The sequence below is a fragment of the Lactuca serriola genome, chromosome 4 (genome assembly GCF_051521515.1).
Source record: "Lactuca serriola cultivar US96UC23 chromosome 4, Lser_US96UC23_V15, whole genome shotgun sequence".
Classification (NCBI taxonomy): Eukaryota; Viridiplantae; Streptophyta; class Magnoliopsida; order Asterales; family Asteraceae; genus Lactuca; species Lactuca serriola.
The window spans coordinates 333,726,741-333,798,829 of NC_136411.1; the positions used below are offsets into that span (position 1 = coordinate 333,726,741).

A 72,089-nucleotide genomic window follows, 5' to 3' on the forward strand; every position below is an offset into this window, starting at 1 on the left:
ACAAAAATATAATTGCCTAGAAAAACAAAGTATAAACCATATGCTGACCTAACAACTAAAAAGCCTTGCTTTTTACCACAGGTGCATCCGCCTAGCCCTGGCAGCCGTTAGTGATCCGAAGAGTCTTAGGAGCAGGTGCTAACACTGGTTCTGCTGCAGTCAAACTCGAACAATGAGCCTTCTTGTCGCCCCTCTAATTTCAATGAAAGCAAATCAGATTAGATACCGAGGTGGTGGTGGTGGTAGCAGTGCAATCCCTGCTGATATGACCTGTCTGGCCACACTTGAAGCAGCCAGAACCACCCACCCTGCACTCCCCGTCGTGCATCCTGCCGCACTTGCCACAACGGCCCTGACCCTACTGGCCCTTCCCTCTCGTATTAATAACCTTGGGCCTCTTGCTCGGACCCTCTACACCGTGCACATAATCTAGCTTCCTCTTATTCTCCATCTCCAAATCAATCTCTCTTTCATAGCCCTCGCTATCACATCCTCCACTGTCCTACACCTAGATCGATTCACAAACTACTGAATATCACTCCTCAACATCTCATTGTACCTATATTTCTTCAACTCCTCATCCGCCACATACTGCATAACCAAAAGTGCCCACTCTCGAAACATCGTGGTGATCTCAGCCACTGTCTCAGTAGTCTAGTGGAGATCTTGAAACTCTTGCGCCAACTGCTGCACCTCAATCATCGGTGCAAACTCATCCCTAAAATTGGTCACAAAATCATCCCATGTCATCGTATCAACAACCTAGTCACCAACTGCGCGTCCCACATCCTCCCATCAATCTCGTGCCCTGCCCTTCAGAAGACAGGAAGCAAGTCTGACATTTACCCCCTCGGGGCAACTGCTGGTGCGGAAGGCGTTAACAACATCTACTAAACACCTCCTACTCGCTATCGGGTCCTTCGCCTCGTGATGATCCGGAGCTCCAAATGCCCGGAACTCCCTGAACGTCAACGAACGCGCTCACACCAAGGCCACCATCTTAGAATGAAATGAGCTCAACCGCTCATCTAAAATCTCCAGAATGCCCTCCATGACCGTACAAAAGATCACAGGAGTCCACTCAAGAATCCAATGCATAATCTCATATCAAATGAACTCCCTTGTCTGATCATCCAATTGCCCGGCTCCAGAATCTAAGCCCGAGCCCTCTCTAGCACTAGAACTATTAACAAGTCTACCTCGTAGAGTTACCATACTAAAAATAGACCATATAAACCATCAGAATAAGCATCTGAATATATCGAGCGATCATAAACTCTACAAGCTTCCTGGTTTCATCGCAACTCTCCTTGACTAGAGTACGGATCCTCTACTTCTAGTAGTATGGTCTCATACTACCTTCCACATCTATCCATACTTTCCACAAGGATTGCTTTGAATTCGCCAAGTCACCTTATATCTACACAATTAACCCTCATCTAGATAAGGCTCCTAATGCTAGATATCATCCTAGGTTTTCCTATGGAAAACTCCACACCACTCTCTTCCATTAGCTGCAGATGGAACTCCAGCTAACTCCCTCTAAATAGCTCATGTATACAATTACATATTACCAAAAACAGATAATTCTTCGAATGAGAGGTCTCACGCTACAACGGTTGGACGCAAACAAAAGCTACACAATAGAGTTAAAACCTAACCTTCTAAAATTATCTAGTTTCAAAAATATGTAACTTAACATATTCAACTACTAGTTAGCTGAAACTAGTTAGAACTCCTACAAAGCACATAGCAAGCAACATTCAGGCATCACGTAATCAGAACCAAGGATAATCTAATCATGCCATCATATTACCGACAGGTCAATAATAGCATGCAAGTCTACAAGCTTATACAATAGGCATACAAAGGCATCTCTCCTAGCATTCTATTATGCAAACATTGAGAAAATCCTTAGCCCTAACTAGCATGCGATTCATAGATTCATAATTTAAATCATATCAAATAACATGTATGGGTATTTTGGGAAAACTTACTTGAGCTCGGTCGATTGCATGCATGACAACCTTTGTTATATTAGAAAACCATTTTCTTAAAAATACATTTATTTTGGAAAAAATTTACCAAATCCTTAGTTTGAGTTTAGACACACCTGAGAGTATGTCCGAATCCCTCAAACTAAGCTCTGATCCCAACTTGTAATGTCCCAAAAATAAGACCCAAAAATTTCATTTTAATTTAATAAAACAATGTTTACGACATCAACAAAAGATCCCAAATGTAACAATTGTATCAAAAAAGCACAATATCAGAGTAATCATCAAATCCAGAACAAAACGTGTGTGCAATGCAAGCACCCCGAGCTTTTCCCTTTTGTACCGAAAGTACCTGAAACATAAACTGAAAATCGTAAGCACGAAACTTAGTGAGTTTCCCCAAATATCACATACCAAACATATCATACATATAACGGGCCCCACCCATTGAGTATAATGGAACCTGCCCAAAGTCATATAATGGGCCCCGCCCACAGAGTATAACGGGCCCCGCCCAGACTCATATAATGGACCCCGTTGACTGAGTATAACAGGCACCACCCAAACTCATATAACAAGCCCCTCCCAACATACAAATCATACAAGCATGACATGATAATACTATGCAGAATAATCATCAGGCCCCGCCCAGTAAGCATACAATCACATACACATGCAAGAGTCACACAAACATCTAGCCTCCTAACATAACATACCATGGGTCGGAATTGGTGCCTTCGACCCGCCAAACATAGTGAGTAAATTCACCTTAGATTCTTGAATGTCACAGATAAAACTCTGCCTGGTGGCCTGCTAAAATCCCAACGTTATAATCACAAATAACATCCAATTAATAATTGGATCCCGACTCACACAAGGAGTCCAATCTAAGGTATACGAACTTTTTACCCTTTCCCTAAATTGGCCAAAGGCCATAGCCCAATCCAAATGCCCAAAAAGCCCAAATACCAAAATAATCATCCAAGGCCCAAGTATGGCCCAATTTTCCAAATTGGGTCCAAACCCTTCATGGGCCTTCAACTAAAGGTCCAATAAAATATCCTTAGCCCAAAATAATATTCTAATGGCCCAATAAGGCCCTAATCATCTAGAGTCTAAACATGGCCCAACACCGTGAACCCAACATATCAAAGCCCAGGTTGTACGCCAGCATACTACCAGCTCAAATTTCTCCATTTAGTACTTATTGGGTTAAGACTTCGGCCCAAATCTTAGATCTGACTTCCTTAAGGTGGCGTATCAGCTAAAGTTGCCAGCTTTATGTTCATGCATGTCTTAATGGGGCTCTATAGCTCAAAAGATCTTAATAAATGACTTAACACATGCATGAGACCAAAACTACCATAATGCTTGCACCGTTATGCTTAAGAAACCCTTAATATGTCAAAATCTCCAAAAATAAGCTCCATAATGACCTTAGCTCACAAGTACCAACTAAAAGGGACCAAAGTAGACAAAAATAAGCCAAGGAGCAGAACTATGAAATGAGTTGACAAGCTCTAAGATTTATACCTCACAAGCCAAGAAACGGTGGTGCAAAAGCTGGATCTCTAAGCTCCTCTCCAAAGGATGAGTCTTGAAGCTTTTCCTTCCCCTTAAAGATACACAAAAATACACCTCAAAAGCTTCACAAGAGTTCAAAGGCGCCTCACAAGTCTTAAGGGACGAATTTAGGGTTTTAAGATGTGGAGGCTGGTCCAAAGATGAACAAATGAGGCCATCATATGCCTTATATAGGGTGCAAGCCCTAAAATTAGGGTTTCACCTAAAAACACGTACGCCATGCATACACAAGTGTACACCTCGCATACGTATTCCAGAAGCGCGATCCAAACCAGGCCAGTACGCTAAGCGTACCATCCTGTACGCCCCGCGTACTAGCTTAAGGACTAAAATGCAAACCTTTTAAATGAGAAGGTGAAATACGAAACTTAGAAAAATCCAAGCGTCACATTTTTAGACACTTGATATAATGGTGTATATGTATGTATAAATATTTTTGCTAAAATGTGTATTATATATGTATATAATAAAGTGTTTATCAAGATTTAGCATAAAATAAAGTTATACATGAAATAATGATTTGGGTATGTATTTATAAATATTGACCTTAATATATATATATATATATATATATATATATATATATATATATATATGTGTGTGTGTATGTGTGTGTGTGTGTGTCATTTAATGTAGCAATTTTTTTTTGAATTAAGTGTACTTGGGGTCAATGGATGATCAAATTGAATAAAGTTTGTTCTCATGATTTCATGGATAAAAATATCATCAAAAACAAAGTTCGTGTGTAGAAGTTATGGAATTTTGAAAATAATGAAAAAGTAATCAACCAAAAGTGTAATTTTACAAAACCTAAAATGCATTTTAAATATAGTAGCATCTATTATTTGAGAATTTTCTTTCATATTTGGACTAAACACACTCAGAACAATCTTTCAGAATAGTTGGAAAACTTTTATGAAACCAAAATTTTGGCACGTTTTTCTAGACGAGAAATGGCAAAAGGATAGGGGTAAATATGTAACATTTTTGTTATAGATATGAACCAAGATAAGCAAAATATTTGGCTCCATTCATGCTATCTCTACTTTCTCTCTCTACCCTCTCTCCCTTTTTTCTTTTTATTTTCTGGCGGCATGACCACCAATCGTCGTCATCCGTCGCCGCCGATCTCCGTCCATTTTTCGAGGAAGTCCGTTCATCTCAAAAATATATTTTCCGACTCCTGACGAGCAGCCATACTGTAACACCGTAAATTTTCAAAACAAAATTTTCATTTGAAGTCACATATTTCTCATAAAACATTTCACAAAAATCTCATTTATTTAATTTACAATTCGCAACTCCATAATTGTTTGATTAAAATCTAGGATCCTCAAAAACATAACTCTTTCACTGGTGTGTACAATCAAGTCGGTGCCTTCCTGCGATCCTGAGAAAAACCTGAAACACATAACACATAACACTGTAAGGATGAAGCTTAGTGAGTTCCCCAAAATACCACACACACAGCTCATTAGCCTCTCGAGGATATATCACTATACAACCCTCCGGTAAATGTGTCTCAGTGGGACCCTCTGGTCCCATACTCGAGTGGACCCTCCGGTCCTAACTCAGGAAGCTCATAATAATAATAATACTCAGCATAAATCACAAAGACATAATGCAGAATATCACAATACAAAGATAAGCACATAATACATCTCGTTCGCATAACGATACTACACATGGTAAGTATAGTGAAGAGACTCACCTTGCATGCAGCAAGCAATTATCCTCGATCTCGAATCTCGAATTAGCCACTGCCTATCACATAGGGTAAATATCTCTAATTAATACTTGATTCTTGACTCTAAGTCCAAGTGTTATTCTTTTCTCTCTCTAACTCTTGAATTGGGTAAAAGACCATTTTACCCCTCCATGGTCTCCATTACTCATGATGACCAACCCTAAAGTCAACAGAAGTCGAACTCGAGTCAACAGTCCATGTTTGACCCAACTCGTCGAGTGCACTCTTGCGACTCGTTGAGTCCCCTCGTTTCCTCACAAGTTTCAAAAGGTCCAGCTCAACTCGTCGAGTTGACCCCCAACTCGCTGAGTTATGCACGCTCAAGCTCATCGGGACAAACCCTCACCGACTCGTCGACTCAGCTCATGGACTCAGCGAGTCCTTTCGATTTGAGGTTTCTGCTGGATTAGTGTCTAAGTCCATAACTATTTTGGTATGTACTTGACCCGATGGTGCATGGTCCTTTTGGGTTGCCTTCACCAAAGCAACTTGATAGGATGAATTATGGAGAGAAAGGATTAAATATGATTTATTAATATATTATGAGAATAAGATATTAAAGGAGAAATCATATTGTTTAATTAATATTAGTCAAGAATTAATAAGAATTAAGTTTGTGGCTAAAAGACATTAATTAAACTTAAGGGACTAGAACTGTCAATTGTGTGATAGTTGAATATTGAGCTAATGGACTCCATATTAAAGGGGTGGACGAATTCTATGGGGAAACCCATTAGAAATCGCCCAAAGGCCTTTAAGAAAGGAGTTCATGGGTTGCTTAGGGCCTAAGCATCCAAATTAGGGTTTCCTTGTTAGATAACCCTAATAGCCTCACTATTTAAGGAACCCTTAAGCCCCAAAAACATGGTGAACTAATTAGTTAGGGTTTCCACACGTTTTGGGCAGCCTCCTTCTCTTCTCCTCTTCATCCTTTTGCTCTTGGTGTTTGTGAACCATTAGAGGAGTGACATTTGTGACTCTAAGTTTACTAAAGTCAATACAAGAAGGATTTGAGATTGTTATTGCTACATAACAATCAAGGTATGATCTAAACCCTAATTTATATGTTATATTGATTATCATATACTAGATCTAGGGTTTATAGTCTTGGATGAATTGCATGTACAATAGAGAAACCTAGATCCAAGCACTAGGGTTTGTATGAGCACATAGGATGTTCTTATGGCTAAAACCCATCAGTGGTATCAGAGCCTTGATTGGTTTCTATTGTATTGTTGCCTTGTTTGTTTGTTGAAGCTGTAAAATCGATTTTTGTTGGCCCCCTGTCTGATGAACTCGGCAAGTTCCAATGTGGACTCGGCGAGTAGCTCCAACTCGGCGAGTCCATAGAGGAACTCGGCGAGTTTGAGCGTCAGAAGGATGCGGTTTCGGGATTTTTACCTATTTTGACTTAGGATAATTGCCATAATTGTTTAAAATTAATAAAATTCGAATTTTGTTGATCCCTTATAATTATCCTTGTCAAAATAAAAGATTTTGGTCATCTAATTAGATAATTGTTACCTTATTTGATAAAAGTTAAATTATGGAAATTATTTGATCATTATCTTGCAAGAATTTGAACTAGATCTAATTAGATAACCACCAATTATAGTTAATTGCCTTATTTGAATTATGTGATCTAGAATATTCTTGACAAAGTTTGGAAAAGTTTCAAATTAATCCCTTTAGGTTTTATAGTTTAAATTAGAACTCAAAAGTTTTGTTTTGAAATTTAAATAGTTGAAACCTTAATCTTTTGAAAAAGGTTTCAAAACTTGCCCTCAAGTTTTGGAATTTAAATTTTGATTGAAAATTTTGATTTTGAAATATTTAAATTCTAAATCCTAATGTTTTGAAAGGTTTCAAAACTTGCCCTCAAGTTTTGGAATTTAAAAGTTGATTAAAAGTTTAATTTGGAAATGCTAAATTCTAAAACCCTAGTATAGTTTTGAAAAGTTCAAATCACACCCTTATGGTTTTATTAATTAATTAAAGTGTATAATTAAAAGAGATTTAATAAATCCATAAAGTTTTGGTTCACAATTTAATTAAATTAAAAGTATAATTATTAAATTTGACCACCTAGTATTTTAAAAGTGTAAAATACACCCTATATTATATATATGTATGAGTAAAAGTTAGTCTTACCGTTGTAGGCCTCATTCACAAAGCTGATCTATAAGGGGTGTTTTAGGAAATTGCCTATAAAATGGCGATTGAATGGGTATGCACTCTTACCCACTGCACTCTTGACTAGTGGAGGGTCGTTAGCCGAACGGGTAAGATAGGACAGAAACCTTCCATTAAAAGTATAATGAAATACAAATGTAACTAAATGCTTTTATAAAATTCCCAATCTTAGTTACTTTAGGCAAAAGTGAATTGATGCAATTCCATGAAATTACACTTTGTGCCCTTGCGAAGACGTTAGTGGAGCGCGTGTGGTTAACCGGCACACTAAATGGTTCTAAGCAAAGGTAGCAAAGGGTGACTCAATGTTTGTCATAGTTCGGTGGAGCGTGTGTAGTTTACCGGCACATCGAATAGGTGACTGTAACATGTGAGGGCACCATGTAAGTTTGCATGGTTATTCACACCTGCTTTGTGATCCTCGGCATCCCAGTCACAAACTATAGGGGCATATCGAGATTTAAACATGCCATTGAAAAGTTCAATGAATCTCAAAGGATCTAGGAGTTTTCAATACATTTAAGACTTAATCTGTTTTTCGTTTTTCATGGTGGAAAATTAGTGAATCGTCATTCACTTACCTTCAAATGTTCTGTAATTAGGGTTACAGCATCCCTCTCCCGAGTTGTGGAATATTGTGTTGGGTCCTAGCCTTAATATCTCATTTGGGTGATTTATTAACGACTCAATCGATCAACTAACTTGAATTTGTTTTCTCCCATTTTGTAGATGTCAAAGTTTGACAACTATGGCCTTCCCAAATCCCGTGGAACAAGCATTCCACATGAAGATGATATTCCACGATTCGATCGAGGAACAAGAGATCATGCTTCACTTCCTCCACCTCCTCCCGTTATTCTCCCTAACCCACAAGATCGAATAATTGAAAGGTTCAATGTCACTAAAGCCCTATTGGAAATGAAACATGAAGATGGTAAACCCGTGTGTGCCCACGTTCTAGGAATGAAATCACACATCGATAGGTTGATAATGTTGGGTGCGTCATTCCCGGATAAGTTGGCTGTGAACTGGGTTCTGCAGTCACTTCCCGAATCATATAATGAGTTCAAAAGAAAGTATTATATGATGGATCATGATGAAAACCTCATTGACCTAACTTACATGCTCATCGCCGCTGAATCAGAAATGATTTGGCAAAGCAATGGAGCATATTTGTTGGGAAAGTCAACCAACCATGCTTCCGAGGATGTTCTAGGAGAACCGACCTGCGTTTGCTGCCAAGAGAAAGGGCGTTGGATACAAGTCTGCCCTAAGAGCCTGAAGAGTCCAGAAGACGGGAGAGTCAAAGAATATGGCTATGCTTCAGGTAAAATCCACTATCTAACTCCATTAAGTTCCTATTCTTTGATTCTTAATACATAATGTGATGGGATTACATTTGAATGTTTTGCAGGATCAGTGAAAAGAGAGGAAGCTTGATGGAAAGGCAAAATGAGTCTAATCACGAAGAAATGGATCTCGATCGCAAGGATTTGAAGATTAGATTTTGAGCTTAGAAAGTTATGATAGAGTTTTTAAGAATATTTAATTACATAGTTTTTTAGTTGATTTTGCATTGTAAGGACAAATGTTTTCCGCTGCTTTATGAATAAAATAAATTTTGATTTGACTCAATTGTTTATTTATTTATTTCCTTGCAATAAAATCGTTATGAAAAATTGATGTTTGTATATTTCTACAACAAATGGATGTGATTCTTAATTATGTTACTTATGGAAATGTCATGAGTTTACCAAATAGGGAGAGTTTCTCGTCGCCCATGTTTCAATTGGACAGAAACTTGGAATCATGCAACTTGGTTGCACGATGAATGAGAAATTTCATATTTGTAAAATTAGACTAATTCATTGACAAAGTGTCAAGTGAAGGACTAAGAGATCGAGTACACAAGGTTGTGTGTTGATCAAGTCCACCACAAGAGTAACAAAGATATTCATCATGATTCACTAAAGGTTTAGTAAATATGATTATACTTATAAGATTAAGTATAATTCTGAATTGATTGAAAAGGTTTAAATCAATAGCAGAACGAATAAGAAGAATCAAGTAAGCAGAAAGATAAAAGTTTCTCTATTCTAAGAAAAAGGGAGAGTACCTTTTATGTTTTATGATAGGTCTTAATGATTAAGAACCATATCTCAATTAATCCTATGTGTAAGTCTTAGTACAATTGTTTGTCTGAGAAGAGGAATCAAGAATTGAAGAAATGGTTAAATCAAAAAGGCAATCATACTTCGTTCCAAAAACAAGTCTTAGAGTTAAGATTGTGATATTAAGTGACAACTCTTAAAAAGGTTTATAACATTCATCAAATGTAGAGTTTGGAAAAAGGCTTTCCTATTCTCGCACATTTGAAATTGGAAAGTTTTGATGTCTTGGATAAGACATAGACCATCTAGGACCAATTTTATGAAATGTTTTGTCTTGATAAAGGCTACACTAACTCTTGAATATTTGTTTATCAAGAAATGTTAATTGACAAGAGAATCTTATATGTCAAGGAGTCAGTGGGAGTCTTAATGGTGTTGAAAAGTTTCAAGAACTAATCAAGAATAAACCTTGTCGATCATCACTAGCACACAAATAGAGGTTTACAACCTATCGTGTTGACGTTATCTTTTTTCTGTGTCGTTCCAATCGAGTTAATTATGCATATGAGTTCGATGAGTTCTCATTTGAATGCATAAAAGGCAAGGACCTTGATCAATTGAAAGTACATTGATAAGAAAGGGTGAGCTGCTTAACTACTTGGAAGACATGGTGGGCAGCCGTGTTAACATAAGGCAAGAAATCAAGATTGAGAAAGTTCGGTCCATATGAGTTTGAATTTGTCATAAACTTTGGTTTTAACAAATTCACATGGATAGGAACACATACACCATTAAAATCTAAGTGTCATAAGATTCCCTCCTTCATGAAAATGACTGTGAGGAAATGCTTTCACTAAGGAAGATTTTAAGAAGATAGTGATTGTGAAAATTGTATTCTCAAATTTGATTATGGTTACGGTATCCCTTTCCATGATTCGAATTATGAGATTTGGCAATTAGTCTAAATTGTTTAAGACACACATATAAACTATCTAAGGCAAAGGTGTATAAGTTTAAGAAGCCTTGATAAAAGATTATCAAAGCATTGGGTATTAGAAATATGAACTCAAAGAAATTCAATAGGCATTGTTTTTCTGAATGTTAAGTTGTTTCTGAATACATGTCAAAGCCAGTAGGAGCATAAGTGTTATGTTTGTAATAATCATCGTGATAGTGGGAGCATAAACGTTATGATTGCATGATTATTAAGGCAAGTATTGCAAGCTAGCAATATTAATTATAGAAAACAAGAGTCATACTTTGCAAAATTGTAAGGGTTGAATAGTTGTTTTGGTATACTTAACGGAGAGAATATTATGCTTCATTTCAAATCTAAAGTATTAGGTTATGGAATGTTAATAAATATAGTCAATGAAACATAGTGCATTCTTAAAATTCGATTATGATTACGGCATTCCTCTTCATATTTTGAATTGAGAAAACATAGCACGTAAAATATTATGGCAGAAGATTGATAAAGTATCAAATCTTTATGTAAGACATTATGCATTGTGTCACATACGGTTCGGGTATAGGATCGATGGCAAATGCTATAATATTTGACCATTCTAAAATTTTCCAAATGTCTAGTGCATTTAGAGGGAAAAGGACAAGAATCGGTTTGACTAAGATAATTAGACAACTATCAAAGGACAATCCAAAGTTCGCCGAGGATTGGTCGCTTGTGAGTAGTTGGAAGTATGATATTGGATGGACCATATCGACTTTATTATGAATAGATAAGATTCTATTAAGAATGAGTTGTCATATGGAAAATATGGAAATATTTCCATATTGGGAGTTGAATATTGAGAATCAATGTCTAGATTAGCAACTTTTATGCAAAAAGATGTTCAAAGGAATATACTTTGAGTGAAAGACATCACATCTATGGAATTGTCTTGTAACAATCCCCGATAGAGGACTTTGTAATTTCATTGGCAATAGTCATTGTGACTTTTGTGATATGACATTATGAAAGGATCATTGCATAAAATGTTAGAATCTAGCATATTCTATAAGTGGCAAGAATTTGATATTCTTTCACTTGTGGAAAGGATTAGGAGTTGTGAAATGAGTATGATTGGAAATGTGTTCATTTGATCTATTTCACAAATCAAGAACCGTATGTAAATATTGTGTACATGCTAAGAGCATGGGACAAGTGTGGTAAGTAATTCAAGTAAGAAGTTGATTACCCAAAACAAAAAATAATGAGTAATCGATATGGTGATAAATAAAAGGTGTTTTATTTATACTCAAAGGTTTGAGGCCATATAGGATTAGTATTATTCTTGTGTTTCACTTTGCATGTTTTGACTTCCTGAATAATTTAATTGGTTAAGAACAGTCAAATTATTCGAACGGGCCACATTCGTTCATATGTTGGAAGTAGGTATGAATGAAGACTGTCGTGAATTGGTGTGTGGATTGTCTAACGAGCATTAGACATAAGCAAATGTTTGCTGCAAGGTTCATGAGTGCTTATGAATATGATTTGAGCATTGGATTAAACCCACGCTCACTTGGATCACTTCATGGATTTTATCACGAGTGATTGGTGAGACGATAATATCTTATATTCTTGAAACCGAGATGTCTGAGTTGTATCTTGCGAGTCGGTTGCACATTGATAATATGTAAACGCACCAATAACTTGGTGTTATAAAACATATTGTTGTGTGTGATTTGGTGAGTGAGTGCAAGCGAGCATTGAGTCAAAGTTTATCCGTTCCTTTTATCCAAAGTAGGATAAAAGCGATATATGTGGGCCCCTCGATGACTTAGTGATGGCACCTAAGCGCTTGGCCAAGCCGGGACTAAATTGATGTGTTCAATTGTAGTCTTTTGCCAGTCATCATAAATCTGAATTCGGGAAACAGCACATAGACAGAGAGAATGACTTAGATCCATGTCTCAGTCTATACGATATCTAGAATGAAGGAATATATGATCCCTTATCTAAGGACACGCGTATTTGATAAAATCAGAGTTGACAGCGGCTTTAGAAAGCTACGATTGCAGATCAGGATCTGAAGTCATACGTGGAATAGTTATTAGACTTATCCAAGTGGGAGACTGTTGGATTAGTGTCTAAGTCCATAACTATTTTGGTATGTACTTGACCCGATGGTGCATGGTCCTTTTGGGTTGCCTTCACCAAAGCAAGTTGATAGGATGAATTATGGAGAGAAAGGATTAAATATGATTTATTAATATATTATGAGAATAATATATTAAAGGAGAAATCATATTGTTTAATTAATATTAGTCAAGAATTAATAAGAATTAAGTTTGTGGCTAAAAGACATTAATTAAACTTAAGGGACTAGAACTGTCAATTGTGTGATAGTTGAATATTGAGCTAATTGACTCCATATTAAAGGGGTGGACGAATTCTATGGGGAATCCCATTAGAAATCGTCCAAAGGCCTTTAAGAAAGGAGTTCATGGGTTGCTTAGGGCCTAAGCATCCAAATTAGGGTTTCCTTGTTAGATAACCCTAATAGTCTCACTATTTAAGGAACCCTTAAGCCCCAAAAACGTGGTGAACTAATTAGTTAGGATTTCCACACGTTTTGGGCAGCCTCCGTCTCTTCTCCTCTTCATCCTCTTGCTCTTGGTGTTTGTGAACCATTAGAAGAGTGACATTTCTGACTCTAAGTTTTCTAAAGTCAATACAAGAAGGATTTGAGATTGTTATTGCTACATAACAATCAAGGTATGATCTAAACCCTAATTTATATGTTATATTGATTATCATATACTAGATCTAGGGTTTATAGTCTTGGATGAATTACATGTACAATAGAGAAACCTAGATCCAAGCATTAGGGTTTGTATGAGCACGTAGGATGTTTTTATGGCTAAAACCCATCAGTGGTATCAGAGCCTTGATTGGTTTCTATTGTATTGATGCCTTGTTTGTTTGTTCAAGCTGTAAAATCGATTTTTTTGGCCCCCTGTCTGATGAACTCGGCGAGTTCCAATGTAGACTCGGCAAGTAGCTCCAACTCGGCGAGTCCATAGAGGAACTTGGCGAGTTTGAGCGTCAGAAGGAGGCAGTCTCGGGATTTGTTTGTTCAAGCTGTAAAATCGATTTTTTTTGGCCCCCTGTCTACCCAGCACCTACTCGACGAGTTAGCTCTCTGACTCGTCGAGTCCACTCATTAATTTCCACGCGACATCTCGACCCTACTCGGCGAGTTGGACTCCCAACTCATCGATTCCCTCCATAAATTTCAAAAAATTCAACCACACAATAATATACCTGAAATTTCGGATGTTACACATACAAACATGTGAAGTCGTTACCTTGAACGGAGGTTCTATTTAAAAATTTAGAAAATGCGAACGAGTCGCGATTGGCTCGAGAACTACTTTTTCGTGCTTATATCGACCCGATGTACCACTCTGTGAAGTCAGTACATTCAAAAAAAATTCATCCAATAAGTTTGAAAACACAAAAAGACACTCGATTCTCAAAATGAACATTTTTCACACTTCAAGGATGAGTTTATATGGCCCCTTTTTTATGGTTTTCATGTTTGAGGGGAATACACATGTGTTTAATGAAGTTTTGATGGTTCTCAAGTTTTTATATAGTAAAATGCATCATACTTTGTGTCGGTTAATGTTTTGTGAAATAGCATTCTAAAATGCTACAAATCACCAAGAAATCTTACAAGTTAAAGTAGACTGCTAAACGATGATATACGTATACCTAGTGTGAAATATCAATATAATTATTAAGAATAATCACAATATTATAAGTAGACTTATAAAGATTCAAATATATTTGATTAATCAAAAAACTGTAATACTTTTTGTATATATGCATGAATATGTTAAGAAAGTGTGAAAATACATTATACTTATGACCAAAGTTTCTATTCAACATAATTATGTACAAAAAGAAAGTACATTGCCTAAATTGGTTGAAAAACGAAGTTTGAACAATTACATGATAATTAGTTGAAATTTACCAAAGATCAACTATTATTTATGAAGTTTTGTAAAAATGAATTTTAAAAACGATTTTTGTTATATTTTTATGATTATTATAAAAATATAAATCATCTTTACAAAATTATGAAAATTTCTCATATACGATACATAATTGATGTCCAGATTTTAAGAATCGTTTTCTAAGAAATTATGTATTATATAAATTATGTAACTTATCAGTTATAATGGGAATTGTTGGTTTCACACTGGTCGAAACCTAGAAAAATGTTATAAAAGCAACCGTTATGTTGCCCAAATTTCATCATGGCAGACAATAACATTTGGAAGTATATTAAGTCTTATGAATCTCAAATACTAAAAGAACTCCAATAAAAATCATTCCTCGACATCAAAGAATTATACATTTTAAAGAACTTATAATGGAAAGTTTAGGATTATGATGCCTAGACACATTGTTAGGATACAACAACCACAGGTTTCCTTTGAGCTATGTTCGCTTCTGAAAGCCATAGGAGATAGGATCATTTTATAAGCCATATGAGCTATGTTTGTAACTACACTATGACTGTAGGCCTTGGTAAAATTCCTCTGTGTTATAATCATTAATCTTTATGGAACGTGGAACGTCAGGTATAGATCGGCAGTACTGACTTATACTGGATTATGGATAGACATCCCGCCAATGGTTGCTAGCTAGAACCATCATCTAAAGAGTCAAAAACAGGTGTTGACGTTTCTACACTACTTACTCCCTAACGTTGATAAAGAGTTGATGTGGAACTTTTGTCATGCCCTTTTTTAGTGTTGGTGTAGAGGCTACGAGTCACGGTTCGGTTATGAGCTCATTATAGATCTCATATTTGTTTTTTTATCGTATAGAATTGAAATATGATTTATATGGGTTTTTTTCACTTATACTAGTTGAAAGAGACTGTATGTAGTGGGCTAGTTTGTGACTCAAAATGATAAGTGTAATTACCAATTTTAAGTCATATAACACTTAACTAACATCATGACACGACTCATTAAGGTTCAATAACTTACATTTAATAAGTTATTTACATAAACCCTACATTTTGCACAAAAACACAATTATGTGGGATGAGTTTGCCCCACTGATTTGGTGTCGTGTCCCAAATTAAGTAAGATAACTACTATGATACAAACTTACAAGTTTTGTAAACTCAAAATCTTTGAGTTCTACATATAAAGTATAAAATTGCTTGTATGAAATTTCATGAGGAAAAGTTGGATATTTTATGTTTTTGCAAAGGGTGATGTGTCTTATTTTTATGTAACTTGATATTCAAAATCCTTATATAAAAATGCATTTTGGTCATGGAAACCGTAAACTTTGACACAAGCATGACCTACTTATATATTTATTAAATTTTGTACCTTTGGGATTTGAACAAACAACATTTCTATGTGAGTCCGAAAGCACTTTTATAACGCGTCTATTTTTATACTTTTGATAGAAAGTACGGATTTATAAAAGATGGTGAAGTAGATAAATTTTATAAAACACTTTTGGTTATAAAAGTATTTGGTATCAAAACCTTTAGAACTCACCAATAATCTTTTGTTGAGGTATCTTAATGCATGTATTCTCACGTTTATTAGCATGTCAGAAAATTTTGCATAGAATACTTTCTGTTAGTATACTATACCTTGTAAACGTCAAATGGTTAGGCGTGTGTCGTGATATAGAAAAATCTATTGACAATGTAATTTCCATTTTGTTAATAATAGAAGATTATATTTGTATTTTCTGTTAGATGCATTTTATAAGCGTCTTTTAGGACAATTTCCTACGTATTTCATTATAAAAAGCTAACTAACTCCCGATTATTCTTATGTATTTCGTGTTTCATGATTATTTTGACGAATGCCCGTACTGCTCACATTTTTTATGATTTTTCAGGGCCATATGGAGCACATGGATGAGTGCGCGAGTTCGGGATGCGTTAGCGGATGCTTTGGAGCTTAACTGGAGTCTAGACCGAGGAAGGATGTCGGGAAATGATCAAGAACTACTTGGAAGGAGGAACAACGATCAAAAGAGTCGAAAATTGGAACACGCGATCGCAACTTGTCTCTGTGTGATCGCAGGTATGCCTTTGCGATAGTAGGTTTGGTCGCAGCTTCGCTTCGTGGTTTTTTCGTGCCAAAAAAATCATCAGACTAGAAAATGAGATACATATGATCGCAGGTTGTGCCTTTGCGATTGCAGGTTAGTCAAAATGCATCAAAATAGCAACTTACTTCATTAAAAAGGCCCATGACATGTTTTGGGTGATACATGCGATCGCAGGTACACCCCCATGCGATCACAGGTACGGCGATTTGACAGCTAGACATATAAATACAGTCCCATGCTCATTCAGTAACCCTAATTGGCGATTTGGCGATTCTAAGGTGATTTTCAGAGGGATTAAAGTGAAGAACGCAGATCTAAAGGAGACCATTCAATTTCTATTCGTAGTTTAGTAAGATTTATCTTTTCGACTTTATTTTCTACTGTTTGTAATCCATTTTTAGCCATGCCAGGCTAAAACTCATATTTCAATTTTGCAAGACGTAACATTTTCTTATGATTAATCATTAGGCACTATGTTTGACTATGATTACTATTTAGTTTGATCAATTATGTGTTAAATCGAGTGTTTGGTTTTGATTTCAATTTCTATTGGCCACTTAAATTGTTTGTGAATCATTCTAGTCATCTAATTGTTTAGATCCGTAATTGTCTAGATTAATTGGTAAAAAGTAACATATATTATATTAATTCGACATTTAGGGTTAACTCTAATATGAAATGATCAAATAAGTTTTAACGCCTCCGAGCTTATGAGAGGTATTGAACTTTACAAGGAATTACATTGTGTCTAATGCACCATTTCTTTGTTAATCAAGAGCTTGTTTGATTAATTTAGTAAAAAGTTAGATTTAATTCAAAGAACTTATTTTGATTAAATGATTTTTTAATATAGGTCATTAGAGCTTGTTAATGAACCTTAGTACCAGTTTAAACAAGTTCATAGTCAAATATTGTGTTAAAGGTTAATTATATGATTAGAGGAGTTATCGCGAAACTGGAATTGCTTTCTCTTATTTGAATTTTCACTACTTTAAATTTAGTTATTCTTTTGTCATTTTCGATTTCTATTAGTTAAATTTTTAGAAATACCCCCCCCCCCCCCTTATGTTTTATGCATTTATCAAGAATTAGTTCACGCCTTACGCAAAGAGGTATAAACTTAGGACGTGTCCCTGAGGATTCGACCCTGCTTACTTGTACTACCTGTTAGTTAATTTATATTTTTATTTATTTAAATTGTGTACGACAACGGTATTAAAAAATTGGCGACATTGCCGGGGACACCATAAAACACTAATAGTTTTATGCCAAGATCTTCATGTATATGTGATCTGATTTTTTATCCAGAGATTAAGAAAACTACAAGGAAGCTAAAGAAGGAGGCAAAACTTCGGAAGCAACAAGCAGGAACCTCAACCTCACCCACACCACAAGGCACTCCCTTGTGGAATGAACCTGAAGCCTCATTTCAACCTTTTCCAAAAGCACCACCTACCTCACTAGTTAACAACCCGTTCAAAACCTACTCCTCATCATCTTCAGACAAACCCGAACTCACAGACTCTTCTAAAACTGAAACTGAAACAGAATTTACCATGAACGAAAACGGAGACAAAGTTGAAAAAACTCTCCGTGAGTGGGTGTGACAATAGTCAATTTCGAGTCAAGTCAAAGTCAAACCGATCGACTCAATTAACCCTTGTATATTAGGGTTGACGTTATGCAATTACTGTACAACTCGCTATTTTAATGAGAAAACATCATTTGGAAAATTCGTGTGTTTAAATTTTCCTTAGCCTTGATAGTGCTAAACAATGAACCAAAGCGACATAACACTATTGCACACTCACCGGGCGTGGGTAGGGCACTAAACCATGGCTTAACGGGGTTTACGGACCTTGAGTTGCGAAGTCGGACACTCAAGAACGTCATAATCAGAACCTCTCTGAATCTTTTTCACTTTATCTCTCTTTATGTCAAATCTCTCCCAAATCTCTCCAAGAATGTGGAATCTCTCCCAAATCTCTCTCAAAAGTTTTTGGTACTTTTTGTAATCATTTGGGCCATCCCGACCCTTAACCGGGTCAAAAACGGCTCGAAATGGGGTTAGAACGGGTAAAATATCCTAAAAGACCCAAAACCGCCTTTATAGGGCCGAAGCCTCTTATGGCCGAATCCTCTTGGACCGAAAGCAGCATGAACCGAGGCCCTTGGGTAGCCGCAGCCACTGAGCCGAAGCCCAGAGCCGCAGCCGTCAAGCCGCAACCACCAAGCCCCCGCATTGAATCCCACCTTCGGACCCTCCCGGCGTGCCTTCAGTTTCCCTGCTGATGAAGCCGCCTGCGGTAGCTACTCGCACCACAGCCCTCTTCCCCCTCGGATCCGCATTAGCAGCCAAGCCACTCCGGTTCCAAGGCTGCTAATGACCGCACCCTCGCCCAGACTTCAGAATTCCTCATTTTTCACCCGGTTTTCGACCACGACTACGTTTTAAACCCGTTTTTCATCATTTTAAAGCGGGATTTTCACCCAAAACTTTATTTTAACATATTAAGACCCATATGTTTTAATTAATCATGATTTTAATGCAAATCTTATCCAATATTTAGTGGTTGGAGTAATTAAGGTGGAGTGTTGACATTGCTTTACTTTATGACACAAGCAACCCCCACTCACCCACTCAATGGCCAGTCACTCCTCCCACCATACCTTGTTCATGTCAAGGTACTTTCTCATAATTTTTCCAGCCATTCCCACGTCTTAGAGCTGGAACAAATCTCTCTCTCTCTCTCTCTCTCTCTCTCTCTCTCTCTCTCTTTCTCCTCATTCTCACTCACTTCTCTCATTTCCACCAAAGATCAAACCCACTTTTATCACAAATTCTCTCACCCAAATTCGAGATTTCCAAGGAATTTTCCAGATTTCCTCCTTCATTTGGTAAGTTTCATCACCCTTCTTATGGTTATTACACTCCTTTTTACTCAAATCATTGATTGCTTACACAAATTCCATCATAAATTGTGCTAGATTCTTGAATCTTCAAGCAATCCTCCAAGTGTTCTTGAGTTGAACACTTCTCTCCTTCAACACCCATCCACTTACATCACATAAGGTGATTTCATACCCCCATCTTTTCATGTTTTCTTAATTTTTTTTTTTGGGGGGGGGGGGGGGGGGGGGGAGAATACAAGTTAAAACCTTAGGAACACAACTAAATTCTCCTAACAGCTTTCATCAGAAAAGTTGGACTCCATTCACGGACTGTTTTGGGCAACTTAAACATTTTAGTTTTCAAAATTGTTCTAAGTGAAAATATTTCAAGTTGTTAGCTTTAAAATGACTACTTTCACATCTCCATATGATTTTTCTACAATTTATGGTGATTTTTACAAAACTGCCTACCATTTCAAACATCAATCCGTACCAGTCTGTGATTATGGACTTGTTACACAAGCTAGAGGTCACTAAAAATCATGATAAAAATTATAGAGAAACTAGACTCATTTTCCAAACTCTCATAATTTACTGATTCTGATTTGGACATTTGATGACTTTTCTACAAATTTTATAAGAACAGTGATAGAAAATGTACTCAACAGAAAAATGCTATCAATTTCGTTTCACCTTGTAACATGTTGAGCAAGGTGTATATCTTTATGTGATTATATGTTATTGCAATATATGACATTTGTGTCTTAGTATATAGACATACATCAGTTAACAAATGGATTTTTGCTAAATAAAGCATAGAAATAACAATATGTTATAATCAAAGTACATCCATTACATACAAACATTGGATAAACAATATTGAGTATAATTTACATACACTACTACTACTAACCTTGTTTTGATAAACTATAATAGGTATAATTATCACACATTACATAATACATACATTTCAAAAGGGTACATTTAAACAAATTGGATTTTCATTAGGGATGTCAACGGGGGCAAACAGGACGGGGATTGCATCCCCCGCCCCGCCCCCAAAATTTTCCCGTTCCCCCGCCCCCGCCCCCGAATTCCCCTTCTGACCCCCGCCCCCGCCCCCGTTCTCCCGCCCCCGATTGATTTTGGGCTAACTTATTTGGGCTAAAATAAGTTCTTGTTTGGGCTAAAAGAAACTATTTTTTGGATAACAAATAGATATTTATAACATAACTTTACATGTTACAAACAACTTAAAAACATGTTTTTGTTGAATTTTTGTACGCAAAAATCATTTCGTTGTTTATTATACTTATATAATTAACATATGTCAATTTATATAATTTATTAACGGGGCCCCCACGGGGGTTTCGGGATGGGACTACCAACCCCCGCCCCCGCCCCCGAAATTAAAACGGGGGTTAACCTTGCCCCCGCCCCCGCCCCCGTCCCCGATTTTTTTCAACAAATGCCCCCATACGGGACGGGGCCCCGGCGGGATCGGGGTCCCATGGGACTTTTTGACATCCCTAATTTTCATTTCACCACACGTAATCCCGTTAATGACTTTGTGAGACATTGGCTTCACTTTACAAATAAATCCTGCATTGTAACCAGAGTATCCTGGAGGGAGAGCGTGATAGTTCTGTATAGATATATATTAGGTTTGACAAACCCACACCTGAGCTGCATGCAACAGCTAGACCGGCAGGTCTGAGGTGACAAATGTCATAACAGTTCCGACGCCAGAAGAACGTTGTTTCAGGCCAACTAGGTCATAGTATGGTTATAATAACTCACATTAAGTAGTAACAAACATAGGAATTTACAAGAATTTCATTGAAATCAAACGTGTTCATGTCAATTGAAACCTACATTATTTTCTATAAGTAAGAAAGGTTACTTATACATTTTGGTTTTTGGATATAAGACTACATTACACATTTTAAGGAAAATATCGGATTTTCCTGGAACAAACATTACATTTACAAGAAAAATGCTTTTATCAATACAAAACAAAAGCTTATGAACTCACCAACCTTGTGTTGACACTTTTTCAAACAACTTGTATTCTAAGGAAATCACTAAACAGGCAATCAAGTGCTTTTAAGGATGGGACGTTTAAGGCGTCAAACATTTCATATTTTGTCAACATATTGTAATTGATTTGGAAACATGAAATTCATACAATGATGTAACTCTTTCAATTTTATATATGTTGGTTGTGTTTACTTTAATCACTATTGCAATTGTTGTTATGATACTATACAGGAGGTTACCCAGCAGCCCTTGTGTATCACCTTTTCATAGGCTCAAAACTTTGAGCTCAAATCCAGATTAATCCATTTGCTGCCCCCGTTCTGAGGCCTTGAGAATGAAGATCCTCATAAATTTCTCAAGGAATTCCATGTCGTCTGTTCTGGAATGAAGCCCCATACAGTTACCGAAGACCAGATCAATTTAAGGGCATTCCCCTTCTCAGTTCAAGATGCAGCAAAGGAGTGGCTATATGACCTCCCGTCTGGTTCAATAACAAGATGGAATGAACTCGCCAAACTCTTTTTAGAAAAATATTTTCCCGAGGCGAAAGTGTGGAATCTACGCAGAGAGATTCTAGGTATAAAGCAAAGCAAAAGAGAAGCTCTCCACACTTATTGGGAGCGATTCAAGAAGTTGTTAGTCCGATGTCCACAACATGACATTAGTGATTATCAGTTATATCAGTGTTTCTGCGAAGGATTGATACCTATGGAGAGGCGACTAATAAATGCATCTAATGGAGGGTCACTTTCAGACATGACACCAACAAAGATCAGGGCATTAATAGAGAAGCTGGCCAATGAATCAAAACATTCAGCAACTAAGGAAGAGTGGTACCCAGACCATCCAAGAGGAGTCAAGGAGATAAGTAATGCCCACCTGGAATCCCAGATTTCAGAATTGACTAAAGATGTCCTTTTGTTGACAAAAGAAAAAGGTATTGAGCCAATGGTCAAACCTTGTGGGGTCTACGGCAAAACCGGGCACCCAACTGATATGTGCCCACTACTTCAAGAAGCTAATGAATATGTGCAAGATATGGGAGGATTTCAGCAAAGGCCATTTGATCAACATCGCAACAACCAAGCTTGGGGTGGGCCTCAAAATAACAATTTCTAGCCAAGACCTCAACAGAACTTTCAGCAAAAAAACCAATACCAATCTCCACCTGGGTTCCAAGAACCTTTTCAGCAAAATCAGCACCAAAGCAACTTTCAGCAACCACCTATTCAGCCACAACATGTCTTTAGAAGACATAGTTAAAAGTCTTGCTACTAGTACCCCAAGCCTTCCAGAATGAAACAACGTCTAGCATCAAAAATCTGGAGCAGCAGGTATCACAACTCGCAAACTCCATGAGCAAACTAGAAGTATAAACCCAAGGAAAACTCCCATCTTAGACTGAGAAGAACCCGAAGCACAATGCTTGTGTTGTCACCCTCAGAAGTGGCAAAAACTACAAAGGACCAGATTAGCAAGAAGATGAGGAAGAAGAGATCGTGGTTGAGCAAGAATCTAAGGCGACTAAAGAGGTGCAAAAAAGATAGACCTGCTGAAACTGAGGTGAAAATTACTCCTCTTCCTTTTCCCTCAAGACTGAAAACACGAAAAAAGAAAAGGAAGACAAAGACATTATGGATTTCTTCAGAAAGGTTGAGGTAAATATTCCCCTTCTTGATGCAATTAAACAACTACCCCGATATGCTAAATTTTTAAAAGAGTTATGTACTTCAAAAATAAAATTAAAAGGAAACGAAACAGTTAAAGTAAGCGAGAATGTTTCAGCTGTTTTATAGAAAAGGATACCCCCAAAGTGTAAGGATCCAGGAGTATTTACTATTCCTTGCAAGTTTGGAAACCTTTCAGTGTCACGAGCTATGTTGGACTTAGGAGATTCTATAAATGTTTTTCCATATTCACTTTTTAAAACTATCGGGGTAGGGCCTTTAAAAAGAACAAGAGTCATCATTTAGTTAGCTGATCGTTCTCTGGTGTACCCAAAAGGTGTGCTGGAAGACGTTTTGGTTCAACTGAATGAACTCATATTCCCAATTGATTTCTATATTTTGGATATAGGAGATGACGCTCACTAAATTTAGGTTCCATTCTTTTGGGGAGACCATTTTTAAAAACTACCATAACCAAAATAGATGTTTATGATGGTACCCTTTCAATGGAATTTGATGGTGAAGTTATCAAATTCAATATTCATGATCCCATGTGTTATCCTGATGATGTTTCAGCCCTTAATTTCATTGATGTAATTGATCCATTATTTGCAGAATATTTTGAGATTGATAACCATGAGTCACTAGCATTAGTGATCCACATAAATTTGTCTATTAATGCATCTCAAGTTATATCAGAAAATTTTGTGGTTGATAGAGAAGTTCAAGAGATGGCAACTCATATGGACCAATAGAGAAAGTTGAGGTATGGTACCCAAACTCTTAAATTACCATTTTCTAGCTCCAAGCTTTTTCCTTCTATAGTGAAAGCCCCCATCTTGGAGTTGAAGACACTTCCAGAACACCTGAAATATGCATATCTTGGAGAAAAAAGAAACATTACCAGTTATCATATCCAACAAGTTGTTAGAAAAAGAAGAGTTAGAGCTGATCGAAATTTTGAAGGAGTATAAAAGTGCAACTGGGTGGACTATTGTAGACATTAAAGGACTCATCCTATCTCTCTGCATGCATAAAATTTTGATGGAAAAAGATTATAAGCCTTAGCGGGAAGCCCAACGCAGATTAAACCCACTAATGATGGAGGGGGTTAAAAAAGAAGTTATGAAATTATTGGATGCTGGGATGATATACCTAATTTCTGACAGCAAATGGGCCAGCCCAGTTAAAGTTGTACCCAAGATGGCTGGAGTGACAGTGGTAGACAACAAAGAATGAGAGCTGGTTCCAACTCGGGTTCAGAACGCATGGCGTGTTTGTATTGACCATAGAAAATTAAACGCAACCACCCATAAAGATCATTTTCCTCTCCTATTTATAGATCAGATGCTAGAGAGGCTTGCTGGAAAATCCCACTACTGTTGCTTGGATGGATTTTCAGGTTTCCATCAGATTCTAGTTGCTCCAGAAGACCAGGAGAATACAACTTTCACCTGCCCTTTCGGGACATTCGCGTATAGACGTAGCCCTTTGGACTCTACAACGCACCTGCTACCTTTCATAGGTGTATGAATGTTCGGGAAGTGCGTTCCTTTCTTGGTCATGCAGGGTTTTATAGGAGGTTTATAAAAGATTTTTTAAAGATATCATTTCCCATGTGCCAGTTACTGCAAAAAGATGTTGAATTTGACTTCAATGAAGACTGCAAGAAGGCTTTTGATGCGCTAAAAATCATCTTACTTCTGCCCCCATCATTTAGCCCCCAGATTGGAGTTAACCATTCGAGCTAATGTGTAAAACCAGTAGCACTGCTGTCGGAGCTATTTTTGGACAGAGAAAAGACAGGGTTCCCCATGTTATATATTATGCATCAAAACTTTGGACAACGCCCAAGCAAATTACTCCACTACAGAAAAAGAGTTGTTGTCAATTGTTTTTGCATTAGAAAAATTCAGACAATATTAGTTTAGCACTAAAGTTATAATCTTTTCGGATCACACAGGTATTCGATACCTTCTTTCCAAAAAAGACTCAAAGCCAAGGTTGACTAGATGGATTTTGCTACTACAGGAATTTAATATAGAGATCATGGACAAAAGCAGGAGAGAAAATTTGGTAGCTGATCATTTGAGTTGACTCACTCCACCGGGAGACCCGACACCGATCCGTGAAACATTTCCTGACGAGCATCTATTCGCTCTTCAGAACCCTCCTTGGTTTGCTGATATAGTAAACTACTTGGTCTCCAGAGAACTCCCTTCAGATCTTAACCGAGCCCAAAAAGATAAAATAAAGAAGGTGGTGAAAAGATATGTTTTGGACGATCTGTGTCTATGGAAACACTGTGCTGATCAAGTGATTAGAAGATGTGTGCCTCAAGATGAAGTCAAAGTCAATTTTGAATTTCTGCCATTCAGAAGCTTGTGGAGGGCATTATGGTCCACAACGAACCGCACGCAAGGTCTTGAACAGCGGTCTTTATTGGCCTCATATTTTTTGTGAATCTTTTTGATTTTGAAAAACTTGTGAATGGTGCCAAATGACTGGGGCTTTGACATATTGTAATCAGATGCCACTTACTCCAATCCTGACGTTTGGGGTAGAGATTTCATGGGTCCGTTTCCGCCATCTTTTGGGTTTGTGTATATATTACTTGTTGTGGATTACGTGTCCAAATAGGTCGAGGCAAAAGCTACACGAATAGACGATGCCAAGGTTTAGTTGATTTTGTCAAGACAAATATATTTGCTAGGTATGGGACACCAAAAGCCATTATTAGTGATCGGGGTACGCATTTCTGTAACCTCACCCTTGAAGTAGTCCTCAAGAAATATGGTGTCACACATCGGGTATCTACAGCATATCACCCGCAAACCAACGGGCAGGCTGAAGCTTCAAACAGACAGATCAAGGGCATTATAGAGAAAACCATCAATCCAGTCAAGAAGGATTGGAGTATTCGATTGGATGATGCGTTATGGGCTCACCGGACATCATACAAAACTTCTATCGGTATGTCACCATATAGAATTGTTTTTGGCAAACCTTGTTGATTACCGGTTGAATTGGAGCATCGAGCATATTGGGCTATCAAAAAGTTGAAAATGAGTGTGGATGAAGCTGGTAAGAAAAGAAGGTTAGATATCCAAGAGTTAGAAGAAATCTGGAACGATGCGTACAAGAACGAAGCAATCTATAAGGAGAAGACAAAAGCTTTTCACAACAAGATGATCTCGCGAAAGGTATTCACTACTGGTCAAAAGTTACTCTTATATCATTCTCATTTCAAACTTATTTTCGGTAAATTGAGGTCTCGTTGGGTGGGACTTTTTGTTGTTACTAACGTGTTTGATCATGGTGCCATAGAAATTAAGAGTGAACAAATAGGAAATATTTTTAAGGTAAATGGTCATCGTCTTAAACCATTTTACGAAGGGTTTCAAGTTATAAATGAAGAAGTGGAGGTAGTCGAGGTCCTGACTTACCGCAATTGAGGAACCCAAGTAACAATGTCAAGCCAACGACAGTAAAAACGGGCAGCTTACCGGGAGGCAAACCGGACATTTGTTTTGGTTTTTCGTTTTTACATCTTCTTTTTAAATTTTGTGTGTTTTTAGCTACTTAGGTCGTCTCTTTTTAACTGAATCGTGCTTTTAATATAAAAAGGAACAGAGAGAATTTCAAAAAAGTTGAAAAATACAGTTTTGGTGGAACCTGCGATCACAAGTCCTGTCTTTACAGTCGCAGGGTATGTTTTTTTTGGTCGCAGAGCATCGTCGAGGATTTTTTGAAATGATTTTTGACGAAAAAAGGGTCCATGCGATCGCAAGTTTAGCCCATGCAATCGCATGTATCAAATTTTTATCATGATTATACCCTCGACCCCTAAAACAACAAAATCAGGTCTTTTTCGACAACGTGCGATCACAGGTTCAATACATGCGATCACATGTATCAGTTTTTAGCATCCTGCCACACCTTTGAACGTTGAACGATCGATTCCAGCCATTTTAGTAAAACCTGCGATCGCATGTATAAGATTATTCATTTAAAATGTTACCTGTCTCGATAAAATCCAAACAGCCATTTTTTTTAAAAACCTGCGATCACAGGTCATCCATTTTCGGTCGCAAGTAAGAGTTTTCCTATATATATGGGTCGCAGGCTTCATTTTAACCACCACAACTCCAAAAATTCTCTCTGGATTCCATTAGTTTTGGAGTTCTCTCACCAAAAATCACTCAAATCGCACCTTTTTCATCCAAATCAAGCAAATAAGGTATCAATCTCTTCTGTTTTACTCCTACAACACCTTTACAATAACAAAGTCATGTTTTCATGGTCGTAATTCTCCAAAAAACTCATTTTGTTTATTTGAAATTTGAATTTTTGTGAATTTCTTTTTTAGATCTACGCTCCATTAGCAATCCGCAAGCCACGAAAAGTTGAAACATTTGCTCTCGGAAGAGGTTCATCCAGATGGAATTTCAAAAATCAAAAAAAAAAAATTTCAAACGCAAAAAATATACTACTACTCAACTTGTCGTCAGGTATATTTGTTCTGAAACTGAATTTTTGTTTTTGTTATATATTTATGCGGGCTTGCGTATCTGCTTTGGGTGTAGTTAGAAATCTATCTATTTTTCCTTGATTATTTTCTACCTAGAAATTGTGCCTACTCTGTCCCAGTTTTGACTTGAAAAATGCCCCCTAGACCCTCCCGCTCGCGCAAACATGTTGACGCTCCAGACCCATCGTACATTGTCCAGGTGGACAATATCACTGTAGATTTAGGTTCACAGGCCGCACTTGATTGTTACCAGCGACTTCTTGACCGCGAGATTTTGCCACAAGCCTGGCCCCCAGCCACACATTAATGCGGGAACTCCATATTTATGACGGTGTTTGTGCACTCTTCGCCAATATTGGCTAGGAGCGTCTTTTAGGTGCAGATTTTAACACTTGTCCTTTATTGACCCGAGAGTTCCTAGCTACACTGAGCGAGGTGAACCATGAGGGAAACTTTGCTTTTCACATTTTTAGCACCCCTCATTCTGTTCACATAGAGCAGTTATGTACTTTATTTCATACCCCCACCACTAACTTATCCCAGCCTGCTCCTCCTTTCGATGTGTGTGATTTTTAGCACTCCATTACCGGATTGGACTTTTAGTATTCGTCCCTATCCGTTCAGACCAGCATCGTCCACCCAGTCCTCAAAATTGCCTTGAAAATTATTTGCAATATTATTTACGCGCAGGTTGAGACAACCAAAGCCGGAAAAGCCGAGCTTTTTATCTTATGGTGCATGATCACCGAATCATATCGCCCACATTTCGGTGACTTAATCATCAAAAGATTCCACAGAGTTCTAACCCTTCGCACCAGCGGTGCTATTCATTGTGGTGGTTTGATCACCGTCATTGCTCGCGCCCTCGTAGAGCAGTCTCTCCCGACATACACCTTCTTTACGGGTGAATCCTTCCGTTTGACCCTGCAGAACCTTCGGGCCACGAGCATGTTACGTTCCGCCCCGGGTGGGTATGTTTGGAAGCAACACTGGTCTTGATGACATCGCCCTCGCTGACCCCATTAGCGAGACGATGTGGGTTCTTCCGTTAAACCTTCCACCACCTCTTCGCCCACGTAGGTCACAACAGGCCTCACATCCACATTCTGATCGACCATCTTCGTCCACTATGCACCCAGATTATGCAGACGCCATACCTATCTCCTTTAACCAGCCTGATCCCATGCAGACTGACTTTTAGGATTAGCCCCAACCCACCCAGCCGTCTCACCCTCACCCCAACTCCCCCTTCACTTACCAGCATTATCTTGACCTCCGTCAGGATATTGCTTCTCTTCAGCAGACTCTGACTGGTCTCCGTCTCGATTATCAACTTTATAGCTCTCAGGTTACCGACTACTATGACGAGCTCTTAGATTTGCGCGACGATTTTACCGATTTTCTCGATGATTTCTTCTGTTGCTTTATACACCCGTCCGAGTAGTCGTCTTCCACTCTTCCTTAATCATTTAGGACAATGCTTAATTTTAAGCTTGGGGAGGGGATTTACTATCCTTTTGTAAAGTTTTCATTTTGTCATTAAAAAAAACTAAAGAAAAACTAAATTAAAAAAAAAAAGTTTAAAAAATCCAAAAAGAATTTTCATTTATGTTTTTATTTATCATTTTATTTCTTCTTAGTTTTTCTAAAATATTTTCATTTTGTTGCATTTTGCATTTGCATTAAAAAAATATTGAAAAAAATATACAATATGATGACACTCTTTACATACGATAGCTCCATGAAGTGGGATATTGAGAATTAAAAATGAAAAAAAAAATCCGAAGCGACTTGATTGTTATTGGAAGTGTAGAATCAACCGTCATAACTAGGGGACCCAAGACACCGTGATTCGAGACCCCGACCTTACATAATAAAAAAAACGACATATTGAAACGTTTTTTGGGCGGTAATAACAGCTTTAGGATGATTTGCTTCTGAATGTTTGAAAAGAATCTTTATTGGCAACTATGAACCCACAGAACATGGCCCTATTTGTTGACACGCGTTACCCCTCACGGTAACAGAGAGCTCAAGTATCAAACCCACAAAGTCAAGAATGAAGAAAGGGTACACCGTCATATCCAGTACCCAAATCAAAGAATTTCAAGTGCTCAATGGAATAAAGTTCAAGAAATTCCATATGAAAAAAAAGAAGAAAAAAAAAAGATTGAAGAAATCAAGCTCAAAACTAAGTATAAATCAAAGTTCAATCAAGTTAGAAGTCGTTCCAAAGTTACATCCAGCGAATAAAGAACTGTGTGATATGATACTTGTGCCTCTCGAAAAAGTGAAAGCATAGAGCTCGGGCTCCTACGGGGGTTGGCCCTTGCTGCTTCGGCGAAAGCTGATTTGGTCGTACGGGTTCTTAAGGATGCATCGATTCTGATCCCATGGGATCCGGACTGTGTTATTTTCACTCATAAAGCTAATTAAGGTATAAAGTTTAAATAAAACTAGAGTTGGATTATTGGGTTACACTGTTTTGTGGTCTTCCTCACTTTGGGAGTCTGTGATACATGAAAGATGGCAGGATGGTTGCTTTGATGTTAGTGATTGGAGCCCATTAGCGATGTAAAGTCTGATCGTCTATATATATATATATATATATATATATATATATATATATATATATATATATATATATATATATATATATATATATATATATATATATAATATAAAAAGTATAAAAAAGAAAAAGCATGTTTTCATTCTAGTTGTTCGTTTCTCATTTTCATATTATTTTTGTTCATTCTTCATTTTCTTTATTTCTACATTCATATTTTATGTTTAGCTTTGGTAATTCTTATTATTTAGGTTTTCATTTTTAATTTTTCAATGTGCCTAGGCTATTCCTTTATTGCCCTTAGTCTCTGTTCCATTACCAAAGTTATCGTTTCCTTACTCGAGGGCAAGTAAGGTCTAAGCTTGGGAGGTTTGTTAGATGCATTCTATATGCATCTTTAAGCACAATTTCCTACGTATTTCGTTATAAAAAGCTAACTAACTCCCAATTATTCTTATGTATTTCATGTTTCATGATTATTTTGTAGAATGCCCGTACTGCTCACATTTGTTATGACTTTTCAAGTCCATATGGAGCACATGGATGATTGCGCGAGTTCGGGATGCGTTAGCGGATGCTTTGGAGCTTAACTGGAGTTTAGACCGAGGAAGGATGCTGGGAAATGATTAAGAACTGCTTGGAAGGAGGAACGGCGATAAAAAGAGCTGAAATTGGAACATGTGATCACACCTTGTCTCCCTGCGATCGCAGGTTTGGTCGTGAGTTCGAGATTCGTTAGCGGATGATTTGGAGCTTAACTAGAGTCTAGACCGACGAAGGATGTCGGGAAATGATCAAGAACTGCTTGGAAGGAGGAACAACGATCAAAAGATCTGAAATTTGGAACATGCGATCGCAGGTATGCCTTTGCGATCGCAGGTATGCCTTTGCGATCGCAGGTTTGGTCGCAGCTTCGTTTCGTGGTTTTTTCGTGCCAAAAAATTCATCAGACTAGAAAAAGAGATACATGCGATCGCAGGTTGTGCCTTTGCCATCGTAGGTTAGTCAAAATACATCAAATTGGCAATGTACTTCATTAAAAAGGCCTGTGACATGTTTTGGGTGATACATGTGATCGCAGGTACGACGATTTGGCAGCTAGACGTATAAATACAGCCCCGTACTCATTCAGTAACCCTATTGGCGATTCTTGGCGATTCTAAGGCGATTTTCAGAGGGTTTCAAGTGAAGAACGCAAATCAAAAGTAGACGATTCAATTTCGATTCGTAGTTTAGTAAGATTTATCGTTTAGACTTTATTTTCTACTGTTTGTAATCCGTTTTTGGCCATGTCAGGCTAAAAACTCATATTTTAGTTTCGCAAGACGTATCCTTTTCATATGATTAATTATTAGGCACTATGTTTGACTATGATTACTGTTTAGTTTGATCAATTTTGTGTTAAATTGAGTGTTTGATTTTGATTTCAGTTTCTGTTGGCCACTTAAATTGTTTATGAATCATTCTAGTCATCTAATTGTTTAGAGCCGTAATTGTCTAGATTAATTGGTAAAAAGTGACATATATTAGATTAATTATGTATTTAGGGTTAACTCTAATATGAAATTATCAAACAAGTTTTAACGCCTCCGAGCTTATGAGAGGTATTGAACTTTACTGAGAATTACACTGTGTCTAATGCAACTTTTCTTTGTTAATCAAGAGCTTGTTTGGTTAATTTAGTAAAAAGTCAGATTTAATTTAAAGAACTTATTTTGATTAAATGATTTTTGTAATAGATGTCATTAATGCTTGTTAATAAACTTTAGTACCAGTTTAAACAAGTACATACTCAAATATTGTGTTGAAGATTAATTATATGATTAGGGGAGTCACCGCGAAACTAGAATTGCTTTCTCTTATTTGAATTTTCACCACTTTAAATTTAGTTATTCTTTTGTCATTTTCGATTTCTATTAGTTCAATTTTCATATATAACCCCCCCCCCCCCCTTTTTTTATGTTTTATGCATTTATCAAGAATTAGTTCATGCCTTACGCAAAGAGGTATAAACTTTAGGACGTGTCCCTGAGGATTCGACCCTGCTTACCTATACTACCTGTTAGTGCAATAGAGCAGTTAATTTATATTTTTATTTGTTTAAATCGTATACGACAACGGTATTAACATGTTCAATGTATGTTCCTTAACTGTGATCACTGATTTACGTCATGTACCTTGGTGTTTCCGCCGACGGCCAGGGTGCGACATGTTTAGGTTTAAAAGCATCTACTATTGCTCGAGTAGTCATAGGGTGAATACTAGTAGATCTGTAAAGATGTAGCAAACTAGACATAGTGACTGAAGAAGTATGATATTCCTATATACAAGGTTGATTTAGAATTTGGGGATGATATTCTAAGCCGATGAGATGAAGGTTCTGACCCGCTAAGGACTAGTTGTTGCACAAGGCTTTAAATGAGATCGGTAGGTGCCGAAAATTTCAAGACTCTAGGAGAAGATTGCAACTCAATATGGGGAACTTCAGGGTGTACCATAGAGCAATTAGAACTTTCATAAGTATGGCATGGTTTGTATAACTCCTGTAAATTTGGGCTAGACATTTAAGAGATAATAACTAATAATTATTATAATCAAGATCCTCGAATAGGATAATCTTTCGTCATACACGTTACAATTCATAAAATAACATTTTAAATAGAAGATTTTTTAGGATGAATAATCCTAACTAGAGATGTATTAATGTTCATGATGATCTCGTGGATATAAGGGGCGATTAAATATGTCTTCATAAAAAGTGATTCGTAGATAGGTTGCTTATTAGCCTAAGTAATCTAAACAAAATTCATAGTAATCATAAAAGCGATCATATACATATAAAGAACGCCTAAATTTGTCTTCGTATGAGGAAGTTATGACTTTTTGAAGTTTCAGTACAGTAGTGTGCGACACAGAAATCAAAATTTAAAAATCAATTATGTGTTAGACAAAAAAATTTAAACGAGAGTTGAAGATCTCGTAAATAGAAACTTGTCAATGTAAAGACAGTTTAGAATGGAATTCATATGAAAGAATTATGATTTTTATATGGAATTTAACAGTCTAAGCCCTATAGAAATATAAATTTCAAAAATAAATTAAAAATTATCCAACTGAGTCTAAATGAAAGTTTTAGTACTCGTAGATAGCTATTTGTGGATACAAAGAACGTAAAAAATGAAGATCGTATGAGAAAGATACGATTTTTTGAGGTTTTGAAATTCATACTCATCGACACACGTGCTCAGGTAGGTTAAGGTAGGCACGACGCTCCTAGGTTCTAGAAGATCAACACGGCCCACCCAAATTTTGACATGTGGTGGCAAAAGTGTGGATCGGTTGGCTCGAAGACATGGCACGCACAGGTAAAATGTGCAATGCGCCTATTCGTTTTTCCCATATATAGTAGCGAATCAACCCCCATTTTCCATACAATTCAATATCATTCTCTCTGAGACCCTTTCCTTCTTAAGTCTGAACCTTTCCGAACTTCTGAGCATTTTAGAAAAGCTTTGAGATATCTAGGAACCCGACAAAGAGGAGCTTTTGGGTCCGAGTTCTAACCGCGGCTTTCCTAGTTTTCGCTAAAATACATGTAAGTTAAGATGCACTTATTATGCTTAAAGTGAAAATTATATTTATATTCATAGTTAGTATTATAAATCTATAAATAAGATTTATTAGTGATTCCAGTCAAAATACTGATTAATCTACTAACGGGAATGATGTCTTGGCTGATAAGTTTTATATGTTATAATTAGTACATGTGGCGAAAAAAACTTAACCCTTAAGTTCATATGCAACCTATTTGGATCTAAGTTTTCTCCATTGAAAGAAATAAAAAAAAGTTGAACATCAAGAACCCTAAAGTGTCCTATTATTATTGAAAATAACAAGTATTAGGGTTTAATTACCTTTTGATTGTTATAGTAAATAATCAAAGTAATTCCTTTCTTCAAATCTCTTGGAAAGCTAGCACCATAAATCCAATGCCTCTAATGGTTTGTACCCAAACCCTAGCAATAGAAGACTTGGGAGGAGAGTGGAGAGGGGATGAGATTTTCGGCTATCCTTTTGAGGATTAGAGTGGCCGAAAACCATAGGTCTAAAGATCTTATTTATAGTTGAACTAGGGAACCTTGGAAACCCTAATTTGAATATAATATTAGTATTTCAAATTAGGTAATCATCCTAATCTCTAATTATCCTGAAGGAATATTCCAGAAACCCTAATATTCCCCCTCAAAACCATCCAAGGGGTTGGAAGGTTTTCGAATACCTTCTTGTTCAACTATTGAACAATTACAACTTAGGTCCTTGCACTTTTAATTAATCCAATTAATCCCAAAATTAATTGTAATGAATTTCTGATTAATAAGTAATTAAATAATACTATTTCTAATTAATATATTAATCTCATAATATGTTAACAAATTATTTATTACTATTTATTAATCATATAATAAACGAATAAATCAACCTTTCTCTCCAAAAGTCATTCTGTCAATTACTAGTTTTGAGGGCAACCCCAAAAAGGACTTTGCTTTTAATTAAAGTATATACCAATTTAGTTATTGTATTAGACACCTAATCCAATAGTCTCCCACTTGGATAAGTCTGTAACTATAATTGCAAGTACGACTTCTAAATTAAACAACAAAGTTTATTTTCCAAAGCAACTGTCAAACTATGATCTGATCAAACATCGACCCTAAGATTAGTGAACAAATATTCCTCCGTTCTTGAAGATATCATATAGACATGATACATGGATTACCATCAATCTCTTGTCTAAAGTTTTGTTTCCCGATTTCCTGATTTGTGATGACCTCATAAGACTACTAATTGAACGCATCAATTCAGTCCTGGTTGGGCCCATCACTATAATGTCAACACATCAATTCATGCTATCAACAAACTACTAAAACTAATATCATCTCTCAAGCCTATGCTCCTAGCATGTTGGTTGTGCTTAACCATACTTAGAGCCTTTTTGAAAGGATCTACAATATTTTCTTCTGAAGATACTCTCTTTACAAGAAGATGACCTTCTTCAGCCCTATGTATGATGTAATGGTACTTTATGTTAATATGCTTGGATTTACCATGATCCTTGGGTTCTTTGGTCAAAGCAACCATGCCTTCATTATCACAAAAAAGCTCCACTGACACTTGAATGGTCGGGACTACTCCTAGATTACCGATAAAGTTTTGCAACAATGTCGCTTCCTTTGATGCCTCACTCACTATGATGTACTCTCATTCAAAAGTAGAATCAACAACCATTTCCTATATGGAACTCTTCCAAGTAATCTCTTTACTATTTAACAAAAACACCCTACCCGACTAAGAACAGAAGTTATCTCGATCTGTCTAAAAGTTGGCATTACTCTATCCAGTCACTCTTAATGTATCACTTCCACCAAGGACTGGAAACATTTCCTTTGACCTTAACAAATACTTAAGAATATTCTTTACAGCAGTAGAATGAGCTCTGTCAAGATTTCCCTAAAAGCGACTGATTATGATCAAAGAATAAGACACATCAGGCGAGTACACATCATAACATACATGATAAAACCTACAGCCAAAGTCTATGGGACTCTCATCTGTAGTGGGATTTGAGTCTTACTTGATTAAACAATACTATGAATGGGTACTTTCCCTTTCTTGGAATTTTCCATACCAAACCATTTTAGTACTTTTTCGAAGTATGTTCTTTAACTAAGACCAATAAGTCTCTTCTTTGTATCCCTTAGAATCCTTATCCCAAGAATAAAGGTCGCTTCCCCTAGATCCTTCATGGCGAAACACTTCCCAAGCCAAGATTTCACTTCTTACAAGGTCAAAATGTCATTTCCCATAAGGAGTATGTCATCAATATACAATACTAGGAAAATTACTATACTCCCACTACCTTTGACATACACATAGGACTCATCCTCACTCCTAGTGAAACCAAATTCTTTCACTTTCTCATAGAAGCAAATATTTCAGCTGTGGGATTCTTGTTTTAATCTATAAATGGATTTCTCAAGCTTACACACTCTATTAGGAAACTGTGCATGTACAAAACCCTCTAGTTGGCTCATGTAAACATCCTTACCCAAATTCCCATTGAGGAAAGTAGTTTTGACATCCATATGCCATATTTCATAAACATGAAAGGCAGCTATGGAAAGCATTATCCTAATAGACTTTATCTTAGCCACTAGTGAGAAGGTCTCATCATAGTTAGTCCCTAGGGTATTAGTAAAGCCCTTCACAACCAGTCGTGCCTTGAAAGTGTGTACCTTTCCATCCATATTGGTCTTCTTCTTGAAGATCCATTTTTCACCCAACTATCTTTCGACCCAATACATGATCAACCAAATTCTAAACTTGGTTATCATAAATGGACTTGATCTTGATGTCCATTGCCTCTTTCCACTTGGCAGCCTCAAGGCCTGCCATTGCTTCCTTGTAGTTAGTTGTCTCATCCAAATTTACCAATATGCCATCACTGATAAACATGTCACCATCTGACATTATATGGAAACCATAGAACATAGGTGGCATGCTAACCCTACTAGATCAATGAAGAGGTAATGAATTCTCAATGGGATCAACAGGAGTCTTATCCTCTAGTTGAGAGCTAGTGTCTTCTAAGGTTCCTTTACTGGTTAACTCCTGAATCTCTTCAAGATCAACTTCACTCCCACTATCCTCTTTAAATACGAGTTCTCTCTCGCAAAAGACTCCCTTTCGAGCTATAAAGACTACGTTTTCACTAGGTCTATAGAACAGGAATCCAAAAGACTTCTATAGGTAACTAATGAAAATACACCTCTCACTTCTAGGTTCTAGCTTGTCATGAGTCTCTCATCTAATGAAAGCTTCATAACCCAAGAACTTGATGCGGGCAAGCGAGGGAACTCTCCATGTCCACATTTTATGAGGTGTTTTGGCAACCTTCTTGGTATGGACAAGATTAAGGATATGGGAAGCTATATCTAAGGCATACCCCCAGAAATAAATAGGATATGATACTCGACTCATCATGGAATGAAAAATTTCTAACGAGGTTCGATTACGCCTCTCCAACACACCATTAAGTTATGGCGTCATAGGAGGAGTCAGTTGTGAAACTATTCAACATTCCTTAATATGGTCATGGAACTCGATACTAAGATACTCTCCATCTTTATCTGATCGGCGCCTCTTTATCTTCCTACCTAATTTATTCTTGACCTCGTGTTTAAACTCTTTAAACTTTACAAAGATTTCTGATTTATGTTTGATTAAGTAGATATACCCATATCTGCTATAACCATCCATAAACATCACATAGAATTGATTGGCATTCCTTGTGGTAGATCTGAAGGGTCCATACTCATATGTGTGTATGACATCCAACAAACCATCACCTCTTTCACAAGACCAGATGAAAGGTGATTTTATCATCTTACCCAAAAGACAAGACTTACACTCATCATCTGACCTTAAGTCAAATGATTCTAATACTCCATCCTTTTAGAGTTGGGTGATGTGTTTCTTCCTAATATGTCAAAGACAACAATGCCACAAACATACTTTTTCTACAAGATTAGACGAATCAATTTGAAATACGCTATTTCCCAAGTTATCAACACAAGTCACTGTTTCATACACACCATCACGAGGTAAAGTTTTGAACATAAAAACACCATTTATATAAGCTAAAATTGATCCATTCAAATCATTGAAATAATATTGAAAACATTCTCTGAAAAATACATGAAAAGAAATAATGTTTCGTGTCATCACTAATGAATAACATCAATTTAACAAATCAATTATAACATCAACACTAAGAAATAGACTATAAGTTCCAATCTTAGTAACAGGTGGGGATCACCTATTCCTCATGATTAGATTTATGCTTCCATTCCCCACTTACTCACTTTCTTTTAGTCTCTGCAAATCAGAACAAATGTGAAAACTACATCTTGTATTAAGGACCCAAGAACGAGTAAGTTCTGAGTTATTGACTTGAATAGTGTATATACCTGCCGATGATGCTTGAATTGTACACTATTTATGTCCTGTAAGTACTTGGCACAACTTCGTTTCCAATGGCCTTCCTCGTTGCAATAATTGCAAATAGCCTCTTTAGGATCACTCAAACCTAGAATATCAGGATTGGGATTGGGCTTAGACCCACTGCTAGATGATCCATCATGGCTCTTTCCCTTCCAATTTGATTGAGGATTTGCCTTCCTTTTCTTTCCCCTGCTTTGCCTAATGGCTAGGACTGGAACACTTATTGTAGAAGGGACTTGATTCTTTTTCATCCCTAATTCAGGTATCTACAATAAGTTCTGGAGTTGGGTCAACATGCTCTCTATGTTTTTCAAATGATAAGTTAAGATAAACTAATCATAATATGGAGGCAAGGAGTCAAGGACCATGTCTATAACCAACTCTTTGTCAAACGACACGTTAAGCTTTTCTAGTCTTTCCATATATCTCTGTATTCTCTGCATGTGATTGCAGACAATATCTCTCTTAACGTGCTTTCTTGTGAAACTTTTCTACAAGATCCAAGCACATCTCATCTGGCCAATAGTCCTCATAGGAGTTTTACAAGTGAAGAACCATGGTTGCAACCATTATGTAAGCAACCTTTGTTGCGTCATCATACTGTTTCTAGTAGGTGGCAAGCTCTTTTGGAGTAGCAATTGAATCATCGTGTAACCTCCTGTTTCGAGAAGTTCTTATTTCAAGATCATGGAGAACAAAGGGATTCTTGATGTTAGATGTGGTTATGATTGGGAGGTTTCCAAGGTCTCCATCTAAGATTTAGAATATCTTTGAGTTTGATTGGTCTTCATCTGGAAGATCATCTTGTGTTGTGTTATATATTCCAAGATTCATGTATTGTATATATCTGGTTTAGTTGGTTTGAGTATTGGTTTGTTGTAATGTCAATTGGTGGTAGTTCTAACCCTAAGTGCAGGAGAAGTGGGTATTTTGCTTGGAGGATCATTGTAATCGGTTAGAGTACATGGTTTTAGAAGGTTAGGTCATAGGGATTTACGTTTTGGGTATGTGATACTTTGGCTCAGGATTTGGTCAAGTCGGGGATGCAAAGAAAGTTTCCATCATATGTATGTGCCCAGGAATGCATGAGTTGTCTTCGCAGCAGGAAGTTGTTGAACAAGGAGCTTATTTTAGCTAGTGTTATTTTGGGATTCCATTGAATAGATCATAAGGTTTTTGGGATGCTCAGGTTGAGTATTAGTTATTGAGGGATTTGTTAGCTCGTTACATATATTGCTATCTGAAGTCTAGGATGAGCAGTTGTTGATTGGTAAATCGGCTTCAGAGTTTGGTATGTGTTGTTTCACATGGGTTTTGTTAAGTAGTGTATTGGGTCATTGGATTAGTTGTCAGTGCATTGTCGATCGTTAGTCATTTCGTTCATCATCAATAGTTGGGGTTCTTCAAAAGTTTTGAGCTTTATCAGTTGAAGTTTAATGGACGTGTCAACCTATCGTCAAAATTTGTACATCGTACATTTTGGTTTTCAGGTATGGGTACCCTCAATTGTTGGTTGTGGAAGTGTTTCTCATAGTGGGCTCGAGTTTGGCAGTTGTCTTTGGTTATTAGAAGCTCGGACGTCAGAGCGACATTTTTTAGTGTTTCAGGTGTGGTTTAGGACCTGCGTAGAATCTAATTTTGACACGTCGTGTCAACAGGGTTGGAATTTAGATTGATACGACCAGGGTTTTAGCAACAAATTTGGATAATTTTGGAAGTTTTATTGAGCTAGTTACATTTTAGTGGGGTCTGTTCGGTTTTAATCTAGGTGTGGGATCTTGTATCAGTCGTTCATGAGGATGTTTCTGTTAACAGTTGAGGTTCGTCATTTTTTCGTTAGATCTGTTGGTACTTCACCCTTTGGGCAAGGTTATGGTCATGAGGGATACATGTGGACTGAGTAAGGTAACATGAGAACACTTGGTTAGTATTATTGGCATGGTTATTATTTGGATTATAGCCTTGCAATTAGAACAAAATTATAACCACCTATCTCATTCTCTGTTGTGTACGACCATGTTTTCGTCTGGTTTTGCATTGGTATCAGCCTGTGTTGTGAAGGGAATTGTACGTGATAAAAGGGTATGGTCGATGCTATGTTCGTTTAGTATTAAGAGGGATGTTGATTAGGTTCCTATAAGTTGGTGGATTGATGGTTGAGTATATTTAGGCCCTGAAGTACTGATCATGCGTCTTCAGGACAATGATGGGATAGTGGAAAGATCAGTGTAGTACCGTAAACTTATCATTCTAGTGGCTAAAGGGTGCCTCGATGTATTGTGGACCAGTGGATGTATGATTCATATGGGTGGAACCCAGTAGTAATTCCATTGAGACTCTTAGGTCTTAGATTGTTAGTCTTGTTGGCATGTTTGGGTGTTAGTTCGTTGTTAGCAGTCCGGAGACTCAATGACTAGTTGGTTTCGACCGTGTGGTCAGTAAAAGGTTATTGGGAGTATTAGTTGTGCATCAGAAGTCTCATGTTGAATGTTTGCATTATGAACCCCATTTTCTTTCGGGTTGTTTATTAGGAGTTTGGTTACTGATGTTGGGTATCAGTTCTGAAATCTCGAGTCATGAAGTTCTTTATAATTGTATCGAGTGATTTTTTCAGGTGATGTACACCTAAGCTAATGAGGGACTTGAATGAAACACGATATTCTTGGATTGACCAGTATTATGCTCATGGGAGTAGTGCATTGGTGATGACTTATCAGGAAGACAAGTGTATATGTAAGGTTTTTTTACCACAACTTTCTGATTTGGATTGGTTGAAATTCACAACCACCATGTTTTGAGTATTTCTTTTTGCATGATTTGGTGGTGTCACAACTTTCTGATTTGGATTGGTTGAAATTCACAACCGGCATGGTTTGAGTATTTATTTTTGCATGATTTGGTGGTGTTCCTAGATATGTAACTAGGGCTTGGTACGACGAATGGATGATCATCAGACTTAGGGTATGGTTTCTGAAGTCCAGACTAATGGGTTCAAGGTTCCAGGAAGTATATTGATGGAATTGGTCTGTGTTTGTGGTTTTTAGAGTTTCCAATTTGAGTGGTTCTCACTGGAATTTGGGTCTTCAGTTAGAGAGAGAAAGATAGTTTTTGCGGTTGAGTATTTTCAAGTTTTGGGTTGTTTGTTGGTGGTTATGGGTTTCCGAGTGGTCTTTCGTGTTTTATTTATATGATGCATTGATTCCGAAGTGATTAGAGGAAGCATATGGAACGTGTTGGCATTGTCTTTATAAATCCCAACCAAGACGGATTTCGAGGACAAAATCTAGTTTAAGTTGGGGAGAATTGTAACATCCTGTTTCGAGAAGTTTTTATTTCGGGATTGTGGACAATAAATGGATCAAATGGAGGCCTTTCGCTTCAATGTAATGGATTTTAGACTCTATTGGAGGTATATGATGTTGGACAAGTGATTTAAATATTGGATTGTTCAATGGAAGCTGAGGGGTAAACTAGTAAAAGTTATGGTTCGGGCTTCACGCAAAAATTAAGGTATTAGTTCGAGATGTTTTTAGTCATAAGTATGAAGATTGAATTATAGAGCTCGTCAATACCTTTCCATGGATATAAAATCATCGAAAATGGAGTTGAAACGAAAAAGTTATGGCTATTTGAAGTTACGCTGGAAAAAAGGAGTCTGACAGTAAATTGAGCTTACACTAGCTAGTACTTGGGCGTACTAAGCTGAACGAACGTGTTTTTAGGGCACTATGTTGGAAGTAACTTTAGGTACACTGGGCGTGCTAACGCAGAGTAAAAACCCTATTTTCATGGTTTTGAGCCCTATTTAAGGTCTCTAACCCCTTAGGGGTCCTTCCTATCATGAGCCTCCACCCGCTTGAGCATCTCACTTGAAACCCTATCCTCCTCTCACTTATTTTGAGTATCGGCATCATTTATGAGCTTATTTCTCCATTAAAAGGTGGGATCTTTAAGAACAAGGTAGAGGAAAAGTGTATAGAAAAAAGATTCAAGTATAGATCCAGCAATATTACATCATTTCTGGACCTTTATGAATAAAAAGCTTCAAACTTGCTCATTAGTTTCATAGTTCCTATTAATTTTCATATTTGTCACTTTTTGGTCACTTTAGTGCATAAATTTTAGACCTTGAAAGTTTGTGACTTTGTTATGGATAAAATTGGAACCTTTATCCATCTAAACATCGTATTGATTCAGATATGAAGGTTAGAGACTTGGACTTAATGGATTAAGCTGAGAAAGATTCATTTTTGGTCCCTTTAAAACTTAAAGACTAGATCTTGGTTCTTTGGACAATCCTAATGGATAAACTTGGAAACTTTATCCATTATGGAGCTATTAGTAACCATAAAAATGTGATCTTGGTCCTTTTCTTCCCTCCATGCAAGAGTTATGATGCCTTGATTTGTGTATTAAGTTAGGTTTTGGTGTGTGGACTCCTTCTTGCCATGGAAAGTCGTAAATTTGGAAGCTTTATGACTTAGAATATTATTTGCGACTTGATTTGAGCTTTAGACGTGAAATCTTAATGAAATAAGCACTTAATGAAGGTAAATGGAATCGGTCGAGTATGTTGGTCCTACATGGTAGCACATTGAGCGTACCAAGATAGAGCCTTTTAGTCAGAAAGGGATCTAGTAAGCTGAGTGTAGTGGCGAAGTACATTGGGCGTACTCAGTCAATGTTTACCTCCTTTCACTTTTTGACTTTTTAAATTTAACCAATTTTGAACTAAGGGCATTTTGGGTAATTTGAATAGTAGTTGAGATTTGGGTCCCTATTAATTATATAGGTAACCAATAGAGATAGCTTTTGGAGCAATGATTGGTGCAGTTATTCTATCAGACTGTGAGGTGAGTCTCCTGACTGTACTTGTGGGTCGAAGGCACTAATGTTGGCCCATTGGATTATGTTGTAGGATAGTAGTGGTCTTTGTGAAACTTACTGATATTCCTTTATGTGCTTTTTGTATACATGATTCTTGCTAGTATGATTATATGCTTAGCTATATGGGTGAAATATACTTGTATCGGTTGAATGATATTGAAGGAGTCAGAAGGGACTCAGAGAATTGGAAGGGACTCAGCGAGTCGGAAGGGACTTAGCGAGTCAAAAGGGACTCAGGGGTGAAATAGACCCGTTACATGTTTTAGTATGATACGTATGGCATGTATGGTATGTGGTAGTTTGAGGAACTCACTAAGCTTTGTGCTTATTGTTTATTTTTATGGTTTCAGGTATTTCCGTTTCCAAAAGGAAGGGATCGTCTTGATTGCACTATATCCCATGGAGTTTTATTCTACAGTGAGTGTTTACAAATTACTCTGATGTTTTCAGAATACTTTGACTCTGATCATTTTTGGAACAATTAATGAATGGATTTACTTATTTAAAATGAAAATTTTACTCGGTATTGTTGGGACGTTACACATCGATTTCGAGTAAAGGTTTATCGAGGATATATTCTTTACCCTCGTATCGAAGAGTCATTTTGAGATTTTGCATCCATTTCATGTAGTTTGGACCAGCTAATTTCTCTTTAAAGAGGGTCGATAATAGAGTGAAGTTATTGTTGTTTGTGGAGGTTTAAGCAACAGTAGCATCACCATAGAAGTAGACATCTATAGGAGAATAAAAGTTTTATTTAGTTGATATGAATTCCTTAATATTTTAACCCATAATAAATACTCAAGGCTAGGATCCAATATAACAATTCACAACTTAGAAGATGGATGTTGAAATCTTATTGTGAACTTATGAAGGTAGGTAAAACAATTCACCAATTTCAATCTATGAAATTCCTAGATCTTTTGAGATTCATTGAATCATATCAATGGCATGTTTAATCTCAGATTATGCTCTTCTATTTCTGACTAGGATGCTGTTGATCACATTAAGATGAGAATAACCATGCAAACACGCTTGGCAACCTCGCTGTCATTTATAATCTCTAATTAATGTGTCGGTTAACCACACACACTCCAATAACAATGATAATTTCTTAGATGCCTATCATTTCTCTTTAAAGTCCCTATTAGTGTGTCAGTTAACCACATATGTTCCACTAACGACATATAAAGCATGATGTAAATTTACATGGATTGGCATACTTCTCATATTTTACCTAAAGTAATTAGAGTGAGATTTTTAAAGAAGGTTCCAGTACTTTTGCATCATTATACTTTTAATGAGGTTATGTTTTAGCAAACTTGCTCTACTAACGACTCTACACCATACAAGGGAGCGTTGGGTGAGAGTGGACACCCATTCAACGACCATTTTATAGGCCACTTCCTTATACCCCCTTATAGCATAGCTTCGGGAATGATGCATATTAGCGATTCGACTGACTTATTCTTATACATATAGCAATTAACTTTATATATATATATATATATATATATATATATATATATATATATATATATATATATGTAAGGTGTATTTTAAAACATTTTAAAATACAAGGTTTAAACTTTTAATTATCTAAATTAAACTTTTTAATTCAAATTAAATTTAAACCAACTATAATTTAATATTTATCTTTTAATTAACTATTAATTAAATTAACGTAAATCATTTATAGATTAAGTAATTATTAACTATTAAAAAATTAATTAAATAATTCAAATCTAATCCTAATTCATTACCCTGCCTAATTTTTGAAAATTAAGGAATGGATTATCCAATTTTATTTTTCTATTTTAATGATATTAGAATAATAATTTAGGAAACTAGATAAACCCTAAAAACCCTATCCATTTTCAAAATTGAAGGGGTGAAGGCTAGGGTTTCAAGAACCCTAATCATTTTCGAAATCTCATCCCTTAGTGTTTAATTTCTATAAACACTAATTTTGATAGATTCAACATTATGCATAATCAATTGAACACTATGGCTCTGATACCACTGATAGGTTTTATAAGTTATAATTAATACATGTGGCAAAAACAACTGAACCCTTAAGTTTTCTCTATTGAAAGCAATAAATAATTTAACATCAAGAACCCTAAAGTGTCCTACCTGTTGGGTTTTGAGCAAACTAACACTCCTAAGGAATTCATGCAACCCTAGAAACCATGGATCTATGTTTGACTATGATACATGCAAAATAATTTTTCCAAGGTTCATAACCGATCTAGCATGACATGGGGTACTTTTAAACATAAAAGAATTAGAAGAATTACATACATTTGATTGTGAGTTGATTCCTTTGGAGTTTGAGAGCCAAGCACCAATAATGTGAATGCCTCAAATGGAAATCACAAAACACCACAAACAGGGAAAAACTTTATGAGAGAGTATGTTTAGCTTCTAGAAATCAGCCACTCTTATGCACACACTTAGTGTCATTCCGAGCATCACAAGCCTATTTATATAGTGTAGATGATTAGGGTAAACCCAAATAACCCATGTCTTTTCCTCTTGCAAGGATGACCATCCATGGACTCCCATTTAAGCTTAGCCCATTTCCTAATGAGTGTTAGCCCACACTATATAAATATAATAGCCCATGTTTAATTAGTCACCTTTTGATCACTAAATTAATTCATAATTAATTTAAAATCAATACTAATTAAATAATATGATTTCATATTAATATATTATAACTTATAATATATTAATAAATCATAAACATACTATTCTCATAAATATTATCCATATAAATAGTTCGGGTGAAGTGCAACCCAAATGGCCCATGCCGGGTCGGGTCAAGTATATACCAAATAAGTTATGGACTTAGACACCTTATCCAACAGACTCCCACTTGGATAAGTCTGATAATTGTATTTGCTTATATTACTTCAGGAACCAACCGGTAATCGTAGCTCTCGAAAACTCTGTTGAACTATGAAGCGCCGTTTTAGATAAGTGATCATATAATCCTCTGTTCTCATGATATCAGCCGGACAAATACATGGAACAATGTTTTACTTATTATCCAGCAGTTTGTTTCCCGATTTCCGATTTGTTTGACAAAGAACTTAATCGAACACATCAATTTAGTTCTGACCGGTCCCGATACATGGGTCAAACAAAATCATCGAGGGGCCCAGATATCGCTTCTAATACAAGAAGGAACAGATAAACTTCGACTCATATGCTTGTTCTACTACTTGTTGAATCATACACAAAGGTGTTGGAATAGTGTCTAAGGCTGCAACTATATTAGGCAAGTATTTGACCCGATTGTGCATGGTCCTTTTGGGTTGCCTTCACCATAGCAACTTGATAGGATGATTTATTATGAGAGAATAGATATTTTTAATATATTATGAGAATAATATAAGCAATAATAATATTGTTATTTAATTAATATAAGTCATAGATTAATTAGTATTAATTTGGTGACTTAAAGAGATTAATTAAATAAGAGGGTATAAACTGTCAATTGTTTGATAGTTACACTTTGGGCTGTAAATCCTTATTGGATAGAGGATGGACGAATTCTAGCAAATGGGATAGACTCAAATTCGTCCAAGGCTATCTTAGGTAAGGATTAGGATTGCTTTAAGGAAAGATTATCCAACTAGGGTTTAAGGGTGAAACCCTAGGAGCCTTACAAGTATAAATAGACCCCTAGGGCAAGGGAAATCGGCATCTCTTCAAAAGAAAAGAAACCCTGGCCGAATCTTCCCTCTCCTCTCTCTCTCTCAAATCATCCTCCTTGCTAGTTGGTGTTTGTAAGCCATTAGAGGGGTGACAATTGTGACTCTAGATCTCCAAGACAACAAGATCAAACAATAGATTCAAAGGTAAACTTCTATATCTGATTTTGTATTGTTCTTATACCTAATTAATCATTAGAAGTCTTGGATTCAAAGCATGTTTAATTAGAGAAACCTAGATCCAAGCATTAGGGTTTGCATATGCACATAGGAATGTTCATATGGCCAAAACCCATCAAAAGGCACGTTTTATAACATCAAGTTACTGATGCGTTTTTGTGCAATCAATGCATAACCAACTCATAGGCAACAACTCATATCTCTAGGTTTGAAGACTTATACGATATTACCGTCTCACAATCACTCGAGATAAATTCCATGAACTGATGCAAGTGAGCGTGGGTTTATTCCAATACTCATAACTTATGAGCACTCATGGAAATCAAGATGCTTCGATCCGATCGAGGAGGAGAGTACCTAAGTCTTGAATTCCACAATTATCTCAGGGAGTGTGGAATAGTTTCACAATTGACGCCTCCTAGGACACCGTAGTTGAATGGTGTGGCAGAAAGGCGTAATCGAACCTTATAGGATATGGTTCGCTCTATGATGAGTCGTGCTTCACTACCTATCTCTTTTTGGGGGTATGCCTTAGAGACTTCCGCCCATATCCTTAACCGAGTCCCTACTAAGAACGTTGCCAAAACACCTCACGAGATGTGGACAGGGAAAGCTCCCTCATTGGCACATATCAAGGTTTGGGGTTGCGAGGCTTTCGTAAGACGAGATACTCACGACAAGCTCGAACCTCATAGTGAGCTATGTATTTTCATCGGCTACCCGCATAAATCCTTTGGATATCTCTTCTATAGACCGAAGGACAATGTTGTCTTTGTTGCGAGGAGAGGAGTTTTCTGAGAGCGAGAACTCATAGGCCAAGGAGACAGTGGGAAGCAAATCGAGCTTGAAGAGATTCAAGAGTCGATAGATGAAGGAACCTCTACCGCTGGCACTCAACCCGAGGAGGAAACTCCGGTTGAACCGATTGACGAGTCCTTACCTCTTAGACGTTCCAAAAGAGTTAGAGTTCAACCCCGGTTTTATGGTTTTCATATTACTACCGAAGGGGACACGTATATTAGTGATGGTATACTAATAAACCTTGATGAACCTAATAGCTATAAGGAAGCCATGGCAGGCCCGGAGTCTGCGAAATGGAAAGAGGCAATGGATAGCGAGATCCAATCCATGTATGATAACCAAGTTTGGAATTTGGTTGATAATGTGCCCGGACGTAAGACCGTTAGGTGCAAATGGATCTTCAAGAAGAAGACCGACGTGGATGGAAACGTACACACATATAAAGCGCGATTGGTCGCGAAGGGCTTTACTCAAACTCCCGGAGTTGACTATGACAAGACCTTCTCACCAGTTGCGAAGATAAAATCTATTAGAGTGATGCTAGCTGTTGCCGCATTTCATGATTATGAGATTTGGCAAATGGATGTCAAGACCGCTTTCCTTAACGGGAAGTTGGCTGAGGATGTTTACATGGCTCAGCCAGAGGATTTTGTGGATCTGAAGCATCCGAATAGAGTGTGTAAGCTTGAGAAGTCTATTTATGGACTTAAGCAAGCATCTCGCAGATGAAATCTTTGCTTCGATGAGAAAGTCAAAGAGTTTGGATTTGTACGAAGCGAAGATGAATCATGTGTATATGTCAAAGCCAGTGGGTGCATAGTTAGCTTTCTCGTTTTGTATGTCGATAACATACTACTCATAGGAAACGACATCCCGACTCTGCAGGAGGTTAAGTCCTGGCTCGGGAAGTGCTTCGCTATGAAGGACCTCGGAGAGGCTTCCTATATTTTGGGAATAAGGATAGTGAGAGAAAGAAGTAAGAGACTAATAGGACTTAGTCAGAACACTTACTTAGAGAAGGTACTAAAACGTTTTAGTATGGAAAACTCAAACAAGGGAGAATTACCGATTCAAAGTAATGCCAAGTTGAGTAAGACTCAAAGTCCGAGTACCGAAGCAGAAATAGCAGAAATGAGCCGAGTACCATACGCTTCCACCGTTGGCTCAATCATGTACGCTATGACTTGTACTCGCCCTGATGTAGCCTTTGCTTTGAGCATGGTTAGTAGATATCAAGGGAACCCTGGCAGAGCCCATTGGATTACGGTTAAGAATATCCTTAAGTACCTTCGGAGGACGAAGGAATGGTTCTTAGTCCTCGGAGGGAGTGATGACTTGAAGGTGCGAGGGTATAGTGACGCCAGCTTTCAGACCAACAGGGACAACTACCGTTCGTAGTCGGGCTGGGTCTTTACCCTGAATGGAGGAGCAGTGACTTGGAAAAGTTCCAAGCAGGAAACCATAGCTGATTCAACGTGCGAATCATAGTACATTGCAACGAGCGAAGCGTCGAAGGAGGCGATATGGTTGAGGAACTTCATTGGTGATCTTGGAGTTGTACCCGCCATAAAGGAGCCCATGGAAATTTTCTGCGATAATAAAGGAGCGGTTTCCTTGACCAAGGAACCAAGGGATCATGGTAGATCTCGACATATTGACAGAAAATATCACTTTATTAGACATCGTGTAGAAGAAGGACAACTCATAGTGAAGAGGATATCATCAGAAGATAACCCAGCAGATCCGCTTACGAAGGGACTGAGTAGGGTTAAGCACTTGCAGCATGCTAGGAGTGTTGGGCTGAAGGATGATATTAGCATAGATTAGATAGTAGTAGAAACGTGGAATAGATAAATGTAATTAACATTTTATTATTAAATAAAGGAGTTTTATTTATGAGTAATGTTACTGTCTTATGTTAATTGTTTAACTATTGTTTCATTTTGCATGTTTTGACTTCCAGAATAATTGAGTTTATTAAGAATAATCGAATTATTCAAATTATCCACAATCGTTCATATGTTGGAAGTAGATATGAATGAAGATTGTCGTGAATTGGTGCATAGATTGTCTAAATGGTATTAGACATAGCAAAAGATTGTTGCGACGTTCATGAGTGCTTATGAACTGGTTTTGAGCATTGGAACAAACCCGCGCTTGCTGGAATCACCTTATGGAATATGATATAAAAGGGTGATCACAAGACGATAATATCTTATAGTTTTAAAACCTAGACATATGGTTTCTTATTTGTTAATTGGTTGTACATTGATAATGCGAAAACGCATCAGTAACTCGATGTTATAAAAGCGCATTGTTGTGTATAGTTGATTAATGAATAAGTAAATGCATATAAGTCGAAGTTTATCTGTAACTTTTATCCTAAGAAGGTAAAAGCGATATCTCGGCCGCTCGATGATTTGATTTGACTTATGTGTTGGTCCCGGTCAGAACTGAATTGATGTGTTCGATTAAGTTCTATGTCGAATAAATCGGAGATCGAGAAACCTAATTGCTTGACTAATCATTCCATAGAATGATCAGCATGATATCTAACAGAGGACTGTACGATCCCTTATCTAAAGGACAAGATTGATTAGATCAGAGTTTGACAACGTCTTTGAGAGCTACGATTGTGAATCGGATTGTACTTGTGCATATAGTTACTAGACTTATCCAAGTGGGAGACTGTTGGAATAGTGTCTAAGGCTGCAACTATATTAGGCAAGTATTTGACCCGATTGTGCATGGTCCTTTTGGGTTGCCTTCACCATAGCAACTTGACAGGATGATTTATTATGAGAGAATAGATATTATTAATATATTATGAGAATAATATAAGCAATAATAATATTGTTATTTGATTAATATAAGTCATAGATTAATTAGTATTAATTTGGTGACTTAAAGAGATTAATTAAATAAGAGGGTATAAATTGTCAATTGTTTGATAGTTACACTTTGGGTTGTAAATCCTTATTGGATAGAGGATGGACGAATTCTAGGGCTTGGGGTAGCCTCAAATTCGTCCAATGCTATCTTAGGTAAGGATTAGGATTGCTTTAAGGAAAGATTATCCAACTAGGGTTTAAGGGTGAAACCCTAGGAGCCTTACAAGTATAAATAGACCCCTAGGGCAAGGAAAATCGGCATCTCTTCAAAAGAAAAGAAACCCTAGCCGAATCTTCCCTCTCCTCTCTCTCTCTCAAATCATCCTCCTTGCTAGTTGGTGTTTATAAGCCATTAGAGGAGTGACAATTGTGACTCTAGAGCTCCAAGACAACAAGATCAAACAAGAGATTCAAAGGTAAACTTCTAGATCTGATTTTGTATTGTTCTTATACCTAATTAGTCATTAGAAGTCTTGGATTCAAAGCATGTTTAATTAGAGAAACCTAGATCCAAGCATTAGGGTTTTCATGTGCACATAGGAATGTTCATATGGCCAAAACCCATCAAAAGGAACGTTTTATAACATCAAGTTACTGATGCGTTTTTGTGCAATCAATGCATAACCAACTCATAGGTAACAACTCATATCTCTAGGTTTGAAGACTTATACGATATTACCGTCTCACAATCACTCGAGATAAATTCCATGAACTGATGCAAGTGAGCATGGGTTTATTCCAATACTCATAACTTATGAGCACTCATGAATTTTGTAGCAACCATTGCCATGTCAAAACACATTTATCCATCTACAATCCCAATTCATGACAATCTTGATTCATACCTACTTCCGACGTATGAACGACTGTGGAAAGTTTGAATAATTTGATTATTCTGAAAGTCAAAACATGCAAAACTGAAATAATAGTAAACAATTGACAATGATAGCAACACCTTACTCATAAATAAATCACAACTTTTATTTATCATCAAACGTCGATTACATTTTACAAGTTTAAGAAATAACTTTCTAATCTGTAAAACTAATATCGTCCCTCAGCCCGATGCGCCTCGCATGCTACAAATGCTTAACCCTTGTCAGAACTTTCGTAAGGGGATCCGCAGGATTCTCTTCTGACGATACCCTCTTTGCCACGAGGAATCCTTCTTCTATCTTGTGTCTTAAGAAGTGATATTTTCTGTCAATGTGTCGGGATCTTTCATGATCTCTTGGTTTCTTGGCTAAGGCAACCGCACTATTGCTGTCACAAAAAATCTCCATAGGCTACTTAATAGTTGGTATAACTCCAAGATCTCCAATGAAGCTCTTCAGCCATATCGCCTCCTTTGCCGCTTCACTTGCTGCTATGTACTCAGATTCATATGTCGAATCAGCTATCGTCTCCTGTTTGGAACTCTTCCAAGTGATTTCCCCTCCATTTAGGGTAAAGACCCAGCCCGACTGAGAGCGGAAGTTATCCTTGTCGGTTTGAAAGCTAGCATCACTATACCCCATTACCCTCAAGTATTCACTCCCACCAAGGGTAAGGATCCAATCTTTAGTCCTTCGTAGGTACTTGAGAATATTCTTTACCGCAGCCCAATGAGCCTTGCCAGGATTCCCCTGATATGTGTTGACCATGCTCAAAACAAAAGCCACATCAGGTTGAGTACAAGTCATAGCATACATGATCGAGCCAACAGAGGAAGCATACGGTATTTGACTCATCTCAGCCATCTCTTCCTCTGTACTTGATCTTTGAGTCTTACTCAGTTTGGCATTGCTTTGGATCGGCAAATCTCCTTTCTTGGAATTCTACATGTTGAACCTTTTCAACACTTTATCCAAGTAAATACTCTGACTAAGTCCAATTAGTCTTTTACTCCTTTCTCTTGATATCCTTATCCCTAGGATATAGGCAGCCTCCCCAAGGTCCTTCATAGAAAAGCACTTCCCAAGCTAGGACTTCACTTCCTGCAAAGTTGGGACGTCATTTCCTATGAGTAGTATGTCATCCACATATAGTACCAAAAAGCTGACTATACTCCCACTAGCTCTGACATACACACAGGACTCATCTTCGCTTCTCGAGAAGCCAAACTCTTTGACCTTTTCATCAAAACAAAGATTCCAGCTGCGAGACGCTTGTTTCAATCCATAAATAGATCTCTCAAGCTTGCACACCCTATTAGGATATTCTGGACTGACAAAACCCTCTGGATGAACCATGTAAACATCCTCAGCCAGCTTCCCATTAAGGAAAGTGGTTTTGACATCCATTTGACACATTTCATAATCATAAAATGCGGCAATGGCCAGCATAATCCTAATAGACTTAATCTTTGCTACTGGTGAGGAGGTTTCATCATAATCAATACCCTAAGTTTGAGTAAAACCTTTTGCAACCAGTCGCGCTTTGTAAGTGTGCACCTTTCCATCCATGTCGGTCTTCTTCTTGAATATCCATTTGCACCCGACTGTCTTATAGCCTGGTATATTGTCAACCAAGTTCCAAACTTGATTGTCATACATGGACTGTATCTCACTGTCCATAGCCTCGTTCCATATAGCAGACTTTGGGCCTGCCATGGCTTCCTTAAAACTGTTAGGTTCATCCAAGTTTACTAGTATACTATCACTGATAAACGTATCACCTTCCGTAGTAATATGGAATCCATAATAGAAATCAAGCATGTTCCTAACCCTTGTGGAACGCCTTGAAGGTACAGACTCGTCAGCTGGTTCAATAGGAGTTTCCTCCTCAGGTTGATTGCTAGTGTCTGAGGTGCCTTCACCACTTGACTCTTGAATTTCTTCAAGATCAATTTGCCTCCCACTGTTTCCTTGGCTTATAAATTCTCTCTATCGAAAGATTCCTCTTCTTGCCACAAAGACCACATTCTCATTGGGTCTGTAGAAGAGGTAACCAAAAGAATTTTGTGGGTAGCCGATGAAAATACACCTCTCACTTCGAGGTTCGAGCTTATCCCGATTCTCGCGTCTCACGAAAGCCTCGCAACCCCAAATCTTGACGTGATCTAGATTAGGAACTTTCCTAGTCCACATCTAGTGAGGTGTTTTGGTAACCTTCTTTGTAGGGACTAGATTAAGGATATGGGCGGCAGTCTCTAAGGCATACCCTCAAAAAGAGATTGGTAACAAAACTCGACTCATCATGGAACGAACCATGTCCAACAAGGTCCGATTATGCTTCTCAGCTACACCATTCAGCTGTGGTGTCCTAGGAGGTGTCAATTGTGAGACAATCCCACATTCCTTAAGATAGTCAAGGAACTCAGTACTAAGATACTCACCACCTCAATCGGATCGTAGCATCTTAATGCTCCTTCCCAATTGATTCTCTACCTCCTGTTTAAACTCTTTAAACTTTTCAAAGGTCTCTGACTTATGCTTGATTAAGTAGACATAACCATATCTACTGTAATCATCATTAAAAGTCACATAATAGCGGTTGACATCCCTTGTGGTGGTTTTAAATGGTCCACATACATCAGTATGTATAAGGTCCAACAAACCCTCACCCCTTGCACAAGTACCAGTGAAGGGTGATTTTCTCATTTTTCCAAGCAAACAAGACTCACAACTATCATCCGACTTCAGGTCAAATGACTCCAAGACTCCATCCTTTTGGATTTGGCCTATGCGTTTCTTGTTTACATGTCCAAGACGACAATGCCACAATGATGCCTTATCCAAGCTAGTAGAAGAATCAATACACAACACATTATTTCCTAGGTTGTCTACAACCGACACAGTTTCATACACACCATCACAAGGCAATGCTTTAAAATAAAAAACATTATTAAAGAAAACATTAATACCACCACATTCATAATCAAATGAAAAGTTAAAACATTGTTTGTACAAACCATGAAAAGAAATAATATTTTTCGCCATTTCAGACGAGTACACATATTTATTCAAATCTAACTTTAACCCACTACTTAGCAACATGGTATAAACTCCAATCTTGGAAACAGGTGAAGCCTTCCTATTTCCCATAATCAGGTTTATCTTCCCATGCTCCACATCCTCACTTCTTCTTAGGCCCTGCAAATCAGAACATATGTGAATACCACATCTTGTATCAAGCACCCAAGACTTAGAATATGGTGAGTTATTAGACAAGATTGTGTAAATACCTGCATGGGTGGGTTTCACTTTCCCATCCTTGAGATCCTGCAAGTATTTAGGGCAGTTTTGCTTCCAGTGCCCCTTATTCTGACAGTAGTAGCATTCAACATCCTTAGGGATGGCAGAAGGAATGACAGAACCACTTTTGGTTCCAGATGAGGAGCCTTCAAGAGACTTTCACTTGGTACCTTTCGAAGGGGTCTTCCTCTTTTTTCCTTTGCCATGTCCTATAGCCAAAACAGGGGTTGTAGTAGGAGTAGGAGTAGAAATAACTGACTTACCTTTAAGACCACTTTTGGCAGTCTTCAAGAGTCCCTGAAGCTTGCTGAGTGTGACCTCCTCCTTGTTCATGTGGTAGGTCATTCTGAATTGGTCATAAAAAGGAGGTAAGGAGTGTAAAATGATGTCAATTGCCAACTCCTTGGGGAATTTCACATTCAGTTTTAGCAGACGGTCCACAAATCTTTGCATCTTCTGCATGTGGGCCGTGATGGGTTCACCATCCTTCATTCTAGTTGTTATCATGGAGGAGATAATCTCATACCGCTCTTGACGTGCACTCTGATGGTAGCAGTCCATCAAATCCTGGTGCATTTCAAAAGGGTAGCAGTCCTCATAGGACTTCTGGAGTTCGACTGTCATAGTGGCCATCATGATGCATGCCACCTTGGTGGCATCTCTCTCATGAGCCCTAAGGTCAGCGATCTCCTGAGGAGTAGCAATGGACTCGTCGAGTTCCTTGAGCTCCTTGTCGAGGATATATTCCTTGTCCTCATAGCGTGTGACCATCTGGATGTTTCTTATCCAATCATTGAAGTTTGAACCATCAAAGATGACTCTCCCACAAAGGTTCATGAGAGAGAAGGAGCCGGTAGGGTTAGAGCCCGAAGCATTGTTGTTGGAAGACATCTGAAAAGAAGAAGGACAAGTTTAGATTAGATATATAGAGTCCTTAATAAGACACCCAAATGTAATATTAAGGCTAGGATCCAACACAATATGTTATAACTTAGAAGAGGGATGTCGTAATCTAAGTTATAACATATTTGAAGGTAGGTGAATGACGATTCACCAATTTCCACCACGAAAACAAAATTAGGTATTAGGTTTAATTGGTTCAAGAAATTCCTAGATTCTTTTAAGATTCATTGAACTTTTCAATGGCATGTTTCAATCTCGATTTTGTCCTTCAAGTTTTGTGACTGGGATGCCGAGGATCACCAAACAATGTATGAATAACCATGCAAACTCACTTGGTACCCTTAATATTATCACCTAATCGATGTGTCGGTAACCTACACACGCTCCACCGATCTATGATAAACATTAAGTCACCCTTTTTTATCCTTACTAGTCCAAATTAGTGTGCCGGTAACCCACACACGCTCCACCAACGACTTGGTAAGGTACAAAGTGTGAATTTCATGGGTTAGCACCATGTTCACATTTTCCTAAAGTAACTAAGATTGGGAACTAAAAAAAATTAGTTACTTTATAATAATCATTATACTTTTAATGAGAATTAAAGTCATTGTCCTACCGTTCGGTTAACGACCCTCCACCGATCAAGGAAGCGGTGGGTGAGAATGGACACCCATTAAGCTGCCATTTTATAGGCAGCAGCCTTATACCCCCTTATAGACCGGCTTCGTGAATGAGGCCTACTAAAGGTAAAACGAATTAATCTTCTATATATATATATATATATATATATATATATATATATATATATATATATATATATATATATATATATATATATATATATATTAACCATTAATGTTATAATAGTATAAGGGTTGAATTTTAACTTTTAAAACTCTAAGGGTTGGAATTAAAGTTTATTAAAGCGTGTGCAACTTTACAAATTCCAAAACTTGAGGACAAGTTTTGAAACTATTCAAAACTCTTCATCTCATAACTAATGAGTTAGTGGTTCATAAAAATGAAGACTCTTCATTTTTATGTAACTTATGTGTTTTAAATGTGAGTTTAAAGAAAGTGACCTTTGGAAATCCATAACTTGAGGACAAATTATAGACTCCATTAAAACACATAAATGATCAAGAATCAATCATAAACAATTTAACAAATAATTCCTATCATTTTCTAAACTCATAAGAACAAGAACATGAATATCAAAATTTCAAGAATCATATGAACACATACAAAGCATGGAATTTTGATATAAGCCATTGTAAATGGATTAGCACAAACATTACACCATCTAAAACAAGTTTTAAAACACCAAAACATTTTAGGGTAATGTTTCTAGTCCATTTCCAACAGCAAAATCGAAAAAACTGCACTCTGCATGACCAACTCGTCGAGTGCATGAACTGACTCGGCGAGTTGGTTGAAGATTCTCTTGGACTCATCGAGTACCCCCAATGGACTCGGCGAGTCCCCCTATGCAGATTGCGTAAAAATCGATTTTTCAACTATTTTGCAACAAATATCAAGCAAGCAAGCCTAGGCTCTGATACCACTGTTGGGTTTTAAGCAAACTAACACTCCTAAGGTGTTCATGCAACCCTAGAAACCATGGATCTATGTTTGACTATGATACATGCAAAATAATTTTTCCAAGGTTCATAACCTATCTAGCATGGCATGGGGTACTTTTAAAAATAAAACAATTAGAAGAATTACATACCTTTGATTGTGAGTTGATTCCTTTGGAGTTTGAGAGCCAAGCACCAATAATGTGAATGCCTCAAATGGAAATCACAAAACACCACAAACTTGGAAAAACTTTATGAGAGAGTGTGTCTAGCTTCTAGAAATCGGTCACTCTTATGCACACACACTTAGTGTCATTTCAAGCATCACAAGCCTCTTTATATAGTGTAGATGATTAGGGTAAACCCTAAGAACCCATGTCTTTTCCTATTCCAAGGATCCATGGGTTAAAAGCTCTATGGACCATCCATGGACTCCCATTTAAGCTTAGCCCATTTCCTAATGTGTGTTAGCCCACACTATATAAATATAATAGCCCATGTTTAATTAGTCACATTCTGATCACTAAATTAATTCATAATTAATTTAAGATCAATACTAATTAAATAATATGATTTCATATTAATATATTATAACTTATAATATATTAATAAATCATAAACATCCTATTCTCATAAATATTATCCATATAAATAGTTCGGGTGAAGTGCAACCCAAATGTACCATGTTGGGTCGGGTCAAGTATATACCAAATAAGTTATGGACTTAGACACCTTATCCAACACAACCATCATAGAAAATAACAATGACTAGGATTTAAATACCTTTTGAGTATTATAGTAAATAATCAAAGTAATTCTTTTCTTCAAATCTCTTTGAAAGCTAGCACTAGAAATCTAATGTCTATAATGGTTAGTACCCAAATCCTAGCAATAAAAGACTTGAGAGGAGAGAGGAGACAAGATCAGATTTCCGGCTATCATTCTAAGTATTAGAGTGGCCAAAAATCATAGGGCTGAGGGTCTTATTTATAGTTGAACTAGAAAACCCTAATTTGAATATAATATTATTATTTCAAATTAGGTAATTATCCAAATCTCTAATTATCCTTAAGGAATATTCCAGAAAACTTAATATTCCCCCTCAAAACTGTCCAAGGGGTTGGAAGGTTCTGGAATATCTTCTTAATCAACTATTAAACAATTACAACTTAGGACCTTACACTTTTAATTAATCTAACTAATTCCAAAATTAATTTTAATTAATTATTAATTAAATAATATTATTTCTAATTAATATATTAATCTCATAATATATTAACAAATTATTTATTACTATTTATTAATTATATAATAAACAAATAAATCAACCTCTCTTTCTAAAAGTCATTCTGTCAATTACTAGTTTTGAGTGCAACCCAAAAAGGACTTTGCTTTTAATTCACGTATATATCAATTTAGTTATTGGCTTAGACACCTAATCCAACATAGGATAGATTTAGTGAGGTGTTTAAAGTGGGATTCTAAACAGTATACTATATATATCAAACGAACCCTACCTTTGATATGATCTTACCTGACTGTTCCTTATCAACTACAAATCAATATTCATTAGGATTATTGAGGAATCTAAACTATCATTATTAGTGTCATGAGAAATATAAGACTAAGACTTAGTGATATTCATACCTAGTTCATACCAAAGGAAAAGCTAAGGCGTTAAGCGAAGCATTGCCCAAATCACAAGTCATCCACTTTAACAAGTGATTACATCATTACTTTCAACTTACACATAGATACAAGTATTTTAAATGCTTAAATGTAATTTGTGTGTTTTAGTTGTGTTTAATATATGTATGCAACATGATATGGTTAATACTTGATTAAACTGTAAGCTTATCATACTTAAAATGTTATTGGGTTAGTGAAGGGATGTGTAAAATAATAATGAAAGGATGTTACCAAAGTACTATCTTACTGTTGTGCCCAGTCATCTAGAGGAGTATAGATGACGATCACTAACTATTCTAGAAAGTCGTGTGGAACACTGGCAGACTCATTACGTGTAGGTGTTAATGAATTATACATTCATTCGATAACTCCATCCCCCACATGGTTGCCTCATTGACACTTATTGCTAACGGAATCCCCGAAGCAATGTTGTCTACTCGTTGTTGACAAAAATCTTTTAGGAGAGGCCCCTCAAGATCATCATCTTAGAATTAAGAAGTGAGGATAACGGAAGTGGGTAACTAGGTTATTTGATTGTTGTGAAATATATATTAAAAGATTATAATATTGTGGGTTGAAAATCTTATATGTTCACCAGGCCCCTAAGTATGACTCACATAGTTTCTTTGTATCACATGTAGCATAATAAAGGTTTAGGGACATTGATGTTTGAATCTATCGAGAGATTTATGGAGTTTTAGACCATTAAATAAATTGATGTAATGTCGGTAAAGATTAGTTAATGTTTATGTTTATGTATTAGTTATGACATTCCAAACTTTTAAATATTAATGAAAAATATTTTTATGAAAATGTTTTTAATATTGATATCATTTCACATTAGTAATGTGTTGAGACAAATTTCGGACTAATAAAAGCGCACTAATAAAAGAATACTATGTTTTAAATAAAGATAAATAAAATTTTTTAATTAGTCCTAAACTTGAAGATGTCTAGAAAATTATTAAATTTTAGATATTTTTTGTGGAAAAAACTTTATAGATTTTCTTAAAAAATGCCATTTGAGATTTGTAAGTTCTTCATTGAAACCATTTCGTATATTTTGTACCTTTTATACAAACCCCATAAAATGTAAGCGCTTTTTTGATAGATTTTTTTTTTAAATCTAAACCTTAAATGGTTAAAAGCGTCTAAAACTTCTAAAATGAATGTCATGAAATATTAACAATTTTCAGATGGATTTAATAAGGGAAAAAAAAACTTTTTTACGATTGTTTTGTCGTAAAGACATAAGAAATTTTAGCATTTGACCAAAGTTAACAAGGTAAAAACATAGCTTAATGATAAACAGCTTTTGTGAGGAACTTTAAGGAAGGTATGACAAAAGGTTTCAAAGTGAAAAGGGTTAAAAACCTTGGAAATGGTAATGAGTAGATGAAGGTTAAAAAAGGTGAAAGAAAGAATTTGAAGAGGATTTTCTTCCTGAAATTCCGCTAACTTTTTCAATATCTTTCATCAACATGGATTTGTTTGCTTTTTGCTTCCACTTTGATAATTTCACTTACTTTGTGTACCTCATTATTGGTCAATAGCGGCTGTAAGTTGATGTTTGTTTTTAAAGAACTAAAATTTCTGAAGTTTGTGGATCATGTTTGCATATGAATTGGTAGATTAAATGTATCTGTAAACTGTATTAAAAAAAACTGAAAATTAAAACAATTTGGTTTTATTAATGTACTTTAAAATTTTGATCCCAATATTGGTACTACATAAAATTTTATTTTCTTTATTTATTATACTATATATTTCATTCTTATTGAACAATCTTACTAAACTCTTTCAAAATATTGTAATCATTTTAAAATAAATAATTTTCAGAATTATTAGAAAAACCTGAAGAAGAAAAAAAAACACTTGTTTATGTACATTTCGGTAATATATATATATATATATATATATATATATATATATATATATATATATATATATATATATATATATATATATGCAAAAGTCAAATATCATACATGTGTTTTGCATCTCTTTTACCATAAATCATAATTCCTTGTTTCATAATACTTTTGTTTGACTATTTAGATATCAATGTATAACTTCTTTTCTTTTTGTTAATTGTTTAATTTTAATACTTTACTTTTAATATAATTCAAAAAAAAAATCTATTATTTATAGTTTACAATATAATTTTTTATGATATGAATCTTTATGTTAGAAAAAAACAAGTAATCCAAATTCATATCAACCTTAACCTTAGGACAAAAAGAAAGAAGCTATAATATATGACTTAATGATTGTAATAAATCATTTTTCTAGTAGTTGTTAAGTTTTCATTTTTATCATTATAAATAGATTTTAAAAATTAGTTACGTACATGTCTTTTTTTTTTCTTTTTTGTTTAATCTCTGTAGACTTTAGAAGTGATTTTTCAAACCTTTTATATATATATATATATATATATATATATATATATATATATATATATATATATATATATATATATATATATATAAGGAAACATAGATGTTTTGACGTTTACGGTCTTTTAAAAAACAAATAATTTTCAAGCAAAACGTTTATGTACCTACAAGAAAAGAGACCAAAAAAAAAAATTTAACCCTACTAAAAATTGTACTTTAAAAAGATTTACAAAATAAGCAAACATGATCTTCGATACCAACATCTTGTATAATATAAGTGTATTAGATGAATTTTGAAAGTATCGTAATTACACAATTATACTATAATATGTTTATTTTAAGTAATATTTGACACATAACTAGTTGTGTGTATTAGATTATAAGGTCGGAGGGAATGGTGCCACAGAAACCGCACTTCATTCACTGTCACGTAAGTGTCATGTCAGTTTTTACCACAACAGTGTGATTCATTGCCACACCCAAGGAGTAGTGTGTAACACCTGTGTTCCAAAATGATTCGTTTTAGGGCTTTATGGAGTCAAAAGCTTGGTTGTTGGGAAAAATTGGGTGTCACAACGTGACCATAGAGAGGTCACGACGTGACAAGTTAAAGGTTAGAGAACGCGTATGAATTTGCACTCACAACATGACACATACAATGTCACAACGTGAGGTAAGTTGCAACTTAAGCCCATGATTTTTTTAGGGTTTCTTTCGTATTTAAACCCCATAATCTCAAATCTAGGGTTCATTATCAACCTCCATCATCCTCCACCCCCTGAAAACCCTAAGCCTAGCCTCTCCTTGTGGTACTTGGTTCATTTTTGTGTTTTGGTGGCGTAAAGAAGAAGAAGAAGTGTTCTAGAGTGTTGATCTAGCAAGGAAGCTTCATCACCTTCATCTTGTGCTCCTTCTGGACCTTTGTAAGTGTCAAATATCCAAACTGTATTGCTTAATGTTGCTAGATCTAAGTTATTGTACATGTTCTTCATGTTTGAGCAAGTTTGAATGGAAGGAATTCATAAAGTTGACAATTTTATGAATTCTAAGGGTCCCTTGAAATTCATAAGGTTCAGATCTAGAAGTTAGTTGATTATTGGATCCATGCATATGAATTTTAGTGTTATCTCTTCACTTTTGACCCATAATAGACTGAAGACATGTATGAAGCATGCATGTCCATAAAGTAATCATTTTTCATGAGTTGGAGACTTAATGGATTAAGGACTCAAATCTTTGGAATGTTGCTTCAGACTGTAGTCACGACGTAACACTAAGGGTGTCACGACATGACCAAGAATGGAATCCACGTATGTTGTGTCTTTTGTACTCACGACGTGACTGAAGAATGTTCACATCGTGAACAGGGGTGGAGCCAGGATTTAAGAATAAGGGGGACCTAACAACTTCACGTCATAATAATATATTAAAATCGGACATATCAAAGAATTTAATTTTACCTCTCCTAAATCGGATATATCACCTTTTCCAGGTTAAATATTATTGGGCTCTTCCATCAAATCAGGTTGTAGGTGTGTATTATGAACATCTTATTTATTATTATCACTGATCGAATGCAATTTTGGATCACGCATATCTTCTATTCGTTTGAAAAAAGAATCGATGTTTCTTTTTTACTCATAATTTCTCCTATAAATTTATAATTGTAATTAACAATTCATCAAACCATATCACTATCACCGTCACTACTTATGATTTCTCTTATAAATTTATAATTGTAATAAACAAATCATCAAACAATATCATCGTAACTGCTTCTGATTTACAAATTGATAATATTATCAATTACAAATTACTAGTAAAACCAAGTAAAATAAAAATAAAAGTTTACCAGATTAATTGGTGTAGCAGGAGGCAAAATCAAAAACAAGAAACTAGTCTTCGAAGTTGTCGTTTAACTAAAAAAAGGATATGTAATTTACGTGTTTGTGGCTGGTGGCTAGGTTTAATATTGAATTCTAACTCCAAAGCTAATTATACCAATTAAATTAAAATAGGATCTTGTTGGGCTTTTACCCCCATTTGTTTAATTACAACCAAGATGTTGTATCCAAATAAAAACTCATATGATTTTTTTAATAGCATAACAATCATAAAGATCAAGGGGGCTAAACGACTTATACGCTTTTTGTTATTTTATGTCTTTAAATTACATACTATATCTATCATAATAAGATTTTTATTGGAGGGGGCTAGGCATCCGGCAGCCCCTCCATTCCCTCCGCCACTGATCGTGAAATTTGCTCAATGGATCGTCTGTGACTAAGTTGGCTAAATCGAAACGAGTCAAGTTGGAATCAGGTTGAGTATGCTCTCATGACGTGACCAAGAGTTGGTCACGACGTGAGACTCAATGGTGAACAATATAAGTTGTTGAATTTGACTTTGACCGTTGAATTTTGATATGGGTTGACTTTCTGTCAAATTTGTATTTTTAGAAGGTAGACTTAGGGTTTATCTTGTATAGATTGTTAGGATGTGTTTATTAACCATCATTTGGCAGTGAGAGCTGTTAGTTGTGGTCGGCACGACATTGAGCTGAGTTTTAGTTGGCTTTATGAGTCGGGTGAGTTTTCTATTATATCATGTAGGAAGATCAGGGAATGACCCCTGACAATTATATGAAAAACCGGGATATCGCTCCCAGAAATTGTATGGAAGACCAGGGTTTGGACCAAAGATATCGCTCCCAGAAATTGTATGGAAGACCAGGGTTTTTTCGAACGATGATTTTATAAGAAAAGGATAGCAAAGAGCAAACAAGAACAAACGAAAAACCAAAATCCAAAAAACACAAAAACAACAATCTAAAGACAAACATAGGATTGGAAAGCCAACCTACATAACTAAATTTTTTTTCTTCTCATTCCACTCAAAACCCATAATAACGATTAAGTAAGAACTTTGTCCCAAATATTCCGCTTCTTGAACCGCCCCGAATCAAACACAATAGAATTTCTGAGCAACCAAATGAACCACTAAGTAGTGAAAAACACACCTTTCGGATATGACTTGCAAGACGACTGCAAATTCAAAAAACCAAACCAAGACCACCAATCTTCAAATGAATTAGGCGCTAAAATAATTATATATTACACCTTTTGATCATTCAACAGTCCTTTTTTAACCACACCCAATCACAAAACGTGATTAAAAGAGGGAGAGGTACGACCAAACCACACCCAATACCACATAGGGGGTGGGGGTGTTTCCCTGCCTATGCGGCAATGAGTGCGGCCAAACCACACACCACTCCCACAAATCTTAGCCCTCTCGATGGAAACATAGGTGTGGGGTGTGAAATTTCATAACAGAGATCAATAGCTGCAAGTCTAAAATATCATTAGTTATGTGATTTATTTTCCTGTGATGGACCATGACTCAAGTTTGTTGCGGACTGCCACCCCTTTGTTTTTAAATGTAAATAGTAACATGCCTTGTTATTTAGTGGGGAGATTACATGAACTTATCATATTAGAAACGTTATTCCACAAAATAACATCTTTGCATAAATTTAAAAAATAACAAAATATTTTATATAATACAGGCTTAACCCTAATAGAGATTATCAAATGTCACTTGACAACACCTTTATAAGGTTACAACTTATAACCATGCCATTGAGCCAAGCCCAATGTATATAAACGGGCTACAGGGCCTTAAACGAAATTGGCAAGAAAACCATTAACTGTATTAAAACTATATACATATTTAATATAATTTATCAATTAACAAAATTTCTACAAACATTTACTCTAATTTAATGTGTACTTAGTTTTTTAATAAAAATAAAACATAAAAGGAAATTTTTGAGAAAAGTTGTTATGCTTTTAATCACTTACCTGAAAAACAATGTTTAATTTTCCTTTTTAAAACTTCATTCATATTTTTAAAATTTTCAGAAAAACCACTAATATTTAAAAAAAAAAAAGTTAAAACCATTCATATTTAAATTTTATTTTTTCAAAAGGTCATTTATTTTAAGAAAAATATTTTTCAGATAAATCAACGTATATTCTAACCAGGTTTGGAAATGTAATAAGTTTTGACATTGATCTGATTAAAAAGTGTATCAATTATCATGGTTTTAGTCATAATATCTTATTTGTTTAGTTGTTTATGACCTTGTATCCGTTAACATTTTAATTAAATGGGACCGGTTTGAAATATATATATATATATATATATATATATATATATATATATATATATATATATATATATATATATTGAAATATTATTGATTTGCTTTATTTTTAGTCAACCCCGTATAATTAAGTATGTAATTATATATATGGTTAATGTCATTGTAACCCAACCAATTATTTGTTTTTATTTTAAAATGCCACTTATGTTTTTTTAGCATTCTAGGTGCTTAAACTCTAATTTTACCTGTTAAAAAAGAGGATGTAAGGACTTTTATTCCTATTTTCACCGGTAAGAATGAAATGTGGACTTATTACGTGGTTGAAAAGGGTTTGGTAGACAAAAACGACAACTGGATTATCACATGACTTTTTAATGCTTTTAGATTTTTTTTTAACTTGTGGAAAATCATACCTTTAATTAGGATTAAGGCTAGTAATAATTTCTTCAGCCTTTTAGAACTAATTTTGTAGGTAAACACTCTACAAAACTGCAAAACAGGTGATCAATGTTCAAAACCCAGCAAATTCAAGTTCTTCATCCATTAATGGTTCTGAAATTGCACTTCCGAAATCCACACCAAAAGCTTGTGTAATACTAATTGCTCCGCTCACTACGGAATCAAATCAAACATTGCATTAGAGGTTATATACATGCACCTCCTTCCTTCATCATAAACCTGCAACTTCGTAGACATCAGGGGTTATAAACCTGCAACTTCATAGACATCAATCACAATAACACGAGCCTGATTTTCAGCTTGATTTTAGAGTATATGCAGCTTATGTTTTCATTCTTGGAAGGCCCTTTTTGAGCACCGCCCGAGCCTTGGTTGATATAAGAGAATCCAAACTCACTCTTTGAGTTGGAGAAGAAGTGGTCACTTTTGGAGTTAATAGAGCAATAAAGCATTCAAGAATAAGTGATGATATGGCTTTCTCGGTAGATGTGTTCGATGAAATGTTGGAGAAATAGCTTGGAGGATGGAAAGAAAAGGAAACCGAGGGGTACATGGTCCTACAAGAAGGAGATTTTGATGTTGAATATGAGATATAAGAGCTAGAGAAGCTACTGGAAGATTGCAAGTATAATGAGTTGAAAAAGGCAAGTGAAGGACCACCACTACTTGGGAATCTGAATTTACTCAATTAGACATAAAAATAGCGACACCACGACATGGCAAGAGGCCCACGTCGTGTTTGCTGAACAAAAACAGAAAATCAGGTTGAAATCTTTGCCCGAACATCTGGAGTATGCATTCTTTGAAGAAAATGAACAAAAGCCAGTCATCATAGCAGCTGATCTCACATAACACGAAAAGGAAATCCTAGTTGAAGTGCTCAAGAAACGAAAGAATGCGATCGTGTGGAAGATCACTAACATCAAAGGCATTAGTCCCTCATATTGTTCACATAAAATCAATTTAGAAAAGGGAGAAAAACCAATGGTGCAACACCAAAGGAGATTAAACTCGAACATGCAAGAAGTAGTGAAGAAAGATGTAGTCAGACTCTTAGATGTCAATATCATTTACTCAATATTGGATAGCCAATGGGTGAGTTCGATGCGCGTGGTATCTAAAAAAGGAGGCATGATGGTAGTAACAAACGAATAAAACGAGCTCATTCCAACATGAACGGTAACCGGTTGGCGTATGAGCATCAATTATCGCAAGCTAAACGATGCCACATGCAAGGACCATTTTCCTTTACCATTTATTTATCAAATGATTGAAAGATTATCTAGTCACCTTTATTACTGCTTTTTAGATGGTTTTTCACCATACTTTCAAATCCCTATTGATCCTCAAGACCAAGAAAAGACCACGTTCACTTGCTCAAGGGTACCTTTGCTTATCGATGAATTTCATTCGGGTTATGCAACACACCAGCCACGTTTTAAAGATGCATGATAGCTATTTTTCACGGTATGGTTGAAAAGTTTATGGAAGTCTTCATGGACGATTTTTCGATTTTGGGGTCCTCTTTTGACGATTGCTTGTGCAACCTGGATTTGATGCTTGCAAGATGCGAAAAAGACCAACTTGGTCTTAAATTGGGAGAAGGGTCATTTCATGGTCAAAGAATGGATTGTTTTGGGACATAAAGTTTCTAAATCGGGGATAAAGGTGGATCGTGAAAAGGTTGGAACTATAGCCAAATTACCACCTCCAACTAATGTAAAAGGGGTAAAAAGTTTTCTCGGCCATGCAGGATTTTATCGCTGACTTATAAGGGATTTCTTAAAAATTACAAGGCCTTTAACTCAACTTCTTTTGAAAGATGCCACATTCAACTTCTTAAATGAATGCCTTGAAGCCTCTCAATTATTGAAAGAGAAATTAACCAATACCCCGATCATGATCGCCCCAAACAGGGACCTCCTATTTGAGCTCATGTGTGATGCTAGTGATTTTACGGTAGGAGCGGTTCTTGGACAAAGGGTTGATAAACATGTTCAACCTATATATAATGAAAGCAAGACAGTAAAATCCGGTTCAAGGAAATTACACTACCATATAAAAGGAGCTTATTGCTCTTGTTTATGCTTTTGATAAATTCCGCCCTTACTTAGTTTTATCTAAAACTATTGCCTTTACTGACCATTCTGCCCTTAAGTATCTTTTTGCTAAACAGGATGCTAAGCCAAGATTGATCTGATAGGTGCTACCATTGCACGAATTTGACATCGATATAAGGGATAAAAAGGGTATGGAGAATGTAGCAGCAGATCACCTCTCGAGACTAGAAAACCTAGAAATGGAGAAAATGGAAGAACATAATATTGGATACGATTTTCCCGAAGAATATCTAATGCTAATCACGGGAGAGGTGCCATGGTATGCTGATATAGCCAACTATTTGGCTAGCGATTATCTTCCAAAAGGACTGACTCGTCAACAAAAGAAAAAACTATTTTCAAAAGTCAAGTACTACTTTTGGGATGAACCATACCTCATCAAAAGCTACATGGACGGTATGATAAGAAGATGTGTATTCGGGAAAGAAAGCTTAGAAATCTTTAAGCATTGCCATAATGGGCCCACCGGGGGACATCATTACACAGAAAAGAAGGTATTTGACTCGGGATTCTATTGGCCTACAATTTTCAAGTATGCCTCCAAAATTTTCGAGGAATGTGATTTGTGCCAATGATTGGGCAACATTTCTTCCCAAAACGAGATCCCCCAAAATAGAATCCAAGTTTGTGAAGTATTTGATGTTTGGGGTATAGATTTTATTGGACCATTTCCGATTTCTCGAGGGAATAAGAATATATTAGTGGCGGTTGACTATGTTTCAAAATGGGCAGAAGCACAAGCCTTACCAACAAATGATGCTCGGGTGATGGTAAGATTCCTTAAAAGGTTGTTTTCGAGTTTTGGTGTACCAAGGGCTTTAATAAGTGATCAGGGAAATCATTTTGTAATCTAACAACTAGATAAGGTGTTAAAAAAATATGGTGTATACCATAGATTTGCAACACCCTACCATCTGCAAACAAGTGGGCAAACCGAAGCCATAAATCGGACGTTAAAAGGAATTCTTGAACGCCGGTTGGTAGCAACAAGGAGTTGTCTGAAAAGTTAGATAATGCATTGTGGGCATTTCGTACCGCCTTTAAAACACATATTGGTACTAGAACATACAGGTTGGTTTATGGAAAAAAAAACTGTTATTTGCCAACAATTGAACACAAGGTGTTTTGGGCTTTGAAGACTTGCAACTTTGAGTTTGCAGAACTACGAGTCAATCGTCTAATGCAAATGAATGCCCTAGAAGAATTATGAAATGAAGCATACACAAGCTCCTTGATCTACAAAGACAAAATGAAGAAATGACATGATGCAAGGTTGAGAGGACGCAAAGATTTTCAAGAAGGGAAAAAGGTTCTCCTTTTTAACTCAAGAATGAAGCTTTTTTCCTAGGAAACTACAGATAGGTTGGGACAAGCCATTTATTGTGAAACAATTAATTCCACATGAGGCTATAGAGTTAACTGAAAGAGATGGAACTCCTTTCAAGGTCAATGGACATCGAGTAAAGCATTATGAGGAATGAATGTCAATTGAGGAAACTAAAGGAGAAACCGTGAAGTTTGCGGTAACCGCATTAACGTAGAGTGGGAAGGAGTCCGACTCACGACTCCCTAAAAAGAAGTGCTTGCAGGAGGAAACTTGTGTTTTAGAGTTCGCATTTTCTTTCATTTTCTTTTATTTGCTTTATTTTCGTTTATTTGCTTATTTTGTTGATTTTTCACTCCTCTAAATTTCTTTATAGATTTTGTTGAGAGAACTAGCATGGAATGAGAGTGGGTGGAAGTTTTTATGAAAACTTTGCCTAAAATAAATTATTTTATTTACCACGACGTGGTATAACTCACCACAACATAGTGACTAGACCTGGATGAAACGAATTTCGGTAAAACACCATGATGTGGTGTAAGAACCACGACGTGGTTACTGTTCACCTGTAGTCAAATTTCAGGTTTTTAACCCTAATCTGTCATTTTCTTTTTTTACTTTTCCCCGTCATTCTCTCCGTGTTTCTCCTCCGACGAAATCCTCTACTTTTCTTCTTCCGATTTCATGCTTTTCCAACAAAAGGGTATGATTTTAACTTGTTTTTCATAGTAATACTCGAGTATATGTGCATCTATGGTGTAAATTTTCTATTAAGAACCATTATTTATGGATTTGGACAGTTAGGGTTCTAAAAATTAGTTCAATTCGGGCTTGATTTTGGATGTTTCTGCTATAACTCGTACTCTAAAACATGTGTTTTTATGGCCTAAGTAAAATCCAGAATTGATTTGAGTTGAAATGGACTATATTTGTTCGATTACAATCCCCATTACATGAACAGTTCGTCGACCACGACGAATCGTCGTGGTGCTCGTCATGGTCGCTATTTATTCAACTTATATTGATTGTTTATCATTCTAACTTTCAGTTGGTTATTGAGAATTGTGTCCTATGTTTCTTTTATAGATAATGCTAGGTCGAGGTCGTAAAAATCAATGTGGGGGTCGTCCCGACTTCCCATGGTACACTTTCCCGAACGTTGTAGCTCCCGAAGTGAAAATTCAATGGAACAAGAAGCTTGCATGGTTAAAGGAATGGAGACCGCATGTACCGGTGGAGATTAGTTGGACTTGGATGGATGAGGTGGGTCTATAAGAAGCAATTGAACTATTTCTCATTAAATCTCTTGATGGGATCCAAGGTCGGTTCGTGTGTATGGCTTGGAGACGACTCTTCCACATTCAAGAACCCATGTATAAGGAATTGTGTGTGGAATTTTTAGCTACGGTACATTTTTGAAGAAAAATAGGCATCCATGATCCAAAAAATATTACTTTTTTCTTGGGGGAGAGCGAAGAGAACTCAGTTTAGCTGATTTTTCTATAAGAATGGAACTTTATCTTCTGTCCGAGGTGCACACAGAATCATATATTGAGTTCATTGCTCAATGTCTCAGGTCGACTGACGAGTTCAAAGTAGACCACCACTGGCCAAACATTGCCAGTGGAGTGTAACAATCTTGGACAGCCCAATAAAGTGAAATGTGGTCTCCTCTCCATCGCCTTTTTGCATCATTTGATCACCAATACCGTAAACTAAATGCAGGAGGGGAACAAGGTCCCAAGCTTGGATGGTTTTTATTTGTGGATCCTCATTACTCTGGAGGCACTTATTGACATTCCTTATCATGTGGCTGGTTTTTTGGCATCGCAGGCTGGAAAAGATCGTCGGGGGTCGCCTCGCTATAGTATAATGTTAATCACAAGGTTGGCGAGGTCGTTTGGGGTCCTCCAAAAAAGGAAGGATTTTATGTTGAAATTGGAGCATAATAAACCTTTTAGTCCACCCCTATATAAATTATCAAATATTATGGTAGCCAATGGGTTGCAGAACTTCTCTATTCCAAATGTCAACCCACGAGACCGACCCGGAAGGCGAGTACGACAAAGGCCCGGTGATCATGAAGAAGAGCCACCCATCATTCCTACTGAGGATGAGTTTCCCATGGACCCATATAATGTTGCTTTGCGCAGTTATCAAGACAACTTAGGGCGAGGTGTCAACTACACAAACATGCACCTCGGCATTTTGATGCAACATATGAACTTACAACGCCCGAGTGAGTATCCGGTCTTGTACCCGTACATTCTAACATGGGACGAGCTTTAGGC

At 36.5% G+C, this 72,089-nt stretch overlaps 1 protein-coding gene across 1 annotated transcript; it reads left to right on the forward strand.

Moving 5' to 3' along the window:
* The first annotated feature begins 25,839 nt into the window (after window positions 1-25,839).
* Window positions 25,840-26,944, forward strand: LOC145099606 (uncharacterized). Its single transcript, XM_079037152.1, has 4 exons — window positions 25,840-25,936; window positions 25,980-26,312; window positions 26,421-26,764; window positions 26,918-26,944. The coding sequence occupies exons 1-4, from the start codon at window positions 25,840-25,842 to the stop codon at window positions 26,942-26,944; spliced, it is 801 nt and encodes a 266-aa protein (XP_078893278.1).
* Window positions 26,945-72,089: the final 45,145 nt, after the last annotated feature.

Bases quoted from the DNA above. Each gene is read 5' to 3' on its own strand.
- LOC145099606 (XM_079037152.1), top strand. From the start codon at position 25,840: ATGACTGGGGCTTTGACATATTGTAATCAGATGCCACTTACTCCAATC. The intron at 25,937-25,979 runs GTTTGTGTATAT...GTGTCCAAATAG, and splicing joins CCGTTTCCGCCATCTTTTGG to GTCGAGGCAAAAGCTACACG. The intron at 26,765-26,917 runs GTAGTCGAGGTC...GTGTGTTTTTAG, and splicing joins TTATAAATGAAGAAGTGGAG to CTACTTAGGTCGTCTCTTTT.